This window comes from Corvus moneduloides, chromosome 1 (genome assembly GCF_009650955.1).
Source record: "Corvus moneduloides isolate bCorMon1 chromosome 1, bCorMon1.pri, whole genome shotgun sequence".
NCBI lineage: Eukaryota > Metazoa > Chordata > Aves > Passeriformes > Corvidae > Corvus > Corvus moneduloides.
Genome location: NC_045476.1, coordinates 97,442,148 through 97,514,236, shown reverse-complemented (window position 1 = coordinate 97,514,236; position 72,089 = coordinate 97,442,148). Strand labels below are relative to the sequence as shown.

The following is a 72,089-nucleotide window of genomic DNA, read 5'->3' as shown; positions in this document are numbered from 1 at the left end:
TTACACCATCTACCTTTGGTCCTTCCCCATCACACCTATTGTTTGTTTTAAAAGCAATTATGGTGTAAGGCAGCAGCAATCAAATCATCACTTTCTAAAATCCCTTCAAAATGGTAATTTTGAAAATGTTCCCATGTAAATCTTTTGCACCTCAATTGTGCTTTTGCTAACAGCAGTTACATCATTGTCACCTCAGTGAGTTGTTTGGAATTACTCCTAATTTCACTTTAAGAGAGTAGCAGGAGAACCAGACTTTCTGAATTGGGCTTTAACACACTCTAAGGGAGAAAAATACTGAAGGCAAAACTGAATATTTGCTTTGTTAGTGGCAGCATTCAAACATTGTGCCCTCATCCCAGCATAGTCTTTGTGAAGCTAAAGTGAAATGTGCAGCAGGACAGTGTATATTGATTCACAAAGACTAAGGAGAAAGTTTCACCTGCAGTTGGGTGTGAGGGAAGGAATGGCACATTGCTAGAGCTTGGATCACACCTTTCTACAGTAGGAAAGACAGAAAAAGCAGAGGGAACATCTATTAAGACTCAAGTGTGCTTTACGAAATACAGCTACAAGCAGTATTGATTTTATCTCCCTTCATCCATATAGGAGAAAAAGAACTTTACCTCTGCTTATAATTGCTTTAATAATTAAGAAACTAAAAGCCTAGCTGTGATCTCCCATATACAAGTAAGAAAACATGATGAAAATATAAGAAGGAAAAGGGAATGGAAAAATGTTGGCTGAGGAGTTCACTTGGCTACTGCACAGAACATACCAGTACATCTGCCTTATCACATTATTATTATTGTGGTGGCTTGCCATGCCATCTAGCAGGGACTCAGGGAACTACTAGTTCTGGGGAAGAACTGAAAAGGCAACAAAAAAGCAAGACCAGGAAAAAAGTTCTGGAATATATACTTTTGAAGAGTAAATATAAACATTTGCATTTTTCCAATAAAACAGCTTCTGAATGAAGAGTAGTTTCTACAAAAAAATCTTCTGCCTTTAATTCTTTAATACATATTGAGCACTTCCACAAGTTCATTATACATTGTGTATGAAAATATTTTTCTTCTACCTTTAAACATCTCATATTTGCTCATTTTTTCTAAGATTAACAACGAAAATCTGCAGCTGGCTTTCCATACATCATGTGTTTCGCCTCTGATCTGTTCATTCTCGTAATCCCTTCTCTGGTATTTTTTTCTGATGCTTCTGTGAGTTGAACCCCTCATGCTTCTAGATCAATACTGTGACTAAACTCACAGTGGTTTGTGAACATCACTGATGAACCCCATACCCTACGCACCAACATCTGTAGCTGTACTTTACTACATACTGGCATGCAAAAATGTCTTGATAGACTTCTCTTTTTTTAAAGGGGCAATGTGCCATTTTTTAAAGTTAGAAGTAATTTCCCATTCAAGAAATTACTAATCCCCACCAGACATGCCAAATCAAAACAATACATTAATGCCAACTTCATTAATTCAGATTCCTGCTTGAAAGCTGTACTCTATACTGCATGGACAAAATCATGTTTCTGTCCCCTTTCTAAACACTTTATGAAACACGAAATTTGAATGAAATTTTATTTGTTCTTAGTATAAAGCTACAGCTTTCTATCACTTGGCCACACAGGAAAAGCCTTTCCAAACCTTTACATATACCAATACTATATTTGCCCCAAGAAATTCTTAAAAGGACATGAGAATGTCCCTACTGCTGTCCCTCTACCTCTCACTGGGAGCCCAAGCCCCTTAGAATTTTACAGACATTGGTAACTTTGACATTTCTCCTTCATTCTCCCTCCCTCTTCCTCAGTTTCTGCTGTATCTATCTTCCTTCTCTAGCACGAATGCCATACACTCCACAGCTTTTAACCCATATGCCTTTTCTCCCCACTTTAGCAGTTTCCTTTTGCTTTTTCTCTTGTAGCACACAGCAGATCCCACCTAAATGTGCTTTTCACCTCCCCAGCAAACAAATGCACTTTGACTGCGTTCCCCCTACGGGAGCTATCAGTATCACCACCACCACCACCACAGACAGTTCAGAGAAAAAATCTGGACGAGTGAAGATCTGCTCTTGACTTCATCGTTGTACTTCCTCCAGCCCCCTCACCCAGCAAAATAGAGTAATGGGAAAACAGGGACATAAGTTGTGGATATAAGACCAAACACATCAACCCAGCTCCACCCAGCCCTGATACTGGCCATGGATCTATTTCTTCTTGGTCTCTCTGTGACCACAGGGGCATCAGTTCCTATGGTGTGCATCATGTGTGACAAGTTGCTACCTGGCAGAGCCCATATTTGCAGTGACATCTCTCAACAGATCATCTAGAAATGACAGGGTCTCTACCATCCTTACCCTAAATCTGTGGTCTCCTGGTTGCCAGATTATCCCATTTGAAAATGTACACATGGGAGTTAGAGATAAGACCTTTGGTCGTGGAAACACTCTCCAAGTGACAGAGATATATAACTTTTTTTCCCTGGTACTGAAGGAACCCTGCTAGACATGATGGAGAACAGGAATCCAGTTGTTCAGTCACCTATGACCCTTTAAGTACATGGGAAATCTGTAAAGCCTACTACCCATCTGCCCCAGGATACTCATCTCCCACTGGGCTGTACCACCTTCACTCTCTGCTACCTGTTGTCCTGCCATTAAAGTTACATTGCCATTACAGCCAATATCCTGGTTGGAAATTGGTGTCACAGAGTCTGAGACTTCACCAACAACACCAGGACTCCGTCTACCAGCCACGTTATTCCACTGAAAAAGTCAGTCATTTTCTTCTCAATCCTAAAGCACATTTGGAGAAACTGGTTTTGGTCTAGGGTTAAAACCAGACTCATAAAGAACTTGCACCCCTTTCTTTTGTGATGCAGTCCAACAGGTCAGTGTATGTCCTGGCTCATGTTTCCTGGCAAAGCAACAATGAACAGTGCCTGTTGCCACCTTGGATGATTACAGTGTGCCAGGCACTGCCAGGGGGATTTCACTGGTGCTTATGTGCTTCAGGCTTTTTAGCCTTGCTCCAATCCCTTTGTTTTCAGTTATCTTCCATAAGGACCAGTTGATTGTCTTCTTCTGTAGCCCTGTATCATGTTCTCTCTCAGTCATCTTTCATCCAGGCCAAAGAGTCACAGTCTGTGTACTTTTGCTTCATGCTGAACTTCTGCACCTCTGATCATTGCTGCTGTGAGATGCCTTGGTACAGGGTTCTGCAGACAGTTTAAGTTTATATAGGTTCAAAACTGAACTGAACACAGTGAAGGAAAAAGAAAATCTGTTCAGTGCTACTAATTACAAAGATATGACACCAGGAATTTCCTGAGCTATGCGAGTGAAGTATCATTGCATGTAGCCTACATTCTCTCTTCAGCACCCACTATTCCCAGCTGTGAGAAACAGGGTACTAGGTCTTTGGTATGTCCTATCCAGGCAGTTCTTACATTATGTCTTTACTTTCCCCAGTTTTATTACATCTTTTTTTCAGAGGGGAATGTGCAGTAACAATAATTATTGTCAGTATTCCAGAGACAAGTGCATCCATTGTATATGGGGTCATAATGATATTTCAGTTTGCCTTCCTAGTCCTTCATTAATCCTTTTTAGATTTACCTACTTAGCATCACTAAGCACATAATCAAATTTTAAACAGTTATCTGCCAAGCTCTTCTTTGCATATATTCTTCCTTTGCCTGCGTTACTTTATATTTACCAATACTGAATTTCTAAACCATTTTACAATTCAGTTAATATGTACCTTGAAATTCTTCTGTGACTCTGAATCGTTACTATCCTCAATAATTTTGTATCATATTGTTTTTCACAAGAGTTTTTATCTTCTTTTCTGGATGTTGCATGCATCCACTGAATGCAGTTACAGATTCCTGATGTATCCTGCCATGAAAATCGATCTCTTATAAACATAACTTTTTCCTCATCCCCTAGACAGTTATTAGTACACAAGAAGACCACACAACAAACTCATCAATCCAGAGGCCTGTACTGAAGGAACTGGACTTCCTTTAAAAGATGCTGTGTTTGTTTTTGGCTGGGATAGAGTCCATTTTCTTCCCAGCAGCTAGTAGGGGGCTCTGTTCTGGATTTCTGCTGAAAACAGCACTGGTAACACAGAGATGGTTTCATTACTGCTGAGCAGTGCTTGCCCAGGGTCAAGGAATTTTGTGTTTCTCACACTGCCACACGGGCGAGGAGGCTGGGGGTGCACAGGGAGTTGGGAAGGGACAGAGCTGGGACATAGCTAACCCCAACTAACCAAAGGGATATCCCACAGCATATGGTGGCATGCTCCACACATACAGTGGGGGGAAGAAGGAGGAATGAGGGAGATTTGGAGCAATGATATTTTGCCTTTTCAAGTCACCGTGACGTGATGAGGCCCTGCTCTCCTGGGGATGGCTGAACACCTGCCTGCCCATGGGAAATAGTGAATGAATGCCTTGTTTTGCTTTGCTGGAGCGCACAGCTTTTGCTCTATTAAACTCTCTTTATCTCAACCCACGAGTTTTCTCACTTTTAGTCTTTTGATTCTCTCCCCCATCCTTCTGGAGTGTATGTCTGCCTCTCTATCAGTGGCCAAGCCTCTGCCCCTTCACCACTGGACAATAAACAACAAAAGGAAAAAAAATGCTTTCAATCCTCTTTTCTCCATCATTTTGGCAACTTCTGCACTCCCATGTCTCCTTCTGGACTCTCTCCTTGAGGAGGAGGCTCTTTCTGAAAACTTCCCATTTCCAAGCCCACCTTTGTGGTTTGGCAGTGTTTCTTAGACTGTAACATCAGTAAGTTGATAATAGTTTCTAAAATGGAGTAAAATTTTCATCAGAAAATCCATGGAACCCTAGGAAATTCTTGTTTCCAAACACATTCATCTGTTAAGAGGTCTGACTAGCAGTTTTTAAAAATAAACCTGGTTGCATAGGAAAAGTATGCAATCCAGAGGGATTTTGACAGGCTTGAAAAGTAGGTCACAACCTCATGAGGTTAAACAAGGCCATGTGCAGTCTTGCACTTGTGTTGCTGCAGTCACCAGTAGCAGTACGGGCTGAGTGATGAATGGACTGCAAGCAGAGCTGAAGAGAAGGACTTAGGGACGCTGGTGGATATAGAACTTTCTATGAGCCAGCAACGTGCTCTTGCACCTTGAACTGCACAAAAAGAAGTGTGGCCAGCAGGGAGGGGGTTCTCCCCTCTGCTCCACTCTTGTGAAGGCCCATCCAGAGCACTGCATCCACTTCTGGGGTCCCCAGTACAAGGAGCCTCTTGGAGCAGGTCCAGAAGAAGGTCAGGAAAATGACTAATGGGCTGGAACACCTGTCCTGAGAAGACAGACTGAGAGAGTTGGAGTGTTCAGCATGAAAAAGAGAAGGATCTGGAGAGACCTTACCATGGCCTTGGAATACTGTAAGGGGGCTTTTAAGGAAGAGGAATAGAGAGGCTATTTTTACCAGAGCCTGTAGTGAAAGACAAGCGCAAATGGTTACAAATTGAAAGAAAGTAGGTTTAGATTAGATATAAGTAAGAAACTTTTTACAATTACATTGGTTTGACACTGGAAGAGGTTGCCCACAGAAGCTGGGAATTCCCCATACCTAGAAGTGTTCAAGGCCACGTTGGATGCGGCTGGTCTAGTGGGAGATCTCCCTAACCTTTGATGGAGGATTGGAGCTGGATGATCTTTAAAGATCCCTTTTAATCCAAGCCATTCTATGATTCCATGACTGAAATCACTAAAATAGCAAAGAGATGAATAAGAATGGACCACATCAACCTACATGCAAGTGACTACATCACGAGGTTGTTACTGAAAAGTGAAATGCTCAAAAGAGCAGTTCCACTGCTGCTCACAAAACCAGCTTTCCATCCTTGGGTGTTTCTACTCTGCAGTCTAAATAAGGCAAGATCAATGTGGGAAAAATTGCATATGACCATGCAAGTCAGAATCCAAATGCAGGTACAGAAAAGACAGGAAGTGCATGCAGATGATTGAAGGCTCAGTTCTAGATTCTGAGTGCTTCAGAAAATTACAACAGAAACACTCTTCTAATATAATTCTTAAAAAAAAAAGTCTTAAAATTTATTTGTTTGCTTGAACCTTAAAAAAAACCCACCACTAAACCTTGACAATACTCTGTAGAACTGTAGCAGCAGAAGCCACTACTCCAAGCTCTACTACAGTGACAGGTCAGCATTTTCAGCACAGAGGTAGCCACTGCAGTTGCAGCTTTGGCTGCTGTAGCAGCAGCTGTTACTCCCTTGGCAGTAGCACAGCCTGGTTTCTTCAGATGTTCATCAGATTTTGACAGACTGGATATGCCTAAGAAGGGCAAATTAAAGGGGAATCTTGCCACTGTAAAGGACTGAAAATTTCCAGGACAATTAAAATGGCACTTCTACAACCCAAGGCATTTCCACATGAAAAATATCCAAACCTGCACTTCACATACACAATAGCAACATGTAATTTTCAGAGAAATAATTAAAAGCCCCCTTTAAAATATCAAGAAATAGATATCCTAAAATACAGGGTGTTTATTGACTCTCCTTTGCATTGTAAGACATATACAGAATGTCTATCAGGACCGATTACGACAAGGCAGTCGAGAAATATAAAAATGGAAAACACAACCCCCCCAAAAAATACATTTTTTCCCCATAAAATGTGTGTGTATTGAGGAACTCACTACTGCAAGACTTTGAAGACTCTTTGGTCTTAGCAAATTTCAAGGAACCATATAGAAATAACAAGAGGACCTAGAACTTTAAATAAAAAAATACTAGTTATAAGATAATGATCTTAAATCCATGTTAAAAAACCAAAGAATAAGTCATGATTGTGGGATGAGGGGCACTGGCATCCCTACACAGCACCTAAATAGTTTCACAGCTTCAACTTCTACTACTGGTCGGGGTTACTTCTGTGAAAAGAACAGAAGAAGGGAAAACTGTGAGGTTTCTGCTTTGGGTTTGGCTTTTTGTTTTGTTTAAGGCCATGCAAAATGCTCAGGAAGATCAGGTTCCAGGCAGCCTGCCTGTTTCAGTAGTTTCAATCGGCAGTGCAAAAGGAGAGGGGTTGACATCCACAAGAGACCACAGTGCTGGAGAAGAATGATGAGTGAACAGCTTGAAGTGTTATGACTTTTCACACCCAATACTTAAATTCTTTAGCAAGCCTTATGCTTTATGTAACCAAGATTAAGAAGTACAGATCAGCGTTTCTGTGTGCCATTATTTGATATTGGGGAGATGTTGGGGGGGGCAGAAGTGCCCTGACAGTAACTGAGGTACTGCCTGCCAAGAAAATGAAAGCACCTGTCAAATAGTTTTCCTGGAAATAACAAAATAATTCTCCCCCACTTTAAAATTCTACACCACTACAGTGCGACAAACTGGTACCTGCATCTACTTGCTCCCATGGTCTGTTCAGAAGGTACATCTTTGGATGTGCATATGTGGAAGAGGCCGCAACAATACTTTCTGTTTTATTTCACTTAAACCAAGTAAACTTAAATGGGGGCAGTTATAATGCAAGATTAGAACAAATATTGGTTTAAAGATGCTTTGAGGATAATAAAACACTGGAAGTAGTTTTCAAAAAAATATTTTACACCTGAGCAGAAATGGCTACACTGCATGAAGTTCTCAGTAGGAGCTTTTGGTACTGGTACACCAATTACAGAAATCTTCAGTAAACAATCTGTCTTGTGAAAGGATTTACACAGGAAGTGATGTTAGGGACACATCATGGGAAATTAATATAAAGCAAGATGTCAAGAGAGCATCAGAATGCCAGAAAGATAAGACACAAAGCAAGATTTGGTTAACAATGAAAGTCAAAGGCAACAACAAGCAGCTCTATAGCTGTACTGAAAAAAATCGTAAAGTTAAAAGCATGTTTTGAGTCATCTGTAGATTCACAATTAAGACTTTCTGTCCAAGCTTTTATTATCAAAAGAAATTAGTTAATACACCATCTCTTTTAAGCAGAAGGTTAGAAATGCATAGGCTCCAAGAAAACCAGCTTCAAACCAAAACTGCCTCTCTTTTTAGATGGTCAGGTTTTTAAAATGTGAATAGGAGGCTTCCTTTAGTACTTGTGAGGATGGTTTGCGCCTTAAGGAAGAGGAGTACAAGAGGAGAGCAGCAGTCTTACAGTCAGGCTCTGGGTCAGGGTTGAAAAGTGCTGCAGTACCTCCTGCTCTGCTTCTAGCAGCTGCCTGATATCTCTCCTATTCACAGCTGAATAGATCACAAAATGCTAATAAATAAGTTCCATTTTGATCAGCTAATTATAAAACATAAGTTGGAAAGGAGATACTTGCTATTGTCTCTTTATATATATGTTGCTTGGAGTCACTGGATTCACTCCCTTCTGTCGGATTTGTATTTAATCTGTTTTGTTCTACTTATATCAGAATCTTACAGAGAGGGACTGTTAACTGTGATTTCTCTGATCACAGCCCAAGACACCACTACCTTTGAACTTGTCATTTTTTCTATATCTGCACAAAATCGCAGTATACCTAAAAAAGGATTTTTTTTCTGGGCAAATTCTACCTACATAAAATGTTCATTTTGACTGTCCATTTTTTCCTCTTCTGATAATGAAATTTAAAATATGTATGGAGAATGAATGCAATTATCCTTCTAGAAAGTTCTGAGGCATTTTATTTTTAAATAGTTTCCAAGTTCTTCTATTTGTACCTGGCTTTAATGATTTCCAAAAATTCCTCTGTGTAACATAGATAGATATTTTCCACATTACAAAAAGAGAAATCAGAAAAAAAATTTAGACCAAAGTTTTCTGCTTCTGAATTCCCCTCTTCTCCCCAAATGCTCACTAGCTCTCATCTCTTCACTACATCTTTCCCTCTCCCATTAAGTCCCACTGCTTCTAATTCACCTTTGTTTCTGCTTTTATGTCACTTATCAGTGGCTCACGTCAAAACTTAAGTGCTTTTAAAAGGGAGCAGATTATAATGAGGTACAGATTATCTGATTTGAAATACTTTTTCTTTGTTGCCATTGTAAATGCCCAAATAAGTATACAGAAGATGAAAAGGAGCCATAGATGTACATATAAGATGTATATATGTGTAAGTTTTTCATATACCCAGACACGCACACATGTTTTTCTTGGCATTTTGTATTCAAAAGTAATAAAGTTGGACAGAAAATATTTCACAGGTGACCTGCTGCCAAGAAGAATTTGAATTATTTTTGGTCATTTTGAGTTATAAGGTCTCAAGATAAAAGAAAAGAACATTAAGAATAAGCCATTAAGTCACTTAACCAAACAGTCCTAAAGGAGTTTCCTGCTAAAGTGAACCACATTTCACTGTCCCTCTACCTGCTGTAATGAATGATACATGAAGCACTTCAGATAGTACCATGGGGTTCAGAGTGATGAGCTGACAGTGTGACTTTCCTTGGCTTCACTGGCAAGCCATCAAAAAGAAGTATTAAATCATTGTGGGTTTCTTTTTTTCCCCCAAATTTTTCCAACTAATTTTCCAATAATACACACATGAATATTTTTACTCAAATGACACAAGGCTCTGTTCTCTCACCTTCATAGTGAAGGAAGTGCTGTGTCATGTTTGCTTTGTAACTAACTTAAGATTTACCACCATGGAATGCTATCCATATATTTGCAAAAATATTTTAAAGATCTGTTTAGTGAAATCCTCATGCAATGAATACAACTCGGTGAGGACTGTACAGAAAGTAAAAAAGTATGGATAAAAAGGAAATAATCTGAGCTTATTTCTCATACTGAAGAGTTTGGGTTTGTTGCATACACTCCAGCTCTAACTTTTAAATTGTATCAAGTAGTCATAAAGGAAAGGAAGAAAGGAATTTTATTCCATACTTCTTTTAACCAAAGCTCTGATGCCTGTGCTCATTATTTGAAAGTTTGCACTGCAAGCCCCTTGTATTACTGAGCACATCCTATACAACAGAGTGCTCTTACTGTAGGAAAGTAGCCATGTCCCTTTTCTCCTAACATTTTGCCATCAACTAATCAACTCAGCAGAAATTCATGCACTCAGAAAAAAACATGCAGACAGGAAAAAAGCAGATGCTAGCTTAAGAGTTTGTAAGACTCAGCTAGATGCAAAACGGATTAAGACCCTAGTTCATGCTTCCTTACATTGTTTTAGATGATTCATGAATCAGAAAAATCCCCTCCACCAAACCAGACAGTCTGGAGAGCAGAATACTCTATGGACAATAGAGGGTAAAATGAAATAAAATGGGCATTACCTACAAATTATGGGGTTTTTTCCTATCTCCACAAATACAGTTCATAGGAAAGGTCACTTCTTCAGAGCTCCAGACAAACAGAATCTTAACTACTCTGTCAACACCAAAACCCATGAAAGCTTTAGACCAAAATATTCTACAGAGCATGTATTCCCACACCATTTTCCCTTGACTGCGGACACAGATTCCAAATTTAGCATGAAATTGCTTAAGGAGTTCAGTGAATTTTTGAGAGAATTCATCCTTACAGGCACTCATCACGAGCTCCCAGGCAGCAGCCTAGCCCCAGTTATTACATATTTGAGAGGTGAAAGGTAAACCATTACATATTACCTGCATACATGTAATTGTATGGAATGGTCCAAACAGAGGCAAGTAAGCAGAGGTACTCTGTGAAACACAGGAATGTAGAAAAAGACCAGTATTCAGATCACAACAATTTTATAATATCAGCTTCTTTTCAGCTTCCAAACGCACTTTTCTCAGGTTATGTGAAAATTAAAAAGGAGGATTTATATAAAAATGAAAAATAGGTGAATGAAATGGAAGTTCCCCAAAACACCAAGAAGCCACCTGCCAAGGAAGTGTCATTGGCAGTAAGATAATCTGCTTGAGCAACACAAGAATTTGAGCTTGATGCTTCATGGACTATGAAGCTTTGTATCCTTTATGAAAGGAAAACAGGTCATAGATTATGACCACACAGGTCATCAGAAGTCAGGTTATTCATAATTCTGACCTTAGATGAAGCACAAGTAATTCCAATACAGCAAGTCTGGCATGCTTATTCCTCTCTGACTCAAATGGGGACAGCACAACAGACCAGGTTTCTCGATTCACACACTTCACTTCCAAGAATTTTTTTGCTGTTCCAACAGCAGTACAGAGTTACAGAGCTCATAACAGCAACTTCAAATGTGGAAGTGATCAACTTCACCAAACAAAGAGAACAGTGCTAACTCACTATTTTTTTTGTTCATTAAGTAATAAGCAGAAATATTACTAGAACTGTTGATAAAACCCCCTTAAAATACACATGAGAAGTTGAAAAAAATTCTTATTGGAATGGGGCTTATTTTCCTCCAAATGCTCCTGTTTTGAAACATATTTTTCAAGTATTCAGACAGAACTTGAGAATTGAAATCTTAATCACAAGCGAGAAAATGAAGGGTTTCACTCTTCATTAATTGAATAAGTAAATAATTCCTGGTTTGGGTATTCCTCCATCACGAACACAACATATTCATCCCAATATTTGCAAAGAAAAAAAAAATCACAGACAAAAAATCACTGTTGTTCTGAAATTTTCATCGCTTTTCAGTCAGTTAGCAACTTCAGGAAAGCACCTGCTTTAAGAAGGAATAGCAGATCATAGTCACGAATAACTACATAAGCTATTGATGCATACAATCATACCAAAAGAACTGAAACAAAAGATTAAAACCTGTAAAACATAGGGAATGCAGAAAACGTTCTACATAGATTTTTCAGAATTTATAGAAGATAGCACACTAGGGGAAATCCATATTGTAAGATGTAAGGCCCATAAATGTTTGAGTGCTTTAGGAAAAGTTTTACACTCTTGTTATATTTCTGCTATCGGATGAAATTAGAAATAGGTAGGTGGTAGATTACAAAAAATTGTTCCAAATGACGAAATTCTTGTCAAACAAGGATGTTTCTCATTAGGCAAGGCCTGACACCAAGCAAAATTGTTACCCAGAATTAGAAAGAAATACAAACCCATGTCTGGTTATGCAAATATGTGCAGAGGAATGTAAAAGACAGGGGTAGAACTGCTTACAAAATGATTTGAACCACTCAGCTGAGTACATCCAAGCCCAATGAAACTTCATACACTCAAGTGCAAGGTCACACAGTCAGGATCAGAACAAGCATCCAGAACAAATCTGTAGCACAGGAGCCACAATGAGTAAGGATCTAAAGGGCACGGCAGACAACCAAGTCTGCATAAGTTTCCAACACTGTGCTATCCAAAAAGGTGAATGCATTCCCTTAAATAAAAAGGGGATTCCCTCCCTGCTATTTTATTTCTCCATGCAGCAGCAATGTTCTTAATTCTAAGTTATTATATGCACTGTAGCTAGTAATATGTGTTGTAGCTAGTAAAATGTGTTGAAAAATTGCCCAGTGTTCAGTCACAAAAAAACCCCCAAACTTGTTCTGTGCAACTTAGCAAAAGAAAACAAGTTGCAGGACACAGTGTATAAAAACCTTCATGGAGGTAAAGTAACAGATGCTAATACTCTTTTAACGGAGCAGGAAACAGCCAAAATGAGCAGCAAGATACTGTCATCAACAGCATCTTTAAATATTGCTGCACTAAATGTATTTCCTGCCATCTTCTGAATGCTCCCCTGTATTCTGAGAGGTTAGATCTGTTAATGGAGGGAACAGTGAAAGCTCTTCAGACAACTATTTTCAAAGTTATCCAGTCCTGCAGGTCTAAAGGTTTTTACTGGGAGTATATGCCTAACATCCTTTCCACTTATCATTGGAACAGAACATATTTCACCACTGTTTAATACAAGTACCAGCTCTTTTCCAACCCATTGGGCATAATGAGTCAAATATTTTCTCTCTTTTGAAAATTCCTGGGCTTTGTATCTCTTTCTTGTAACCACTATCAAAGATTATTGTTTGGGGTGGTTTGGGTTTTTTTTTTTTAGGGAGGGAGAGGGGAGAGGAAGTGTTGGGATTTTTTTGTTTGTTTTTTTAATACACTTTAAAAATCCATTCAATTGTTCTTAGCATTAGTAAAGACATATGTTTTACCGATAAGTACAAGTTTCCCTAACATTGTCTCAGGCTTCTCAAAACATCTGAATCTGACGTCTAATTTATGCTAGTTGGCATAAAAAACAGATATTTCATGATTAATCAGCAAACACTTTATTCCATGGCTATTCTTGAGGAAGATGCTACTATCCAATACAGGAGATGCTGAATGCTAGCTACTTCATCAAAGCCATGGAAAATGTGAGAAGCCACTGGAATCAAGAGCAGCATTCAAGTGGGTAAGCAAAGCTTAGAAAAGTACAAGTCTCTTCAATCCAGAATCTGGTATAGCATTGAGAGCACCACAAAAGCAATACTGACAAAAATAAAATTACAATAACCTTTGGAATCTGGGACTTCAGTTTGAATGGAAACAATCCTTTTACATTTTCACCTCAAAAGGTAGGCAGATTTCACATACGTTCTCTTAAATGAGAAGGTGAGAACAGATCTGAAGTCCTCTAATTGTCCATGTCCTGAAGCACTGACTTTATTTTAGTTTGTCTGGCTTTGTTAGACACTAAGCAGATGATGACAATTCTTCATCACGATTAATATCAGGATTTGAGGTTTGGTCATTTTCCACATTGCTACAAAGCCAAATATTATTTTGCAACAGTAAAGTTCAAGTCCCCATCACTCGGACCACTAGAATTTTTTTGTGGGAAAACAAAAGTTCAAGTCCTTTCTGAATCTTATTCAGAACAAGGTCTGGAAGGCATTTTTAACAGCACCACTGTTCAATGGAACCACTATCTCTGGCCTTATACATATTTCATTTCAAAGATTAAGAATGGACCACTGCAAGGATATAATTACCTTTGGAACACAGTCCATAATGGTTTTCAGATTCCAGTCTTGTTCCAATTAATACACATTTTAGAAAATACCAACCTTAAAAATAGAGTCAAGAATGCTTCAGAATTTACTGCAATGCTTGGTAAGTCCCACACTGTCAAGCCTCCTTTCCCCTCATCTGAATCTGCTTCTCTATAGCTTCCAGCCACTAGAGCTCATTGTTTTTAGTCAGACTAAAGATCCCATTATCAAGGTTTTGTTCCCTGCATTTGTACTGGTAGACCCTTGATCAAGTCATCCCCTAAACCTCATTTATAAGGCAATGCAAAGACAAAGCTTGTTAGATCTTTCACTACACTATATATTTTCTACTCTTTTAATTAGTGCCAAGGCTTTCTCTGAACTTTCCTTAATTTAGCCATATTAATGAATCACAGATTTCAAACTGGAGATACTCAGTATTCAAGTAACAAACTGACTCATGTAAAATTCAGAAAGCTGTGCCTGCTGAACACATCTCTATTTATTCCTTCAAAGTTCATTGACGTTATTTAAGACACAGAATTGGACTGGAAATTCATAGCGTTTGATGAACAACAAACTCCCCCAGTCAAACGCAGTAGTCAGTGTTTCCTGTAACCTGAAGTTACTAGGGCTGCTACTCAAACAGGATAAATTGCAAATCAGGCTGTTACAATTATCACTTCCCAGAAATACATTTTTTACAATAAATACAGACAGCATTACATTTTTCCTGTACCATTCATTGCATTGAAACACATTCAGCTCTGTGCCAGCCTTGGCAGCGTAAGTGGCAACGAACAGAATCACTGCTGAATCCTCTCCCTTATTTAACAATGCTTCAACCTTTCAATCCCCAGCAAACCATCAGCAGCTATTACATGGTTTTTTAGGACACTCCTAAGAAGCAAAGTGCCATGGAACTGAGAAAGGATGCCATGAGGAGTCCAAGAAGAATGCATCCTTTCAGCAAGGAGTCTCATTTTACACTGACAGCTTCTCACCTAAGAATTATCTACCCTTTAACACACGTAAAATCCGTGAAATGTTGCTGGTTGATTACACGAGTTTCATTTCTGAATCAAAATATGGACTACTAACTCTAATCTTCAAAGAAATCAGAGGATATTACAGTAACACTTTTAGCTTTATCAACCACTTTTTCTAATTTCATCAAAAATATATCATGCTAACTTGACATGGTCTAGCTTTCCTATAACTCATGTTGATTGGCACTAATTATACAACACTTCTTTAATTCATTATTAATTAGGTCCCTTATTATTTTGCCCAGAAGTGATGTCAAGCTGACAGACATGTAATTATCCAGGTCATGCCTTTTACCCCCTTTGAATGCTGGCACGTTAGCCATTTTTGTGCTCTTTCTCCACCATTTCAAAGCTTATAAAAAAATCAGCATTAATGATCCAGGATGCTCATTGGACAGCCCTGTTGAAACTCATTATCTGAGCATGCCAATTTAAAAATGGCTAAATTTAGCCAGTACTAAAGAGCAACCCCTTGAGTGCCTATTACTGGAAATTATTGCATTGACTTCCTATTATACAATTACATAATATAATACATACATCTTTTAATTTGCCAATCTTTTTACATCACTTCACAATTACACCACATCCTTCTCACATTAGACCAATACATCTGCTTGACTCTAAAGTAATTCAGTGCTCCATATTGGCCTTAGTTATGCTTACTATCAGTGTCCTGTTTTCCTTTTCCTTCAACCATTTACAATGTACATATTACTTAACTTTACAGCTCTACTAGCTGCCCACTGAATATGGAGGTAAGTCTTTAATCCATGTGGCCTTATTTAGTACTTGCTCTAAACTAACAAGTATTGTCTCTCAAAACAATGTATACCACTAGCAAGGAACACAGTAAACACTGCCAACAATGTGGATATTACAAAAGCGAACATTTCTACTGCTATTACAGCATGCTGTATTTTGTCTGATACTTGCAAGACCCTTAAATAAAAAGAGCAAGTATTAATGGCAGGTCAGAGAAGAAGAAATTTAGGGATACTATTTGTTGATTTGGAGAAGCCTTTTACAAGAGCAACTTCAGAGCACAAGCAGATGCCATACGACTGAAAAAACTTAGAAAAAGTGCTTTTGCATATTGTGCCATAGTCATAGTACTGGTTTGTGCTCTTGTAAACGGAACTTGCCTTGTAAATACACTTTAGTTAATTTTTAATTAGAGGACAGAGAGCTACCAAGTAATGTAGGGAAAAGGATGGATGGTCCTTACCTATCTTGGAAGTTTAAATACATCATGGTTTTCACCAACCTTAATGTACGCAGCAATAAAGGGAAAAAAGCCTATCTGGTTTTACTAGGTAAAGGCAAGATAAAGTTGTGACCATTATCATGTGTTAGTACTTCACATTTCCATAGTGACAGAGTATAAACTGTGGTTTGTACTCTGCTAATCAGACACTGTAGTTCCAGCCTGGAATGAATTATCTATGAAGAACAAAACAGTGACTGATACAACTTAAGTCTGAAAGTTTTAATTCATACTGCTTTAGAGTCTGAATTTGCAGCCTCAGAACTGTAAAGTTGCTTTGGTACTTACCTGGTTTACTCTACCCTTACTTTGATACTGATGTATCAGCATCAAAATAAGGGTACCCTTACTTTTGATACTTTTAGTGTATCCTCACAGATCCATTTCCACATGCATCTGCTTGAGGCAACCAGCAAAGTAAAAGTTCTTGCTTTTCCCCACTTCTTTTTCCTGCAAATCAAGGGGGCCTTCCCACAGGTGGATGGCATAGTTCAAAGTGCAAGACTTCACACAAACAGTCATTCCCAAGCAGTTACACGAGCCTAGCACACAGGAAACGATAAGAAGCAAAGTCTGAAGTCTCCCTATGGAGATCACCGGAGCAAAGCAGAGGCCTTTGTTTCACTGGTGTCACCAGCTTCACACAGCACAAGTACTTCAGGGAGAACATCCAAGAACAGCATTCCATAGTTCAAACCAGTGGGATGGGATTTGTCTGGGTCCTCAGCAGATGCCATGCCAATTTAAACACTGTTAATTTATTATGAGCAGCAGTGATCCAAGCAGATATATTATTCATTGGAACATCAAAGGTCCAAGGAAGGGGACCGCATACAATTATTTGTTTCAGGTCTCTTTGCAGAGATGATTGCACCATGAGAGAATTCTGCCAGCCAAGACACCCTACGAACTGGTAGAGAGCCAGACTAAAATGCAACCAGATTTATGCTTCAAGACAGACACTGCTAGCTCAAGCATGAGACTTACAAGAAGACTGTTCATAACATCCCATTTATGCTCAGTTGACAGATACTTTGCATAAGGTCAGATTGCAAATTACTGACTTTCATGGAAGGATCTGCTGGCATCTTTGTATGTGCTCAGGTGCTACTCAAAACACAACATATTAACTTGGCTGCTGCACTAACATTACAAAATTACAACCTTCATAACAGACCCTGCCCTTATTGAAAGTCAGTACTCAGTAACCTACAATGCACAACAACACATAACTCTAACTAGTACTTCCTAAATCTAGGTCATTACAAGGAATAAATTGAAGGCCAGATGATCACTGAAACCAGCAGTAATGGAAAGGAGAAAAAGTGAGGGAAGGAGGAATAAGGGGAAGAGACAGAGAGGTGAAGCTTTTACAGGTGGAGTGAATGAAAAAAGAGGAGGGGTGTCCATGCAATTACTCACATGCAGTATGGCCTCTAAACACGTGACTTCTACAGAGAGAACCATTCAGACCTTGCTTTAAGCCTGAGTTGGTACAATTTCGTCTATAAATTGACACAAACAAGTTAAGCAGCTTTATGCCCACATGATTTGGTTCAACTTGATACAACCACATCAATCTAACTACTTAAACAGCAGGTTTAGAATCCTACCCTGTTAAACTTTAGACAAGCAGCAATTACTCCCTGGGACCACGTTCCATCACCAGCATTTAAAAAAAAAAAGTAATTTACTAACAACAGACTGAAATGCTTTGTGGAGCAAAGACCAAACCAAACTCAGACCCTTCTGCTGCAGACAGAGGCCCTGTTTGAAAGTCATGCTCACATGACAGAATGCTACCTAAGTGAAATTAAGCAAGTAGGTAAATATGTCCCTCAACTTGCCTCACACAGCCTAGGTGGATGCTCACAATGTCAAGTTACCTGTATTAAAGGAGCAGAAGCTACCACCTGTAATGGAGCAATGCCTACTTTGAGTCTGGCAAGTCCCAGTTCCTACAGAGGTTTCAAGGGTGTGAATCCCAAGCAGAACCAGATACACTCTCACCCCCCCAAAATGAAGGGCAAATGGTTATGTCCTCACTTTTCACACGTGCCAGCTCAGGTAGTTCTCCAGCTCACACTGATTACCATTCCAGGCACTGGTGGTTTCTTTTAAACAAGTAGCAAGAGCAGCTGCTTAATTCAGGGCTGACAATCTTGCTTCCAGAAGCGAGGGTTGTAATGCTGAGTATCGTAATATCTTTGCACTTCCATTTGTGAACCTAGCTATAGATACTGGGCCATGAACCAATTAAGAGTGTCACATAGTGACAAAAGACAAAGACCTAGGATAATTAATCACCCAGTAAACAGTTACAGCCCATTCAGTGTTGAAAAGAATACATATCTATCCAGTACAAACTAAACCTGTCTGCAGGCAAACACCACTACCAAGCCTGCAAGAAGTCTGCCAAACATGAAAACTAAATTAAGTACAAAGCAGATATTGTAATACCATTCAGCTCTCAAATACTTGACAAGCTGGGTTTTAAAAACATACAGAGTGGACCTTCCATAGTTAAGATAAACACAAATCTTGGCTTTCTAAATGTATTTTTTATTTATAGTTGAACGTTAACACCTGAACAGAAATCTGCAAGCACACAGGGATAATCTTTCAGTGATGTTTCTGTTTAAACTGAAGTCCACAGTAGCCACATGTTCCAGTCTTTGTCTCTTTGTCCTGCAAAAAGATAAAAATACAACAGCTGCTAGTTTCACTTTAAAAAACTTTTAAGAAATTACAATTTTTCTCTTATTTATTTGTGCCATCTTAAAACCGATATATATAGCCAAAGTACAGAGTTTAATCTTATTTGAAACACTGGAAGCAAAGATGATGGTATGAGGTTCATGCTTTATTTCTGTATCCTATGCAGCTTGCCTTATGCCAGACTTTCAACTACCAGGCCTAATTTCACCAATATAAGTTAAAAGTCAAACCAAGTGATATCTCTTCAGCAATATAAGATCCTTTACCAAACTGGACATCTTAAGCCAGTTCAGTCATATCTGTTCCAATGTTCTGAAAAGATCATTTCACAATTATTTTAATACAGAATAGGATTTGGCACTTCCTAGACAGGAATTTCAGTCAGTAACAGAGTCAGTTGTAGGAAGGAGAAAATTTCAGTAGGAATCCATGAGAAATGCTGAAAGAAAGTGCTTTCTAGAAAAGGAGCAATTACTGCTATATAAAATTTCATTATTTTCTCAAAAAGATACATGTATTTTTTTAGAATTTTGAAGAGTGACTGACTTGAAGCTGTCATTGAAGTCTTTCCTAACATGACAAAACACAATACAGTTAAATACTCAGGGATCTTCTGTTATTTAGCAACAGAACTACTTCCAGTCATGAAACAAAGTTAAACTCATGGTTCCCCTTAATAAAGGATTAGAATTGAAAAATCCAAACTCCCCTCCATTCCCAAAAGCCTGGATTTCAGTTGTTAGGAGTAGGGAAAAGTAGCTAATCTAATACCATTTGGTTTGCAGACTTTACTTTTCAATAACTAAATCACAGACAAATTGTAATTTGATTGTAAACACAAAAAAGGTCTCAAAATCCACAAAATATAAAGCATTCTTCAAGAGCTTAGCACAAGTGAAACAAATCATCATAAAGATCAGGAGTGTGCTGCAGAAGTTAAGGTTGATGTCCTTCCTAAGTGTCACAAAACATTTGACCTTGAATAATGTAAAATGAATTACTACAAAGTTTTTACTGTGTTCAAAATAGAAATGTTTATGATTCTAGTTAGAAGTCACAACAACACTGACACGAGAGGACACCAGCTCTTCCCCACCATTCTTTCAGGCATTAGGGAATGTCAAAGTTTTGGAGAGCAAGCAAAGATTTTAAGCATCTGCAATCAGGGTCTACCTGAGAACAGTACCTAAGCAACAGCTGGATCAACTAAGGTTATAGGACAGTAGCTTCAATATTTTTACTCTCGAGAACAAGAATACACTGGAAATTATCAGTAATGTCAAGAGGAGGGTAAGACAACATTTATTCTTCATTCTCTGGCCATGACTGAAATATTCAGTCTTCAGAACTACCAAGATTCCCACAAACTGAAAGAGGGGTTGGTTTTTTTGGTTTGCCTCCTTTTTTCCCCTGGAACTTGCAAGATTGAAAATAAACTGCATATTCCTAAGAATACTGCAAATGTATGGTCAAACTACATGGTGGCACTTAAATAATTAGAGTAAGAGTTCCAAAATGCAGCAAGGAGCAAGGATGTTAATTTTTGCTCTCAGTGGTTGCTCTTACTACTTCACCTGATTTCTTTTTAAAAAATACTGTCCTACTAAACAAACCAAAATTTCAAAAAGGAATTTCTGTAAATTCAAATGGAAGCCCTCTAATTCTTCTGATTTATATCAGGCACCAAATCAAATGAGCACCTCAGGTGGTTACTCCTTTCATTTTGTTAAACTAACATTCCAAAAACCAGATTATCTTACAAAAAAAGAATGTACAGGCAAAACATGCTATATGCAGAATAATGACATTACCAAGTTTATGTATACTTTAGGATGTCCCAAAGCTCCACCACCACCATCGCAGGATATCACTCTGCTTTCAACTTGACTCACAGGCTGCTCTGCTATCAAATCAATTGCAAAATTCTTGTTCACCTGTAAGAAAAAGAGGCAAGCTTTCAGATACCATTCCCACTCAAACAGAAAGCAACTGCTATTTGCTGCCTCCCGAGGCAGTTCCACTACAGCCATTTTGTGAAGTTCCTGCTTAGGTTTCTTCCCAACTCCTCCACCAACTCTTAGGCTCTGCTATAAGACAGATCAATGAACTATACACTAAACTCTGCAAAACTAACCACTTTCCCCTGAAATACAGGCCACATCAGTGCTCAGGTTTCAGCAGATTCAGCAGCGAGGTGAGCAGGAACAAGTAGACAAGAACAGAAGATATTTAACCAACACTGCATTCTGCTTTAGTGACTACATGATAAAATTGCAGAAGAATCTCTGCTGATAAACTCAAAAATAATAGTGAGACAAGTAAGGTCAGGCATGAGATAAAACAACTGCTGGTAATTTAGAGCCTCTAGCCATATACCTTTTTCTATCACTGCATAGGAATCTCATGAAAACATGAATGTGGTGCATAACAACAGTGAGAAAGACAAATTGTTCAGCACAGAAAAAAACGAAAAACCTCTAAATGCTACTACTCCACTCTGTAAATCCATCATGCACACTTTCTGAATATGCACATCACTGACAAGCAGGACTTCTTCCTAGAGCACACCTGCATGGCCAAGAAAACATATCCACGTCTGGACAGGCTGGTGACACAGCAGGTTGTCCCTCAGCTGGACCTACAGCACTCCAATACTCTCCAAGTCTGCACTGAGCAGACAACTACTGCTACAATTCAGGGGAAAGTACTCCAGGAGGGGCCACCTTTTTCAAAGGCCACGTTACACACACAAGTATCAAATACTATGCACACCCAAAGGAGGCACTATCTACTGCTCTCTATGTTTAAGGTTCATAAACATGCTGGTATTTGAATAAAGATGAGATTCTTGGGAAAAAGACAGCCACACACCCATTACATAAATCCCTAGGAACTACAGTGGTGTTTTTATATAATCCTGCTACATAACACCTTAGCATCTTTCACAAAGCCTCTCTCATTAAGTCTCCCCAAAATCTGCGTTTTTTGGTACAGTAATGGAAAATTCAGATTTGCCAACTAAGAATTTGTCCTTAACAAAAGAAGAGGATAGCTAAAAAAAGTTAACAAAAAATTAGGTTTCGGTATTGAAAGAAATTGGCAACATCAAGAACCTCACTGTCTGGGGCCTGCATCCACAAGTCATGTAATTTCTGCCAAAGAGCAAGGACTTTTACTGCTGCTTCTAATAATGCTCAAAATTGTGCATCCTTCATTTCGTGCTACAGGAGGAGGGAGATAAAATCTTGATACACCTTTGCTTCAAGATTAGAAGCAAGAACTCCACTCATCTCAACATTTCTTAACCACAAAAGGTACTTACGTGAAGAGAGGGAAGCAAAAACTTCCCATCCACTGTATACCTAAGATCTGTCTGTGGTTCAGCCTACCAAACAAGAGACAGTCTAGGAATTCACTGGAAAAAAATGCCATAAAAAACAAAAGAAACAAAAAAAACAAGTGGCTGCAGTTACAACATACCCCTTCAACTAAAGCACAGCAGTACTTAGCACGAAGGGGCTGATTCCCTCAGCACATCCAGATGTGTCTTGCTCCAAGCATAAATCAATGGGCTATTTTTTTCCTGCCACAGTGCCAGTTTGACAATTTCGTTTCTTCCTCTTCCCACCTATCCGCCTGTGCCAGTACATGGTCTGGGACACCAAACAGATAAAACCAAACTTGGATTTGATCCAGGTCCAAAGATCTACAGGGAAGGCACTGAGGCGAGTCCTCCTCACATCTTCAGCTGCTGCACCAGCCCAATGAAAGGGTAGAGCTGAAGAGGGAATGGCAGTGTTGAAATAGGTCCTGCTCTACCTCAGGGATTACAGAAGGGCAGGATGACCTGGTTGGACTGTGGCAGATGCAGTTTAGCAGTTGCCATGCTCAGTTTTCTCACAGCTTCTTGCTTTAGGCCCTTGCCAGAGAGCACTAACCCACGGTTCTCCACAGAGAACAATGATTTTAGCTAAAACACATGGATTTCACTAATAACTAGGCTGGCAGAACCGAGGGGACAATAAGCACATGCTCTAGGCCATGTCCCTGGCCAAGTGAAGCACGCAGGCCCAGACACCCTGACTGGGGGAGTCCAGAAGCTGCATCCCCAGACAGGAAAGCTGCCATGGCTGGACTGGGCTGATCCCAAGCAGGACTCAACCACCTGGACCACACTGAAGGCAAAGGGAAGATGTGACTGAGAAAGAACAGTCACCAGGAGAGCTTTTGCTTCAGAAACAAGGCAACATTCAGACTACAGACACAGCTGTCAACCCTAATATTGGCAGCTGAAACACACTGTCACATAATGGCAAAGCCCCTAGAGAGAGATCCTATTAATAGACACACATCTTTCAAAGTATTTAACATGCAAATTTTGTCCCAATTTCACCATTAAAACTTAGCGTTAAGCCATGCTCAGCAGACTTAGAGCTTGGCTTTTGCTAGAGAAGGAAGAAGTGGGCTGAACTGAAAACCCTGGGTGTTCCACCCCACATGGAGTCTGAAATTACCTGATGGCAAAGCACATTGGAGTGACCACTGCCCCGTGGAGAATTAGGCTTAAGGAGCATTTCCTACAAAGTTACAGAAGTAGCAGAGATGCAGGCAGTACACTTGGGAGAGACCTACTTTGCCAACTATCCTCCCTGAAGTAAGCTAATTCAGCATTTTAAGTGACATTTTCATTTAATTATTTCATGTGTAGAATCCCCATTTTTGTCACACAGCGTGAGTTAAATTGTACCCGTCACACAGTGAGGTAAACTCAACATGAAAACTCAGAAATCAGTGTAATTAGTTCAGGTTAATTTAGGAAGAGAATAATTATATGCAACTACATTAAAAATCTACCACACCTTATATTTAATGTCTCTGCTACACATAAACATTTACATCATTAAGGCACTATTCAAAGGCTCAGGCATTGAGGAATACAATTTAGCTGACACAGTTCTCTTTCTATCCCAAAGACCAGCAGATCCCTCATGGAGCTGTGCTGCTTGATCATTACAGAAAACCTCAGTGCTAAAAGACTTACCAAGAGAGTGGATATGTGAAATTTTAAGCAGCAGCAACAGGGCCACCTTCACAGCACTGCACTTGGATGATGCTGGCATTACTAGACTTTGCATTTGAGGCTTCATTATTTCAGAATGCCCTACCTTTTACTTTTATTTGTTACACCACTTGCAGCAAACGCTTCTCAGGCTCATTAAAAATTCAGTTTGGTAAAGATCGGAATTTTAATGACACAGAAGCAAATTAAGCTTCAAAACACATATGTAAACAGATATATAAACAAATTAACAATTCAGCAGAGTATTTAATTACGTAATTTTTCTCAATGTTAATGCACTAAAAACATACTAAAAATTTATTAAAACACATGCTTGAAACAAAAACTATTCCAAGTTATGCTCAAATGCCTACAACTATAATAACAAATGCAAGCACTTAACAGATGTAGAGCAAGTTGAGTTTTCCAAGTCTATCAAAAGCAGGGAAGTAGACAAAAGCTACTATAAACTGCCTTAAAAAAATTTTCACTGTAGTGACAAAAAAAGCCCCACTGAAACCCACAATCCAAAGCAGTTTGGATTTGGTAGGGGTTTTTCGGTTTTGGTTGGTTGGTTGATCAGTTTTGGTTGTACAGTTTAGGTTTAGTTATTTTCTTGGTTGTTGGGGTTTTTTTAATGACAATGAGATTGAAAACACTTCTATCAGGTACAAAGAAAAAAAAAAACCACAAACTATCCCCTCCCCCATGAGAAAAAGTAGAATGAGTTACCTCCTTTTGTCGTCCAACAAATCTAACTCTTCTGTAATCCTTCTCGTCATATACCTAGAGTGTAAAATAAACTTGATCTTATTTAAAGAGCAGCAATTATAAACATAGACTTAGAAAATAGATAGCTTGAACTGTTTACTTAGTTTCAAACATTATCACCTTACAAGCATGTAGTATACAGAAGTAGCTTTCATTTCCCTCACACAAGAAAATAAATTCCACATTGGAAAGCAGAAAAGAAAAAGAAACTGGTGGTGTGGGGGGTGGCATGAAAGCCAGTACATAGAAACCTTAGCTCTGATTGCAGAGATGAACATAGACGTGTTACTTAAAATGCTATTCCTTGATCTCACACTGATACCTGTCAGGTGGGAAATTCAGGTTTTGTATTTATTTCTATTCAGGTAAATAACCACAGTGCGAGCTTTCCCAGGTTAGCTCCACCAGCCATCCTCTCTCACATCTCTTCAAGGCACCACACGAGCCTCCCTCGCTCTCATGCTCAGCTTCTCCATTGCAAAAGAAGCACCGTGGAGTTACAAGGCACTGACACAAGGGTGCCTCCGCCTGTCAACTCTTCGGCTGGGTCACAAGCCGGATTCGGAGCAGAAAGCTCAGAAATGGCCAAGGACCCTGAACCTGATTAACAGAGATTTTTTTGTTTTCTTCCGAAACCGCGCGTACCTCCTGCGTACGGATCATCCAGGAGCATGAATTTTCACTGTGCGCACTGAACGGAGACTCACAGAATAAATGAGGTTGGGAAAGACCTCTGAGATCATCAAATCCAGCCAGTGACCGAACGCCCACCGTGTCAAGTGGACCATGGCACTAAGCGCCATATCCAGCCATTTCCTAAACACCTCCAAGGACGGCGACTCCACCACATTCCAATGCCTAACCACCCTTTCTGTGAAGAAATTCCTGCTGATGTCCAACCAAAGCCTCCCCGTTACATCACATCACACCACACCAGCGCACTGCTCGCGGCCCCGGCGCGATTTCCCTGCAGGCACCGGCGGGACGCGTCCGCCGCCCTCCCCGGGCAGCGGAGCGGCGGCAGCACCGGGCCCCGCGCGCTCACCTGCCCCGTGTGCGTCACCAGCTCGCCGGTGTCGGAGGCCCGCACACCGTAGGGCCGGGCGGCGGCGGCGGCAGCCAGCCCCGGGCGGGAGAGCAGCGGGCGGCTCCGCGGCAGGAGCCAGCGGAAGGTCGCGGCGGGCGCCGCCATCTTCGCGCTGCCCACGTGACTCCCGGTCAGGCGGGCACGGCCCTCGCCCCGCCCCGGTCCGTGCGCGCGCTTCCGGCGGCGGGGCGGACACGTGGCCGCGGGCGGGGATCGGCGCCTTCCGTGAGGCCGCGGGCGGTGAGGGGTGAGGTGAGTGGGCGGCGGGGCGGGTGTCCTCAGCGGGGGGGTGGTGGGGACGCAGCGGCGGGAGAGGAGAAGGGAAGCGGGAGTGATGCGTGTGTCCTGACCGGCGCGCTGTCCCCGCAGGGCGCCGAGCATGCTCTCCCTCCTGCTCAGGGCCGCCGCCGCGGCCGCCCCGCTGCGCTCGCTGTGCTCGCTGGCCCCGTGGGGGCGCGCGGCGGGGCCGCCCGCGGTGTCTGGGGGCTGGGCCGCGCCGCCGTGGCGGGCGCCCCGCGGGCTGCTGGCCGTGCCGCCGCCGCCCGGGCCGCCGCTGCCGCCGCTGCTGGCCGGGCTGAAGACGAAGACGGCGCTGAGGAGGCGCTGCAAGGACTGCTATTTCGTCCGGCGGCGCGGGCGGCTCTACGTGTGCTGCAGGAGCAACCCCCGGCACAAGCAGCGCAAGGGGTAGCGCCGGCCGGGAGCCGCAGGGCGCAGAGCTGGTGCCGGGCCCCGAGCCCCCCGCTGCCGTGTCCCTGTCACCAGGCTGCCCGCGGCCGCCAGGAGCTGCCTGCTGGGGACACGGGTGGCAAAGTGCTGCGTGCGGCAATGTTCCAGCTTAACGCACACCTAGAGCGAGGTGCGATCTTGACGGCCCGCTCCGGAACTTCAGGCCGTGGATGCGGAGAACTGAAGTGGGAAATAACAGCCTTCAGGACCTCTTGTCATCTTAGTCGTGAAGCCTTAAAATCACCGCACTGCTAAATTAGTAAGGGTGAAGCTGGATCACTGGACTCTGAGGTGCATTTGAGTTTAATTAAAGCAAAATGAAAATAAACTCCATTGATGTTCATTATTACAATATACTGTGGGTTTTTTCTTAAACACTCCTCTGCCCCCCAAGATGTTGATAACAGAACCAAGAGTTTTAAAGTCAGGTGGACTCTTGAGTACCAAATGGTATGAATCATGTTACATTGACAGATAATGTTCTAGCTTTTGGCTTGGTTCATAGGTGAGGTAGCAATTTTTTTTAAACTGTTGAGTCATAGCTGACATAATCCCCAGTGGCTTCAGTAATGCCAGTGTAAACCCTTGCTGCTTATCATTGGGTTTTGAAGGGTGATGGTGGTATTTTAACCAGTATAAAGTTATAAACACTTTTTAAGGTTTTAGTGTCTTAAGTCCTCACTTAATGATATATTGACCATTCACAGTGTTCACAGCCTTATCTTCCCCACGGAAGTCTTCTCTTGACACTGTACCTGCTATTCTACAGTTTCCCAAATCTGAACCCAAAGAACCAAGGAATCATGACCTTTTGGGTGGAGATTGTAAACCATTTTGGGTAGAGTCTACATAAAGAAGATCAAAATAGCAATTTCAGATTCCATCTAACTTAAGATTCTGCAAAGCTTTAGGCTTGCTCTCATAGATCGGTTAGGCTTAAGAATATTCTTTTTTTCTTGTGAACCTTGAAACAATTCTCCTAACAGGTGTGGAGTGAATGACTGAGAGCAGTAAGGCCTCGGAGGTCATATGGCCAATGATAATGTTGAATGCAAACTAGTGGATTGGCACCCATTAATTAATTAGAGCCAAAATTGCTTCAGTCCCCAGTGGTGCTTCTTACGCTTCTCTGAGGAACATGGCTCTGCTAGAGGCAGGAGCGTTTGATCTTCCTCTGAACTGCAAGTTCTTAGCAAATGGTACCAAACTAAACTTTTGGACAACTGTCCTGTTACAGCTACAAGTTTGCCAGAGTACTGTGAGTACCTTTCTTGAAAGGTGAAATTGGCTGAGCACTGTGTTTGAAGTTGCTGTAACATTGAACAGTATGATGACTTGAAGGCCTTTTCTGCCCAGTTACAATTCCACAACTTTACAATTGCAGTAACTTTTATAATTAATACATTTTTACTCGGTGCTTGTAGACAATGCGAATCTAAACCTGGAAAGCTGTGGCTAAGCAGAGGCAATAATTATTGACTGGTTTTCCATATGTTGGGTGGTTTATCTTCTATCACTGGGAATGTGGGTTTGGAGAGAGAGAGGAGCAGGTTAGTTAACATATGCATCCATCTTAGGGGGGGGTTCAAACGAATTCATGGCAATGAGGGGAGAGAGAAAGGGCTAGCTTCATCTAACTAAAGAGGGACAGATTGAGTCAAAATGTGTAAGGCTACTCAAAGAACCTTGAAGTAGTGTAAAACTTGCTGTGCTTCAAAAGGTTTGATTGAAATTTGGACACTCATGAAAGAGAGCAACTGTTTTCTAAACACCCGCAGCTTGTGCATGAAAATAAAATGTAAGCACAGAAATTTCTTGGAAATATTTTACACCTTTAACATGCCTTGACAGTTAAACATGTTAATCAGTTTAATCTTAGGAACTGAAGATTTTAAAAGCTCTCATTCTCAGTGTTAGTGGTACACATTCCTAGGTGTGTCTTCCAGCAGAAGAAAAGGCCTGTGTGCTGTGAACCTCTGTGATACCTTGTGAGGTTAACTATTGGTACACCTGTAAGGTAAACAGTGTATTTATGTCCAGAAAAAAACAGTGATTTCCAGCCCTACCCGCTTTTCTGGTGGATAATAAGGACTGAGCTGTGGATTAGACATGAAATGAAGTGAGAGTCTGTTGGTTGGTTGGGTTTTTTAGGAAAGACAGTTGTCAGCTGGTCTTAGTGCCTCTCAAATAGTTCATCCAGCCCCTTGGTTCTGTCAGGAAAAGGCAGCTCACTGGTACAAGACAAATTGTGCTGGTGGGTCACTGGGGAGCAATTCAAACCAGGGCTCTCTTGCCAAGAGCAGTGTCAGATGGTTAAGAGAGACCTGCAAGTGTGAGTTGCCAGGGTGAGGAGCTGCAGTCTGGCCAGACTTTCTGAATTCAGCAATATGTAGGACCCTAGGACAAGTTCACTCTGCCAGGCTGGTGTCAAATACAGTCTACACTCAGAAAATGAGTGAAATTTAGGGCTAGGATTACTGTGCAGCAGAGGGAGGCACAAATTACTGTTTTCATCTCCCCCTTTAACCTAAGACAAGCTTTTATACAATGCTGACTGAGCAGCTTGTTTCAACAACTTACAATGAGGAAAAATTTTTTCCTTCTTAAACCCTTCAAATGTAGGGCTACTGGTCAGAAACTTGAGATTGAAGTAATTTGAACTCAAATGTTTATCATGGCTGTAAACAATTCATATGTCATTGTCTGAACAGTCAGTTTGTGGTACCTGGGGTGGAGTATTCAAAAGAATGGAGCATTCATGGTCATCACTGAAACAGCATATTTGGTTGTGCTTAATAGATTTTGGAAAGAGGATTATGGGATTAGAAACTAGAAGGCTCTGAATTGCAATTGTACTCTGCTACTGACTTGCTGTATAATCTTGAAAAGGTAATTTTGCCTTTGTCTCAATTTTTCCATCTGTTAGGCAGGAGTACTGGTATCACACGCTTGTAAGTACCATTTTTTAGTTGACGTCTACAAACTGTTAAGAGAGGTGTTCTAAAAAAAATCAGATTCTATAGCTTTCTGTAATTTGAGTGACTTGAGGAAGGTGACTATAGCTGGGGGTGATGCATGTTTGTTTTAGGTTTGTTTACAGCACCTGCAAAATGAGCAGGTGAAATAATGTCAGCCAGTAGCCTCATGGCTGGTAGCTAAGGGTTCACAGCCTTCATTACAGACCTTCTGAATGTTGTGCTACCTAAACAGCTGTTGGCAAAGGATAGGGTACACAACAACTACTTAAGTTACCCAGGCCAAAAATTTAGTCCTGAAATACTAAAAATACCAATTCCTTAATTATATGCATTTTCTTTTTTATTTCTCCCTCCTGAAGCTGAACGGGAGGGGAATGATAAGGAGAGCGCAACGAGAACATAAAATGGTTTAGGGGGGAAAATAGTACCCAATAACACAGGTAGAAGAATTCCTACAGTGAAAACTGAAATAAGGCTCAGGCTCCAATTACATTTTCAGTTTTTGGTTTCCTAATTCTTACATGTCTAGGTTACCCCCTCCAGAAAATCTTCATTCTTCTTTAAATCCCCACAGTGGAGTGGGAACGTGACAACTGATGTCTCCTGTGACTGTCTCCATTGTACAATTATGAAAATCATTTGCAATTGTGAGAGACTGAACTTGCTTAACTCCTTAGAACTGTTCTAGGGAATGAGATTGTCAGATTCCTGATATGCAACAGGTAGAGATGTATTTAGGTCAACTGGAGGATAAATCTTAGAGCTCATGTATATTAATGACTGTCAGACTTTGACTGTGGTTGTGTGTATGGGAATTACAGTATTGGTTGCTGAATTCAGGACAATAGCTCTTCAAAAATGACAGGTGAGGGAGAAGTCTTTAGGAATTACAGTACCGAGAAGCCGTGTCTGCTCGGATGGAGGCAGTACACCCTGAGGTTAGCTGACTGACGGGTGACTGTTCCAGATTCTGACACCACCACAGTCTCCCACACTCAGTTAAAATAACAACTATTTTTGAGTTATGTAGACACAATATTGTTCTTCCAATTATTTCATTAAAAAAAAGAAAAGCACCAGAAAGTGATATTTCAGAGCAATTGCTAATGCTTTTCCCGAGTATTAACAATTGGAATTTTTTCTTTATTTGTAGAGGTGAAGTAGGTGAAATTAAACAAAAAAATATAAATAAAAATATAAAGCAAAAATGTAAATGCTCTTAAACAATGGAAAAGAAAGTGAGAAGCCGGGCTGCTTTCTCCTCTTTGTTTAACAGTGCAGACACAACATGCTACTGCAGGCACTGTTCAGAGCATCTTCTATGTAACGCCAAGGTCTTCCTGTGGTTTCAGTGAGCTCCATGCACTAAGGAGGTTTCATTACCAAAGCTGGTTTATGTTTATCCGCAGCATCACCATATTGCAAAGTTCTGAATCAGCAAGGGTGGACACACCCTTGATATACACAGCTGAAAACTATCAAATTATTTTTAAAACTGAAGTTATGGATAAAGCAATCCCACTCAGTTTAATAAAACTGATTATACATTTAAATGCTTGCATTCTTTCTATTACAGCTCACCAGATTATTAATTTGGATCTTGAAATCCACACCTATGAGGGGGCATGCCCTCACCTGTCCAGTCTCCTCTGCTTTCCAGGACTGAATTTAGCTTCCTGTAGGAATAGGTGAACTGCCCATGAAGCTGTTATTGAACTGTCACACTTTACAGCCCAGTTTATTTAGGTAAGTGGTTGTGTTTTACTTCTATACCTCTGGGAGATAAACTGCAGCAGTTTCGTTATTGCTCCGTATCCCACTTGCAGTGGAGGCAGCAATCTTTATAAGAGCTTCATCACAGTGAAGACACTGAACCTGATCTAAAAATGATGAAAGTTGGTACAGAGAGAGTATTGGCACCCAAGATGAAGCTGTCACTTGCTAGAGTTATCCACCTGCCTCCAGAAATGAAAAATTCGCTATTTCGCCTAGAAGTTTGTGCATCAGACTTTGAAATCTGTTGTCTGTAAATATGAATAAAGTGTTGAAAACAAGCAGCATTTTCAAGAAGCCACCTGTGCTCATATGCCACATTGTGCAAAAAGGAATAAAAAGTGAACTTTGTGAAGTCATTTGATCTAAAATAGATTGATTCCATTTAGTGGTTAAAAGTAAGCAAAAAAACAGACAGGGAGTAATGCAAGCCTCTCTGTTGTACATGATTAAAGATTGGTAATGAGGAGAAGACTTGGAGCAAGCAGTGCCAGAGTTTACACAGTTTTAAAAGGGACTCGTACTAGGAGGCTAGTATTTTAAAAGCAGTGACTGGGATTTCTAAAACAGGTCACTTTCATAGGATCTTCAGGCTTTAGATAAGAACTTTTGCCTCTAGGTTGTGTGCCACATACTTCGGTTTTGCTTTGAACGCTCATCTAGCTATTAAATAACAAGTTGGTTTTATGTCGTCTGGTCATTCATCCTGATCACCAATTGCGTAGTCACAGAAAAAAGAACTTATTTGATGTATTTAAGTGAGTGAAAATACAGTAAATATGAAATGGTAACCTGGGACTTAACCTGTAGGCTGAAGAATTCTGTTCTACCAGAGGTAGGACATGGAATCTAAAACACAGCTGCAGCCAGAGACCACAGCTCTGGAGTTGGGTAGATGAGTAGTGGATAGATGAGCAGCCAGTCACACAACTATGTTACAAAATAGTGTCACTTCACTGGAAAAAAGGTGAGCTTGTTTGCTTTAATTTGCAGTTACCAAATTTTGTTGAGCTTTTCATTCTTAGATTCCTGTATTTTTCCTTCAAAAGGCAGTCACTAAATTTGAGTCACCCTTTCAACCTTTTGTTAAGATAATCGGATTAGTAATCTTTCTCAGTATAAAATGTTTTGTCTAACCTTTGGATATTTCTGTTCCCTGTACCCTCCTCTCATTTCTTTTTAAAATATGGACACAGGAACTATAGGTAGAATCTACCTTAATGATGCTGAGCACTGAGGTTAAAGTGCTCCTGAATTTTGTTCTCAGTAATCTGATTCCTTCATTGGAAGATCACATCATTGCTATGGATTTCTGTAAAGAATTTGTTTGCTGTCTGGTTTTTATGACCTGTAAAGGGTTTACATTGCTTAACACTTCCCCTGTGCTTGACACAGCTCTCTCTTCTGCAGGTGTAGCTGCGATGTCTCATTTCTAGATGTATGACTTTGCATTTGAAGGTAACAAAATGAAAATGTTTTCAGTAGATTCAGTGTGTTAAGCAGCATGAACTTCTCCCCATTGCTCCATTATCGTTATTACTACTTTGCTGATTTTTTTTACCCTGAATTTATCAGTGTTTGATCTATATCACACCTGAATCACTAATTAAAAAAACAGGGTATGTACCACTTCTCTAAATATCCCTGAAACCACAGTGAAAGACATTCACATTTCATGGTGATTCCCATTTGCAGTTGTGTTTTGACATGTTACTCAAGCAGCTGTGAATTCATGTACATATACTAGGATTTTTTTTTTTTTTTTAGTTTTGATACATAAGGCATATCATGAGTCTGTTTGAACCACTTTGGTTTTGCTCCTGCGTCTTGTTCACTTGATCATCTGCCCTGCATCCGTGACAGAGAGTTTCCAGGATGCTTTCTTCAGACAAAATCCAGACTCAGAAACAGTTCAGTGTCTAGACTAGTGTAGCTAGTGATACTCTTACATAGAGTATGGCTGGTTCCTTCAGGCCATCCCAGGTGTCCAGTACTACTCCAGCTGGCCTTGCTGTCTCGCATTGCTTCATATGATGGCCCTCTGCACACAGCATACATTCTCAGCATTATCCAAAAAAGCACAAACGTGGAAGACTGCAAATCACCCATCTCATTGTCTTGGGCACCTTGAAAAAAGTGCTGTTTTTCAAGGAACTTAAGATATATAATGTGTAATGTTCAAAGAATGGTCAGGAGGAAAAACAGGCAAGGAAAGACAAAAAAAAAGTTATTGACGATCCTTTCTGCTGAGTTTCAGGTGCATCCCTTGATACTGCTTGAAAAAGTGAAGAGCAAAGCTAAGTGGATCTCATATTAAGGCTCACAGGGAGAGGTGGTGTAGCTGGGTGCCAAGCGTGAATCAGACAGTGTCTGTGTGTGGCACGAGCAGCAGGGCAGAGAGCTGTGTTGGCAGGGCCGCGAGGTGAAGGCCATTGGTGTTAAGGCCTTTGAAACATTCATCATTTAGGGTCTCCTTAACCATGACCTAGCTGTATTCTCTCCAGGCATGGAAAGGTGCTGCCTATGAGGAGTGTGGTCACAGTCAGCTCTAGGACATTTTGTCTCCAGAATGGTGATCAATGGAAAAAGTTGTGAAGGCGATGTATACACATTACTCCAACTCCCTGCTATTCTGGCAACTACTTAATATTATTTAAATAAATACATTGAATTCTGCATTGAAAATTAAGTGCCTTTTGCTAACATGACTTCGGACAATCTAGAACTTCCCTCTTCTTCCTAATCTTCTTCTAACTCCAGCTTTACATTTATTTATGACTTGTTTATACTCACACCAACATTATCTTTTTTTGTTAAACAGCACTGCTGTTCCTGGAGAATTTATCTGCTTGATACTTACTTCTAGGTAGCTCCCATGTCCTTTCTCAGTCTTTGTTTTCCTAAGCTGAACAAGTCTTTTCATGAAGCAGACTTTTGCTCCTCTCATCATCCTAATAACTCTCTTATGTAATGTTTGAATTTGTGAGAAAGGGCTTGTAAGGAAAGTAATATATTTTATGAGATCACTGATATTGTTGGAAAAAAACAGGAAAGCTTTTGAGTAGACAAGTCATTCTCACATATGCCAAAGCTTACCAGCTTTTTTTCCAACTGTCTCAATTGTCTTTTAAAAGATATTGCCTCTGCCTACAAGCATTCCCTCTCATACATTCTTGGACATTATTGACTACACCATACACCTTTTGAGTTAATCTTTCCTGAAATATTTCATATAATTCTGTGCTCCCAAATATTTTTGGGTTTTCCAGTGTGACAGATGAATGTCTACCTCATGTTTCTTGGAAACATACCTCATCCTACATATTTTAGGATTGCCTTTAAACAACTCACTGGCCATCTGAGTGACTTCAAGGAGTAAGATGCCATGGATACATCCTCCTCAGAGCATGCCCTGTCAGAGGTCTCCCCCTAGAAGAGGGAATAAGGTGGGAGCTGGGATATGGGAAACCTGTGCAATGATTCATGCTTGTGCAAGACAGCTGGTCTAAGGGCTTGGAGAGTCCCTCAAGGACACACAAGGTGCATTTGTAATACCATTTTGAGTGAAGAGGATTTCCTTCCCAAAAGTCTTGTTCTCAGCTCCAAATAATAGATGATCCTGCCAAAATTATATAAAAATTAGATGTCTTGTAAAGATGAATGGTATGCTTTGTAGGATATCAAGTGCATTCCTCTCAAACAGTCTATTTTCAGCAATTTCTTAAGAAATTTTGTGCAGGTTTGTATATGTGAGGGTTTGACTGGACTCACCAATCTTCCTCTTTTTTTAATAAACCAGCATAAAGTAGAATTTATTTACATAATGCAATGATCCATGAAGGTTACCATAACATCAAGGGACCATATTAACCGCTTGAATGAAATTCATTAGAAATTAACTACCACTTAAATTAATTTTCCCACATTCACAAGGCTGTAATGGTGGAAAAAGGAACCGTCCATCAGCATGTACTGACAGGAGAGCTGTCACTGCTTTTATTTATAGGTGAATACATTAACCCATGAAGCAGCCTTTTCAGGCAAAATCTTGAGCTTCTGTACAAATAAGCTGCTTCAGAAGACTTTTAATAAGTATCCCAGCCTCAGTTAAACAGGAACACATACTGCTTAATGCTTTTTCCACTGGCTATATGTATTGTAGCCTTTTTGTAAGCACAGTAGAAAAATTTGCTGCTAAAAAATTCAAACTTCACACTGTATGTAATGTATTTTCAATGGATAATATTATTGGTTAGATCTAGTTATAGTGATATTGTATTCTCAGTATTGGTAAAACTATACAAAAAAAAGATCATCTATTGGTTCTTCTTCTTTTATAGTTTATTACCTGGTTTGAATTTTTTAACTCTCTTGAAAGTGATTATATGTACAGGTCTCCAAACCATAGGATGAAAGTGAATGAGACTTACCCACGTGGGGTCTAGAAATATTTTGGGCAAATTTACTGTAGTGCATTGTGGTAATCATTCACATAAACTACAATGGGAAAGAGCTTTGTGTAACCTGTTGGATGACCATAGTTGCCACAAAATGATACAGCATAAGGGGTGTATCTGTCTTTTATACATGTAAACATCATAGCTGAAATGATCTCAGGACAATCTCCTGTACAGTTTAATCCAAATAATTTGTTTCATGTGTATTTATGGCTCAAAGCTAAGAGCTACCGTTTACCAATCAACAACATTTTGTATTTTAACAATGAAAGTTCAATAAGAAAGGATTGTTAGCTTTTAAAAAACACTGCCTTATGTATGACCATTAAAATAATTAAATAAAATAAGTTTTGCATCATTTTCTGTTGGGTGCTACCTTATGTAATAAACAGTGGTGACAGAACGTCAGATGAGCTTGTATGTGCTCACTGAAATGCTACAGTCTCACTGCTGTTGAGAAAGAGAAAATACAGAAGTGACAGTGAACCTCACAGCATTCTGAACACTTTCTTGTAAGCTCCTCCATGATTTCCCCAGCAGTGTCAAAGGAAGCTTCACCACACAGTTTCTTATATGGGGAATTTGTGGGACAAGTGGCCTTTGCAGGTATTTCTGTGAATTTACGGCTGTGTTCAGACACTTGACAGGCATAGCAACCATATGAGCTTTTTCTGGGTTACCCAAGTCCCTCAAAGGGAACTAAAGACTGTCCTAATACTCCAGTGATAAAATTGCATGCTCTTGCCTTTTATGTCGCCCTCTCTGAACAGATTCTTTTCAACAGCTTCTCAGAGGTATCGAGATGTTACACGCTTAGGGCTAAAAATATAAACTCTGTAAGTGAAGAGAAAAATATTTTACAAGCTTATCCCTCCAATAGTGTATGTAGTTTTCCATTCCAATTATTTAAATATGGCTATACTATGCTATTCAGCTATGCTGAATTAAAATCTCAGTGTCAGTATTACCTAAAAAGTCTATGGTTGCAGTTAGGTCAGTCTCAGCGTCAGATGTCACACATCTTAACAAAAAAAATTTGGTCGTGTTCACTTTTTTTTTTTTTTACAGTTTGACTAGCTAAACTGGAAGTCTGGAAGTACTTCTACCAATGTCTTGGGATGCTATTTGTTTACAATATAGATAAGTGATTCTCAGATGTTCCCACGGCAGCCTAAGGAGAGCTGGTAGCTGGAAGCGGACTAGCCACTCTCCTTGAAAAAGTAGCAACTGTCACCGGTACAAATTATGATTTATTTATTATTTAATGGATTTAGAGCATTTAAAATTCTTACAAGCACTATTTTGTCTAATTCTTCCACATTTTCTGTGGCACTGCTTTTTAGTTTGTCTGTTTTGTACACACTAATGTACACACATAATGGATAATGGGAATGAGTCAGACTAACTAGAAAATCATGCCATTTTACTTAGCTCTCATTTGGGACTACTGTTAATTTGGTTAATTGATACAATATTGACTAGGCAGTGACTCTCACTTCTGTCAACATATTTACATTTGTTAAATTCCCCTGCCTGATTCTGCTTTTCTGCTTTATTTCCTTTTAAAATTTAAACATCTTAAAAAAGGCTCTTCTCAATTAATGCATTTCATGATTGAGGTACACTGAAATTAACTTTTAGCCAATTAAATTTTTACGAGTATTTGCTATTGTCGACAGTAGTAAAAACTTCTGTTTCAGCCACATCAATAATTAATTTAGAAGCACATGCCTGAAATACTTCCCGACATGCAAAGGAGTTGTTATTCTCCCACAGCTTCCCTCACAGTCATCCTGGTGACTCCCTTGGCACTAGTACGCCATTATTTTGTTGGCAGCATTTTGATTTCTGCATGGTTATGATTAACCTGTACAATGTGTTCCTCTTAATGCAAAGCTGTTTTCTTATCCTTCAATTCTACAAACTGGAAAAAGCATATAGCCGCAGGCCACACAGAATAATACCAGTGTCAAGCTTTAAAAAACATATTTGTTTTGTGTCCTCTAAGGACAAATGATAGACATGTAAAAATGTTTTCTCTGTTTCTCTTTCATGGAATACTTACTTTAGAATTAACTTCTGTCACAGAAAACATAATTTGAAGCATCTACTTTATATTATTTCTGAGCATTTCTGCTATAAAGAGGGAAAATAATACATTGTGTATGACATGTGCGATTACAAGGTTATAGAAACTCTTTATGTTTCTCTAGTTGTTATGGTTTCCCCTTAAGAAAGCTTGTCACTGGAAACATAAGAGCATCCTTCCTTCAAAAGAGGCACATATATAGTACTATCAAGCAGTGTAATTAATGTAATTTTTAATTGCTTTACAATACTTTAAATTCCCACACCTCTGAAGCACTCAGTGTTCTTCATGCAATCCAGTCATGTATCTGTTTTGAAATAGGTCAGAGGAGAAAAGGTGTTTTTATGATACATTCTTAAGTGTTCTGACGATTACACGTGCTGTAACCCATTTCTTCATAAACACATTTCGTCTTTAATTTTGCCCTCTTCAAGATACAATCACCCCAGTGTCCTTTTATTCATAAAGACTGTTCTTTTACGTACTTTCTCTGTCTTACCTATTTGTTAATTCTGTTTCTCTGTGATATCAAGCATACTTCATTTCATGCTTCATTGTCCAGGTTTTAGTTTCAGCTCCAGTATATTAAATGTTCCCACCCTTTTGCTCCATATTTTATAGTCGACAGTACGGAAGCGTTAAAAGCCTTTCTTGAGCAAAGAGAAAGATGAGTCTTCTTAATGTGGAATTCTCTTTCTTCAGAAACTTGATTGACCCCAAATCTTATGACTCCACAGTCAAAAAAAATAAAACTTATTCAAAGCAAAAAGTATCTCAGCAACACTTCTCTGAAGTTAAAATAGTAGAAATTTTCTTTTTTCTCCCTATTTCCTTTCCCTTGAAATAAAGAAAAAAATTATCTATTAAAATGAAAAAAAAAAAAAAGCAGAAAGCTATACAATTTTTGCTCAAGTCTATATATTGTTAGGTATTTTATGTATCCATGGTTTTGATAACAAAATGTGCTACTTCTTTACATTGAAGACTACTTTTTGTTTAAAATCCTTAATTTTCTGGCTCAGTTGTCATAGTGAACCTGATCATAGAAAAAGATTTCCAGGACTGAGGAATTCCTGATAATAAAAATGAGGCGAGTTGGAAAGATCTCTTAGAATCACAGAATCACAGACCTGGTTAGGTTGGAAGTGATCACATTGGGTCATCTTGTCCAATCTCCCTGCTCCAGCAGGGTCATCCTAAAGCTCATGGCACAGGATTGTGTCCAGATGGTTCTTGAATATCTTCAGTGAGGGAGACTCCACACCCTCTCTTGGCAACCTGTTCCAGTGCTCGGTCACCCACACAGAGAAGAGGTTATTCCTAATACTGAGGTAAAACATCCTGTGTGTTGGTTTCTGCCAATTTTATTGCTTGACACCATCAAGAGCCTGGATCCATCCTCTTGACACCTTCTCTGCAGATACTTCTAGACATCAGTGAGGTTCCCACTCTGTTGTCTCTTCTCAAGGATGAACAGACCAAGTTCCCTCAGCCTTTCCTCGTAAGAGAGATGTTCCACTCTGTAAATCACCTTTGTTGCCCTCCTCTGGACCTGCTCCAGGAGCTCCATGTCTCTCTTGTCCTGAGGAGCCCAGAACTGGACACAGCACTCAAGATGTGGCCCCCACTAGGGCTGAGGGGCAGGATGACTTCACTTGATCTGCTGGAAATGCTCTTCCTAATTCATCCCAGGAAACCATTGGTCGTCTTGGCCACCAGGGCACACTGCTGTGTTATGGACAGCTTGTTGTCCACCAGGACCCCCAGGTCCTTCTCCACAGAACTGTTTTCCAGCAGGTCAGCCCCTAGCCTGTACTGGTGTCCGGGGTTATTCCTCCCCAAATGCAGGACCCCTCACTTGCCTTTGTTGAATTTCAGAAGGTTCTTCTCTGCCCATCTCTGCAATCTGTTGAGGTCCCTCTGAGGGGCTGCACGGCCCTCTGGGGTATTGGCCACTCCTCACAGCTTTGTGTCATCAGTGAACTTACTGAGGAAGCCTTTGCCCCTTCGTCCGAGTCACTGATGAACAAGTTAAGCAATACTGGGCCCAGTATTGAACCTTGGGGGACACCACTAATGACAGGCCTCCAACTGGACCCTGTGCCGCTAATTACAACCCTTTGGGATGTGCCATTCAGCCAGTTCTCAATCCACCTCCCTGACCACTCATCCAGTCCACACCTCCTGAGTTTGCCTATGAGGTGTTGTGAGAGATAGTGTTGAAAGCTTTGCTGAAGTCGAGGTAGACAATAATCACTGCTCTCCCCTCATCCATTCAGGAAGTTGTTTCTTCATAGAAGTCAATCAGATTGGTCAAGCATGATTTATCTTTAGAGAATCCATGCTGAGTACTCCTGATCACCTTCTTGTCATCCATGACAATAGAGATTGCCTCTAGAATAAAGCACACCATCATCTTTCTAGGCATTGAAGTTAGGCTGACTGGCTGGTAGTTCCCTGGGTCCTGCTTCTTGCTCTTTTTGAAGACTGGGGTGACATTTGATTTCTTCCAGTCCTCAGGCACATCATCTGATCATCATGACCTTTCAAAGATTATTGTGAGCAGCCTCGCTATAATCTGGCTAAGTCAATTAGAGATCTTGGAAGCAGCACAGATCATCAAGATAGTGGCGATTAAAGACTACAAGTTTGACCTGAATTAATCACATTCCACAGACTGGATCCACTGTAGTGACCTGACTTCTCTGTGCTTTTAAAAGTCATGCCAAGAAGTCACACGTGGCACCCAGTCATCTCATGAAGGCTGGCCTTCCACTGCAGGGTAAGCGCAGCGCACGTCCTTGACAATATCCTAAGGATTTGGTCAGAACGTGAGGTGCCCTGGACTGGAAAGCCATGGTCAGTACCCAGGGATTTACTAGTAAGCACTCAAGAGAGGACCTCCAAGGCTTGAGAGGGAAGTTGTCCCTTCAGGCAGTCCTGGTCACATTGAGTCACTGGGGAACCAAAAGCCAGCAGTGAGAGTCCTTCTTCAAAGCTTCCTCTTCACAGGACTCCAGTGGGGAACTATAGCAATGGGCCAGCTTGTATCAAATGGCCTGGTGGATCTCACCATGGTGTGTGGCAGAGGGCACAGTAGCAGCCTTAGCTGCTGTTCAGGGTAATTTTTTCCCTTGTGTCATGACAAGCATCCATGGGCCAATGAGTGCCCTACCATATGTTTTTGGGATCCAAGCACACCTCTGTGCTGTTCCTAGCCAAGGAGACTCCGAGAGGACCAGCACGGCATCCCTCTGCATTGGTGGTATCTCCATGGACCTGCCTGCCATGGGGAAGCCTCCTGCAGTTGAAATAAAGGCAACTGGAAGGGACCTTGTCAGGGCACTTCCAAAGGATCCTGCATATTTTCTGCCTGGAGTGGAACTACAAGAAATTTATGAATGAACTTGACACAGGTTTATTTTAATTAAATGTAAAATTCCAGCAGGTATTATTGAAATACTGTCATCTGAGTTTTGCAGAGGATGCTGGGAAGTGATGACAAACCAGTCAAACAAAGAAAGAAACACCAAGGATCCCAACAGATAATGACTTAAAAGGAGGGAAAAGTTGATAATAACAGAAGTGAAGATAAAAATAACAACAGCATTAAAAAAACTAAAATAAAATAATTTTAATACAGCAGAATAAAAAAGGAAATCAGCTATATAGATCTTAGTTGTCAGTTGGAATCCTTTGAACAAGACTGTAGAAAATGTAGATTTTATCTTTATTTTGCCTTGTGAACTAATTGCTTCAGAATTAAAAGAAGACATTATCATACTGGTGGTACGAAGATAGAACAGAAAGAAGCACGTGTTCTCCCTGATGCCCATCCCATAATAGTAGTTAAAAACAAAGAGGAAAGGAAAGTTTTCTGTCAGTAACATTTGGCCTTAGTAACATGTCAGCTACTCCTGCTTTGGCTTAATGAAACATCAAACAGGTTGTGCTTCCCCTTACAGCCATGAAAGTGCTGATTGCTGCATATCCGAGGCCTTCAGCTTCTCTGCTGCACCATCATGAGGAATAACCCCAGGTGTCTTTCCTACTGTTCAACAGTTGCATTTGAATGTGCATTAAAAATCTGATTAATTCATCAATGAACAAAGTTAATTTCTGAGCAGGTTCAAAAATTATGTATGTACACACACACATACGTACACACTTTTTAAAATTCCCAGATCAAAACTTCTCCACATAATACATTAATTATTTAAAGCCACACTTAAACTTTTTAGCGCACTTTCTTTTCTGCACACATTCTTGAAAATTCCTATAAATAAAAATATGAGAGTTTATTGAAAGGTTGACAATGGTTTTCCATTGTTTTGGGTCAGCGATGATGAAATTGAAGGAAATAGTTTCTTATATTTATGGCTGCCCTTAGAAAAGTATAATTTATTAATGGAATTTCTTCACAGATCCACTCTTTTATATGGGCTACACCACTGTTTGCTGTCCAGACATTTTAGTTCACTTTGACCGGAAATATATCACCCATTTTGGAGATAAAATAAGAGTTACTTCCCCTTAGTAAAAGGGCTTTGAGTTTTGTCATGATGTTTCTGTTGTTTGTAAAGCGAACTAAATGGGACACTTTATGGTTTCTGCTTGGACCACCACACAGTGAGGTGTTACAGACTTTCCAGCAGTGATGGTCGCAGGTAAATGCCTACAGATGATCATCATCTCTCGGCAGCCCTAAAAATACCCCTTCTTTGGAGGCATAGTAATCTCTGCTGGGGACCCACGGAGTTCAGAACCCTAAAATACCTTAAGTCCTAACTCACGCATCTACTGAATGCATCAGCAAAAGAAAATTGTGGAAGTGCTTGCGTGGTGTTTTCATTTGGCTTTTATGTGATTGCAGTGGGGCAATTAGTAATTTTAGAGAATAAACAAGATGACAACTGCTTAGCAGCAGAAGGCAGAAAGAAAGAACTCATCAGTGCTGCCATACTCCCACTCCCATCGTCCCGTTCACATTATCTCAGTCACACACCGTAATTGGAAGTTAAGGCTGCAGTTCTTTTTTACAGCAGAAAGATATACAAATAACAAGCATTAAATAAGAAACATCGCACCACATCAAGATTAACAAAAGTAATAATGCTGACCTTGCTAGCACTCAAGTCTTTTCAACCGCAAATAATCTTCCATCCTGACAGGGAAGAGCAAGATACCTAATCCTCTAGCATGTTCATGATAGAAGAATTGCCACTCCTTCCCAATTAATCATTATCAGAGACAGCTCCCTTATACTCAAAAAGATTATTCCTTAGGCCTTTGCCAGTGAAGACTTCTCTTGTACAGGAATGAGCTAGCTAGAGTTCTCTTAACTTTGGTCCAATAATAACCCATGCACTTGAGATCTAGCATTTCCCATTTGCCCAGGCTCAAATGCCCCTTAAATGGCTGTTGGGTGCCCTTGCCCCAGTATCTAAAAGAAAAGCATATCTAAATAATATAGAGGTTTTCTGTTGATCAAAACTAATGTCTGTTTGCAGTTTTTGTAAACACAGTCTGGGTAGAGCTTTAGCATGGTATGAAGATTAATGACCCTTAGAGGAGTCCTGCAGATTTCATTTGTATTCTCCACGTTATGCTTTCACACTTTCAGAGAGCATTGCTGAACTTCTGAACCACTTTGTCAACCTTGTTAATTTGACAGTGATTTACATCTCTCTTAATTCATGCTGGAATATCTTCAGCTGTGGCTATTTGTTAGTTGTTACACTCAGGAGGGAAAATCCTGGACTCATTGCCTCAGCACAAGCTCTTAACACATCCAGCTGAGGAAATGACCTTGACTAAGAGCACCCATCTTTTTAGCCTATGTTGGTACCCAGGTGTGTGTGTGTAATAGCAGTCAGGTGCATTATATATTGTTTGCATTTCTCACTTAGGCCTAGATCTCTGAAATCTTTCTCTTCCTCCCTGAAAGAAGAAAAAGGATTTTCCTTCACAGAGAAATATATATGTGCAATCAGATGAGACAGTCAACAGTATTTATATCTACATTCATGTGTTCTTTCTATAATGACTAGAAAAAACGTTCCCTTGAACGGGAGTGCAAGGCTATGCCTGATGAAATTCTTGCAAAAGCTGACACAATTACACTTGTGGTTAAAATTATTCAGTGTGCTGTGACAACATGCACAAACAGCAGTCAACACCTCAATTCTGCCAAGTTCTGCTTGCTCTTACCTGGAGATACTGACAGTGTCTCTGGAAGGACAGGCTGCTAAACCAGCAAGCTGCAGAAACATCTGCAACTGCTGCAAACTGTGCTGAACTGTTTTTTGTATTGGAGAAGAAGCTGAAGCCGGGACTGACTGCCTCATAGGACACCACTGGTTTTACAAAAGTGACATTAGATGGTGTGATCTACTACAGTATTGACTTATTTCAAGGTGGATTTAATGGAGATAACACTGTAGAAAAGGCAGAATGTGCAGCACGTATTTGTTACCTGGCCTAACAGGTAGGGCATCCCAGCCTGCCTGTGGTTAGTGTGGAGACCCCTACAATGTGTCCTTCTTTAAGATCCTCCCGATTTCTCTCGCTGGCCCTATGAATTTTTTTTTCTTTTTAATTTTTTTTTATTAGAGTGTAGGTTTTCAGCCCACTAAAATAGGGAGGTATAGAGAACAAACTTGCACAAAATGTTAATTTAAATTCTCCTGGGCCAGTGCAGGTACTGAACTCAACTTCCATATTCTGAATGAATTTTCTACTTGCCAGATTAAAAAAGGTTTGTAACCACATGGTAATTTTTCTTATATGTGGTGTCTTTTGTTTGACTGTGTTTTAAAAGGAGATAGCTATATTTTTGGCTGCCAAAGCCAGTCTATAGAGAGGCCCCTGCTCAGCCTGCTGCTGACCAACCATGTGACATGGGCAGAGAAGGAGATAGTTTCATAATCTTACTTCAACATGAGCATAAACAAGCAGAGCCAGAACAGAAAAGTCCCTCCTGCCTGGAGAAGCTGCAGAAGAACTTTCTCTGCTCCTCACGATTTCCTAAGTCAAAGATGGAGGCATCAAGGAAGATTCATTGCTTCGAGAAGGAAGGATGCCTGAGCAGTTTTTGGGATTGCAGCTTGGCTTGTGGTCTGTCTAGCACCTCTTCCCGTCTTCCATCCTCCTTGTGTGAGTGACCCAAGCCAGCAAACCTCTGGTCGCTGGAACTAACCCTGTTACACCGACTCGTTCACAGTGTGACTGCTGTGGCCAACAGAGAAGGCAATGCCCCTCCATCAAATGGGAATAATGATCTTCTTTTCCCTTCTAGATGTTCTGAACTATAAAGATGAAAGTCTTGCACAGGAAGTAAGTTCCCATTTTAAAACAAGCCTGCAATATTGTTTGCCTGCAAAGAAACAAAGGTTACATGTTTCAAAAGTTTGCACAGTAAGTACTTACAAGCTGCACATCGTTTTTCATTACCAATGATTTGTTTTCTTGCAGAACAACTTCTTCTAAAATATTAAACACTGTCAAAGTGACTAATGCATTTTTTTAATCTAAGAACTGCTCAATTAAAAATTTACAAAGCACGCAATTTTGATTTCTGCCGACAATAGTCAAAACCTGTGTATAAAGATTAATTACTTATAAAGTAAAACACATCTTTTAAAAACTGACATTAAAATTGCATCTGCACTATATGTTGGATTCTATTCTACTCTCTTTAAGCAAAGAACTTCTGATGGACTTTTGGTAAAGTTTTATACTGCTGATAGAAATGCACTCTCTGAATTGAGTAGTTTTTGAACAAGCTGAAACTGAGAAGCAAACCATATCTTCTTGTATTTTTGGTTCTGATGCGTTCCCTATACCCTATAGCTGTCCAACTTAACGATATAAAAAATATAGGGAATTTTAAATTACATTATAGTGAATTATAATCTGATATCAAAGGATACTCGTATTTCAGATAAAATTAGACAACTTTGTTAAAATCATGTTTAAAACTATTTGTGCTCTTCTGACTGTAACATTTTGTACTGACTCTACATGATGGAGGTTTCTGATGACGGTAAAATATATATTTCTTTTACTATACCAAGACTGCCCTCTAGAGTCTCATTGGGCCAAATTAATCTGTGGTGGAACCTCTCCAGAATATCTTTGAAATGTACATATTTTTACAAGGCCCATTATGCAGTGCTGCAATTTGAATGATACAATGGCTGCTGGAAAAAGTAGGTAATACAATTTCAAGACAAAGATGGGAATTCTTTTTTCACTTGCTGTGAGCTCTGATAACTCATTGCAAAAAAGGAAATACTTGTAACCTCTTTGCTGCACAAATTCTTAATTGAGTTGTAAAATAATAGAAAAATTATGAAAAAGAGATTAGTTTTAATCTCTTCCTAAAACCACATGAGAAATGTGTGCCTTTAAAAGATGTCAGAGGGAATGCATGCACGGTAACTGAATTAGGCTGGTACTTGTTCTTTCTTTACAAGTGTTAAAAGGCAGCACTTCTCCCCTCTGAGGGTTGGATTAAGCGTCCACTGGAGCCAATGGCAAACCTTAAGTAATCAAGGAAACAGAATTATTGCACTGATTGCCAGAAGCGTTTGTATTCAGTTGTTAAATTAATAATGGGTATCTGGTTCAATAAACAGTTGTGTTTCCCATTAAATTGTAGCTGCAGCGCTGCTTCTTATTACTTACCAATATATTATGCAAAAAAGGCAGGGTAAAGAGTACAAATGGGAAGTAAACAGACCACACAATATGGTTTTACATTGTACGATGCAATGAAACAAACTTTTAGTGCACCCTTTCAACCATACATGGCCTCATATTATTGGAAGAGAGGCTCATTTTTAGATTAAAGGAATATAATTCTTAATTACAACTGTAACTTAAAGAACATAATATGTAAGATTTTATTTTTCTCCCCTCAAAGAACTGAATTTTTGCTTTTTTTTCTGTTTCCCTGCTCCCAGTAGGAATGGCTTATTCAAATCAGGTTGCATTTTGTTTGGGGTTTTTTTTTTTGTTTGTTTTTGTTTTTGTTTTTTTGGTTTTTTTTTTTTTTTCATATTCTGGGGAAAATCTGGGATAAATAGCCCCATCAAGGTGACAGAAATTGGCTTGACTTAGATAAAGTCAAAAGGATTTGGCCCCCATTGATATTTACTAGAATCTGCATTCATTCAATGATGTTTTTCTTTACTCTCAATCACTCTGCAGGAAGCAAGAAAAAAATCAATCTGGATCACACTAAATAGCACAGAACTGGAAACTTTTTTTTAAACTATAGTTTTGTTGAGAGTAAACCCCAGTTCTGTGTTACACGGTCCCAAGTTTTGGCAATGTAACTGCATCTGTACTTGTCTTACCAGGGAGATCCAAGTCCATTCTCTTGTGAGGAGCTGTGTAGTTATTCTCTGGTAATTGTGACTGCCACATGAAGAGGTACAGCCAATCATTTTGGACATCTAGGGCCAATTTCACATTGCGAGGGCAGAGCATGCAGAAGAAACACTACACACACAGAATACACAAGTTTGAGTACGTTGCAGGCAATCTGGGAAATATTTCCATAGTATAACAAAACAATAGCTTACACACATTGTGTTACACATCATAGACCTAAATTGACAAAAACACCTACTAAGTAAACTTTTTTTTTTCATCTAAAAGAAATGATTGGAGTTTAATCTGAAGGCCACTGCATTCAGTGGAACTCTGTCCATTGAGATGAGTTGGCTTCTTACTCATCCCTTCTTATCCTCTGTATACTTGAAATAGTAGGAATCAATTTAGACCATCTCCTAAACCTATCTACACAATCAAACGGTCACAGGATACTGGATGAAGAGTACAAAAGCCTCAGACACTTCTCTGCTTTTCCAGGAAACCATTTTTACTGTCACTTTCCTCACTATTTCCCTTAGCAATAAAGGGAAAATATTCTACGTTTCTCATTATCTCTTTTACATTGAAATGAGTTTCCTTTTTTATTTTGTTTTTGTTTGTTTGTTTTTAATTTGGATCCTCTTATTCTGGCTATACTTTGAAAATACTTGCAGTCATTCCTAACATCAAGATGTTCTTCTATCTTTTAGGGAGTATTGATTTTTTAAATCCTCTAATTTTGTTGCCTTCAGGCTGACATTTTTCACTATTAGGCCACTTTTTCACTAAAACAGAAACATAGAAAAAAGAGGCATTTTAAGGAAAAAAGCTTACTACTGATTTATCTGAAAGTCACATCAGGGATTTTTCTGCACCTAGCCCTATTACAACCATGATTTCAGAAACAATGGATAATTCACCGGATTTGGGTGCTCAACAAAAGAGTTGTTGTATTTGCACTGTTTAGGAAGATATGAGGCATTTTATATAACCACTGGGATACATCTATGAAGGATGTGAGCTTGCACTTGACTGAAGGGCATCATAACAATTGACCTACAATTTACTTTGAGGCACCGCTTTCCTGGAGCCCCCATCTGGAGATGTTTTGCTTTGTCTGAAACCACTGTGATAAAGAGTGGGCTTGTGAGAATGACTGTGCTGCTTGTTATCGATGTTACTCACCTGCAGAGTGGAACTATATGTAGTGTTGATGGCATTCTCACCACCCAACAAAAATGTCTGATTATGCTAGAAGAGGAAATGCTGTGAAGAAAAGAAATTGGGAATTTGTCCTTTCCCCTTTTTCCAAATATTCCTTCTCCTAGTGATTAAAATAGTTTTTAAGACCTAGATTTGTCTTTACTCCCCACAGTAGAAGAAGGGACTTGTTTGAACCAATTGTTGTCAAAGTGAACAACTGAACCACTGCAGATGGGGGTCCATGGACCTTTTCATCTGATCTGGTGCTGATGCAGAACTGAGAGGACATGTCTGCGCTGTCCCTTGCACTGGCATTAACACAACCAGGTGAATAGCCAGCTCCAATTGAAACCTTTAAAAATCACTGATGAAGTTTGGCGCAGACCAGCTTGCAGAAAAGGATCCCCTCTGCACATGCAAAGGGGTGGAAGGGAACGCGTGGCATGTGGCTGAGGTGGAGGAAGGTACAGTAGCCCTCAGAGATGGCAGCTTTAGTAGGACAGTGCCTGAAATATTTTGAGCAGAGTACATAGCCTGTGGTTGGTATAAGAGAAGATCTAGTTCCTGCTCTTCTTCTTCAACATTTTTGCCCACAGGCAGTTTTTTAATCCCATATTTCCAGACTGAAATAAGTAATTTGCCTCCAAAAAATGCTGACAATTCCAAAGTCTTCAAAGACATCCTTTTACTACACTAAAAATTTAACAATAAATTTCAGCTAGAAATTAAACTGCAGATTTGACCTGTGAAGAAACAGCACCAAAACAGTTTTCAAATGGGAAAATCACACATTTTCCCGTATTATAATTAAATGCCCATAACTGTCTTCAAGAACAATTAGATTTGGCAGAACTATTTCTTGAGGAAGGGGATATATGAAGAGGAAAATAACTTGAACATGAGCAATAGAATCTCAGTTAATTTCTGCCAGAACTTTCATTCTTTTACTTATTTTCTCCTTCCACAATACCTTTCACTTAAACCAAACGTTTCTTTTTATGTCTTGGTATCACCAAGTTCATCCTTTCCCTCTGACAGCTATTACATGTGTAAGAACTGTGTTGCCTCTTTTGGAAGAAAATTGCTTCTCAGTGTTGTGTGACTGACAAACAAACTCTAGTCCATCTCTAGTTAGCTTTTTAAGTTTAAAAAAAATTCTTATTTCCAATCCTAAATCCCTGGAGTGTAAGAAAGGAAGAATCATATCATTTGAAGTGTCTAAAGAAATCATTGTATAGGTGTCATCATATTTAAGCTGGTGGACAAGAACACTCAATTTGTGTGTGTTCATGTGTGGGTGTATTCATTTCCACAGACATCCATATAGCTAAATTAAGAAAAAAAAAAAAAGGATCCACACAGTTTTTTCCCTTTACTCTCAGTTCCTTGCTCTTGCTACATAAGTAGTCAGGTAAGGATTAAAGATGTATTTCTTCTGTGATGCAGAACAAGAGTGCTCTAGTTAATCTAAAGTCAGTTCTGAATTTTGGATGAATTCTTCACACATACCTGTTAAGGGCACCACACCATCCTGACTGCTGTGCCAAAGGGGAAACCAAAGTACACACTGAAATTTTGTCCCTATGTGGCAGATGAGTCTTGCTGGTTCCCCAGAACAGGAGGTGCCCGTAGAAGCCTATCTCAGGAGACAATGACACAGGCTGCATTGCACTGTGAGTCTGCACAGATCTTGGAGTGATTTACACTTATACATTTGAAATTAATTTTTCAAAAGCAGCTTAAAATAGCCACTTAGAAACTCTCCAGGTTCTGAGATACTCTGTTGAGATAGCATGGTCTCATTCTGAATTTATACCATCTCCCCTGTAAATTTTGAAATGGCTTCAGAACATCCTTCAGGCTTTCTTTAAGGACCTTTCTGAATTCTTCCCATACCTTTTGCATCTCTTGTTCCATTATTCACTGGATCCCAGACGATGTGCTGGTTACCCTCCTTAGAAGTCTTTCACAGCTGGTACCAGCTCCATAATCCCCACAATTTCTCACAATATCTTCACTGTGTGAAAAGCAAAACCAAAAAATCCTGAGACTGTAGTTTCTTCTGGTGCTTTTCCACAGGCTTTAGAACTAAGTGTGTCACAGGTCTGGCTATACTAAATACAGAAGCAGCATCATCACCCACATCTGGGTCCAGAGTTCCTACTTCCTACTCAACATATGTCTGTACTAAATGTCTCCATCTGATATCACACTTGTGCTCCCCAGTTCAGTCTTAACCTTGTAGCTCTTTCTTCATACGGAACAAATTTCTTCTACTGCAAATAAATCCAAAATTTAAAAATTGCATTCATAGTCTGCCATGACAGAAAGTATGGCAGGGGCTACATGCCTTTGGTAATAAATGCACTCTTTTTATTCCCAGTCTGGGGAAAAAAACTACTTTTTTCGCTCAATAATTGCAGATGCTTATACTCCTAGAAACACAGAAAGGTGCCTATAAATGCTGTCCTGTAGACATAATTGTGCTGATAAAGATCTTAAATGCAGTTCAGTGAAACACAGGACTAGGACCTTCCTTGAGTTCTGGCTCTTGATATCACAAACAGTTGTATCCTAAAACTGATTTAATAAATGTATTTGGTTTAACTTTAAAGTTAAGTCTTTTTAACTGCAATGACTTCCCTGGAAGAACTTGAATAATGCTTGGAATCTCATAATTTCAGACCTAAATGCATTTACAATCTTTTTATCTCTATTTCTTCTTATGCCAACATCGCCTTTTAATTAAAAAAGTTATTTCCCCTCACTGTGTTTACACACTTGATATATTTATAGATTGCAATCATAGCCTCCTCCATACTACAATCTGCTTATATAAACAAGTCAGCCTTCTGCAGTGTCCTTTCCATAAAGATATGTTCTCTGGCTCTCTAGCCTTCTTAGCCTCTCTGTGCACCTGATCCAGATTCAGTTCACTGCTTCTGGGCAAGAAGAAACACCTCCATTCTAAAGCCTTACAATATCAAAATGCAATGTTGTTAGCCCTTCTCCTTCCCTATTGCCCATCCCTGTAGTACTCCAGAAGTCTTCAGTATTGACTGAGCTTCTGACTTTGTACCAGTATCCTCAGAATAATTCCAACACAATTTTGATGTTCAGTCAAGAAAATGTTAAAAAGGATTGACTCAAAAGTTCATGAACCTCACTAGTAACATCTCACTTTATATTTGAACCTGCCCCTTTCAGCACTACCTGTTCCAGCGTTTGCTCACCTACTTCTCTTGCTTCCTACCTTCCTTACACTTTCTCCAATGAATCCCATTTTCTCAATTTTGCTTGAGGTTTCCCACATGGCCCTTCTTCAGGCCCACCAGTGCAAATCAAATTGACAAAATCTACTCCCTCTGTCAGTTCCACAAGACTGGCTTTGATTTGTTCTTACTGCACTTTGTCTAATTTTCTTTTTTCTTTCAATACTTATTCATCTTTTCTTTCAAAAATATAATAAACACTTGAGATGATGTTCCAAGGCCTGCAACATTTTTAATCATATTCACTTTTCCAACCCCAATGTTGTTCTCATCTGATTGCAAGACTGTTGAAAAATCTTCCTTGCAATGTTTTAACTGGACACTCCTTTGCCAGATCTTTGAGATGATTTGATTTCCCCTAGCTAGAATTCAATACCATTTCTTGAATGTTGCTCCTATCTCAGTCGAAGTTATTTATGTTTCAATAACCTTATTAACGTTTTCCATCATTTTGCCCCCACTAAAACATCACATTATTTGAAACTGTATCAAATTATTTATTAGTTTTGATGCTAAACAGAAAATGCCTTCCATCTAGAGGTCAAACAGCCACTGCGTAGCAGATTTACATCTTCTTTAGTCTTTGTCATTTTTCTTGCTGTTCTCTGCAAGGTCTACTTCATGCTGAGTCTCTGGTTGTTGTTGACATCCTTCTTGGAGTGACTGTTCATCCAGTTAGTTCTGAAGTCCTTCCCTCTGAAAACTTCCTTCTGAAGCTTTTTTCGATCAATTTGAGACAAATTTTAATAACATCAGCATTTTGGGCTTAATGTTGAAGGCTCTGAGACCTCATTCTACATGGATTCAGTGTCTAGTCTCTTTATTTATTCATGTTTACCTTCTTACATAGCTATAAGTCTGTTTGTATTTAGCCTTACATTCAGCTAATGCTGAATTGCGATCGCTAAACTAAGTTTTCTTCCCGTATTCCATTTCACTTAAATGTCCTTACCACTAACCAAAATGAAGCCTAAAATGGTATCATTCCCTGTTTTAGCAGTGAAACTTTGGTGGAAGAAATCATTTGCTTCTATGTAACATGGAATATTTGAATCATATGCAAGAAACCTTTGACTGTTTGTTTAGCTATTTCTATATTTTTGTGTCTTCTGCAAAACTGTTCAAACCTCTGTTTCATCTCACATCTGTATCACGTTCTTGTTCCTGACAGAAATCACCACTGTTATGTTGCATCAGGATTTACACTACAGCAGAGGCAAGCAGATACTGTGCTGCAGTAAGAAAATCTTATTAAAATGCAAGCACATGTTTAATTTACAAATGTAACCAGTAATGTTTTTTAAAAGATTCCCTCTTCAGTTGAATAAAAACAACTGAGACCCTCTTCAACTTTGTCAGCACTGTCAGTCTATAGAATTATAGGACTACAGGGGTCTATGTGATGGTCTTGTTTCTCCCCCTTCACCTATAACATACGGTGCTGAACCACATTACTCTCTCCCAAGATGTTTCCTGTGTAACAACAGAGTATTTTTAAGGAATCTATATACTTTGGATGTGGAGATGGAGAAGCCGTTGCTTCCCATGGTAACTTGAATTTGCCTATTTTTAACTTGAATTTTTATTACATGATTATACACTGGATTTTACTAAATCCTCTACTATTAGGTATTTTCTCCTTTCTATGACACTGCCTTCATATCACTTTTCAGTCTTCTTGTTGATAAACTAATTGAGCATTTCAAATTTCATATTTTACTGGTCCCGTATTGGATTGTCTTCTTCAGTTTCCCCACATCATTCCAAAAATATGGACAGCATTAGTGAGGATAATAATTTTAGCTGTGTCTTAGTGCTACTTCCATTTCTATTGCAACTTGCTCTCCTCCGATTCATTTATACTGAACAGCCTTTTTAATTTTCCTGGAAGATTCATAGGAGATTAGCAAGTCATTACCATTGTTGGCATGTGTGTCACAGGGGAGCACTAGAGTTGTCAGCTTGCCCAGATAAAATGAGTGATATTATTTTGGCCTTGTCCTCTGACAAAACACAAAATACCAGTCACAAATGGTGCTGATGTGCTGTGCCTTCACACTGATCCAGACTCTGTCAGATTTATTTTCAAAATGCTGCATGCACACCCACCCCCACACGTGTAATTTTACATGCACACACATGCACAGACGCTACTGCTGCCTCAGGGGAGGAAAGAGCAGAGTGGGAGGGTAAATAAGGAGGGATTGTCTCTCTCTTTTGTACAATCTGAGAGTAAAGTTAGACATTAGATTAAAGAATTAGAGCCTGAAGCACCCTGCTGCTTGGCTGCACTACTGACTGTCCTTAGAAAAGAAATATTAATGTTGTCCCTGATAGGTGACTCACCTGAATGAAGGAAAATGCTGTGACAGTAACAGCTAATGAGTGTGAGTCAAAATTTATATTGCAGGATGAGATGGCTACTTTCTTGAATTTATAATTGCATAGCAATGAAAATATAAGATCGTGATTGTCAGATACTCTGCTTTTCCTGACTTGGTCTTGCTATAATTTTCAATGGTCACAATTTGTTTGAAATTGAAATTCAAGAACTGCAAATCTCAAATGTCAATGGAGTTTTAAACTGTCCTGCTACTAACACTATATAAACTGTGATTTTAAGAACACACTGTATAAAGAACAGCATAATAATCCTGACAGAAAACCATTGGTCTAATGATTCTGTCTAGCAGAATATCACTTCTGGATGTAGCAGTATCTATCAAACAGAAACATTTTTAAAAAGAAGAACTACTGGTTTATGAGAAGACAGCACTCTGGACCTCTCTAACAGGTTTAACAGGGTAAAATTATCCATATATGCAATAGTATTTAAACCCTTCTGCAAGAAAATTCTGTTTGCTTCACGGATTTTTTATTGACCAATGTTTTTTGTTTCAAAGACCACAAGCTCTGTATACTTTTTGGTACTTAAAACATTGTGTTTCCATGTTCTGGACACTTCAGAATGCTCTCTAAAGGGCTTCATTTTAGCCTCTAAATGCACTTGTGCAGCCTCAGGTTTTTCAGGGAGAAAGAAGTGAAGTTCACTGAAGAGCCCTTTGAAGTTTGGGTGGAATATCACTGTTCCAGCAGTTAAGTGATGCACGGCACCTTTGTCATTTTGCAGCTGTTGGAAAATCTCAGAAACAATAATGGTTTTGTCCGCTGCACTTTTCTATGTTTTCAAAGAAGCAACATGACTTACCTTATGTTTAACTGCAAAGTATAAGTGCAGCCTGTAACAAATAAATGTAAGCGGTGTCGGCTGGAGCCCTGGGACACATATTACTTATACATATCTTGTTGGTAACAGAACATAAATACTTCACTAAAGTCTCCATTTGTAATTTGTGCTGAACGTTTCGGAACATATGAAATATGAATTACATTTTGTAATGGCCCTTTGTGTTGAGGTCTAGTGGGAAAATATTGTTCTCCATGAGACAAAGTAAATTGCAATGATTCCTGAAGGGACTTGACTTTTGTACAAGAAAATACATTTAATCTGACATAGTTACTCTAATGATCTCTCATGTTATCTTTTATTGAACACAAAATGAGGTACAGCCATCAAAGTTTAGCATGTTACTGAGTGCACCATCATTAGAATACCAATATGGGGCTAAAGGGAATTTACTTAGCTCTACACACTTTTAGGGGCTCACAAGTTCAGTGGAATGCTCTGTGCCACCCGGTATTTAAGGGAGGGAGGCTTGCAAAGTGTGAATTTAGAAACATGCACTCAAAAGAAGTTAGAAACAATCATTCTGTCTTCAGGTGTATGAGGCACCAAGGGATCTTTTCAGAAGAGAGGGATAAGGGGAACTGTCACTGACTTCAGCTACATAGTGGGACGTTCCAGAGAAGGCCAGAGCTGGCCAGTGAAAGAATGATGGCAACAGGCTTGAGAGAAGGAAAATTCCAATTTGATATTCGGAAAACTATTGGCCAGGGAGGCCATGGGATTTCCTTCTTTGGGGGGTGCTCCAAACTCAACCAGAAAAGGCTATATACAACATGGTCAAAATTCAGAGCTAGATCTCACTTCAAAGTCAGCCCTGCTCTGAGCAGGGGTTTGGGCCAAATGCCACCAGAGATGCTTTCTGACCTACATTATTGCATAATTCTATGACCTTATTTTATTATAATGCATCTATTATGTGAAACCCTATTTCATCTGTAAAATGGAGTATATTTATCTGTGAAAGAAGAATACTAATACAATATAGTTCCATGTGAAGAATAGAAAATTGCTGTTGTCTTGTATTACAAATATGACTAATAATACTTTTTTAAAGTTAAAATTAGCTTCCAGCTAGTTATATAAGACAAAATCAACTTCAGAATAGGGTTTGATTAGGTTTTTAACCTTTAAAAAATAATCTTAATATACAAATGATTGTTATACATTAACTTCATAACTATTTTGCTATGTCCATGATAGCCCTTTCTTCATCTGACTACTTTTTCTAATCTCAGCACAGGATGAGACAGCACTGTGGAGAAATGGCAAGGTGGGGGGAAAATAGAAGCCCCCCTGAGGCTACACTTTAGACTTTCGTATATTTTTATTAGTTGGGTTTGGTCTGTATTTCTCCTTAAAGAGGGATCAGACATTTTTATTTTTTAGTAATGTTATTTGCAAAGTTTTTACCAGCAACATTTTTTTTTAACACAGAAATATCATTCCAACGTCAAAGCAAGCTCAGAGGAACAAGCTGTTCCCTCTATATTGATTTTAGCCAAACTAACAAAACACGTTCCTGATACTTGCAAAGGCCTTTTGCGAAAACCAGCATCACATGCTTGATAGTACACAGTTTCTTTCTAGGTTTTTAAAGTTTGAAAAAGAATTTGGGAAACTGTCTAGCCTCTAGTGATATCCATCATAACATTAAAGATTAATCTCAGTTCAGTAATGATACTGTAATTCAGAGTCCAGCAAATGTTTGTGGCATTCATGCACTTTTCCACGCCTTCACACATTTGACTTTATTTCGCGTAAGACAGAGGCAATTAAGTATTTTAAGTATATAATGCTTGCTTGTTTTCATTATTGTAGCCTTTTAATATGTTAACTATACTCTCACCTTTAGCTTTTCTTGAATGTGGTTTGGGGATAAAATTGGTTTGGGGTCTTTATTTTCACTCTAGGAGCTAAGGAAATGAATAAAGTGAAAGTTTTCAAGCACAGAAAAGTTGTTACTTGTGCAAGACTTTGTCTTACTCAGCTTAGACCTTCAGAGAATTTGGGAATAGGTAAAAACTTGTCCTTGGTAGCTTGACATAGGTTTTTGGAGAAGTTGCTTATTTTTAGTTACTTGCAAGTTACTGAAGGATTTGAAACATTTGAATACTGACACAAAATAGACGCAGGAAGCAGGTGTTTCATTTAAAGGGATGTACTTAATTGAGGAGATACACAAGCACTTAATTCTGGGTTTTAGTATAAATATAATACTCTTTCAAAAAGATTAAGGAAATTCAGAAATATTTGTATCTATAGTGCAGTCACTTTTCATTAAAAAGCTGTATTTTATATATAAATATATATATATTATATATATATATTATATATATTATATATATAAAATATATTATATATATTTTTATATATATATATTTATATATATATTATATATATATAAATATATATATAAAAACTCTTTGCAATATTGCCTTTGATTACTTATCTTAGTTGAATGTTGTTATTTCTTAATCACAAGGCAAAAGTTAGAGTTCTGCATATTTTAAAAAGAAATTCAAGCATGGCATTCTGGTAATTTTTAAATGAAGCTCATTTAAAAGCTTGTAATAGCTCTACTTCTTGGGAAAATTTTACTCATAAAAGTGCTCATTAATAATTTTCTGAACTTTTAATAAGTTGCAATTACCATGGAGTCCCATTTTTGTGGCATCCTGTAGTGATGCTTCCCCCAAGTATTTCCATGGTATCTTATCAGTAGCTTCAGGAGCTAGAGGTTATAATTTCTTTACTTAATAGCCCCTGTGAGATTTTTCCTCCATGACTTTGTCTGAAACCATTTTGAACCTTTGCAAACTTTTGGCATTTACAACATCAGTCCCTTTACACCACGTGGCGTGGCAATCAGCTCAGCAAACCTCAGCATCTGCCCAGTAATCGATTGCAGTATTCATTTGAAAGCTGAGTAGGTTCTCTTTTCACATCATGACCATGACCCATTTACTCCCATGGTCAGCTCAAAAAACATTCTTGTTTTTATATTTCATGAAATAAAATCAAAAGGCTAGTAAATTGATAGTTTTATAAGTATTTGATGTAATTTGACAACCAAAAATAGTATTTAAGCCCAAATGATCATTTTCTTTAACCCTAACAGCCTAACAGCACAGGCAGGACAAGATTTGTAGGAGTAATATAGACCGCTTAACCTAGTCCCCCTGCTCTAATAAATGATGTCACTTACAAATCTTATCCTGCCAACTGAACTAAGGATAATCTAAAATTTTGCAGCTTAGATCACTTCTAGAAATGTTTTTATAGCATCTTGTTTGTTTCTTATTTTAAAACTTTACACACTTTTCTGCCAATACACTGTAATAGAGAAAGCAATCTATTAAATAATATTTTTCTATTATCAAGAGTAAAATAAGGCGTAGCTACTTTCCGAACACACAAAAGGGAATCCAGAAAGGTTCAGGCTTTTTTCATCATGCTTTGTGAATGGAAATAGCAAGAAATAAAAAGTTAGTTATTTATCATACACCATGCAGCAAAAATGTCACAGATCTTGAAGTGCCATCTTGCCACAGAAGATATTAATTATCCACAAGAGATTTCACCAGAATAATCCCTATTTCTCAGCCTGGCCTAATTTAGCAGCCCCTCTCCTTGTCTCTAAAGCACATATACACTCAGCTTCATTTACATGTCAGATTATGTAACTCAGATTAAGCATTAAGCATATGTCTAAATCATTTGGGACTTTAATTAGGCAACTAGTGAAAAAGGCTAGCATCCTAATGTTAGAATTAATTTTAAGAGAAAGGCTTGGAAGCAAGGATTCCAGCTATATAGTGTGAAAGAAAATTGATACCATTAAGTTCAAAATGCCATCAAAAAGCCATTATTAATCAGTAATAAAATAGTTCTGCTGTTTTAAATTACAGGATCAGTAAAGCAATATTAAAAAACCCTAATAAACAAAAAATATATATTTAAATACTAACATAGGGTTTAAACTAAGAAATGTATTTGCCAAGGAAGACAGGTATATTGAGAATTTGTCAATTAATGTTTTATTGTGATCTGGTTTCAGGCCAGAAATTTATGATTTTAACTATCCAACAGTAACAAAAGAAATCCCAGTAACTGTTACAAATCTATTTCTATCAGGTAACAGAATTTGGAAAAGTTGATGACAAGTCAGAAGTGTAACACTCAGAGGCTTTGTTTTAAGGGCAGAAGAGAAATATTGATCAAATTTTTGAATTATGTCCTTATTTTTAACTTTATCTAGAGACAAAATTAAAAATATTACTGAACTTAATCATTAAATCAGCAACTCTGCATAATTTTCACACAGAATTTCAAGGCACTGCCTGGAAAGCCGTAACTGACACTATTTTAATAACTGTAATAGGTACTGAAACTGTAACAAGAGTGCTGGGAATGGACATAAAGCCATTGATGTGTCATTATTTTCAAAGGGAAGTGTAATGATCGGGCTAATAGTCAATGGCTGGTTAATGGAGGTGTAGTGAAAATATAAAACAAATTAAATACCAAAACAAGCAGAAAGATTCAATTTGCAAGTTCATAACTTCTTGCGGGGTTTTTCAAGATACATTAAACTACTAGAAATGAAAGCTTCTGATTAAATATCATAGGCACAGAACATAGTTGGGTGTCCAGTTATTTGGTAATATCTAACATTTCTACAGAGATTCTTCACTTTTCCCCCCTGAAATCTAATAACTTGACTGTATGGTAGCTGTTCTTACAAAGGGAAGGATTTGAGCTGTAAACACTTCCAAAGATGTTCTTCTTTCAAAGAGGCAAAAGGCAGTGCAAAGTGATGCACTGTCTTGTTGTACCTAAATTTTACATATTTCTGCATCTATAATGTTTATACAGAGAATATGCTTTCAAAAATAATGACGTTAATACTGTTCTTTTGCAACACTTCCTCTCAATCTTGTTTGTGGGGTTTTTTTTATTTTGAACTGAAAGGAAAATCAAACTGTCTTAAAATGCAGTTATATTATTTGGAAGTAATGCAAAAATGCTTTATTTTGTGGTGGACAACTGAAAAAATTTACAGAATTACTAGAAATTTAAAAAATAAGGAAAACAACTAAGAATTTCATCCCAGCTCTGCTGCTGGTGTCAGGGTTGTTCTAGACAGGCATCTTTGTTGAGCTCTTTCTGCTCAGTTATGCCTGTAAATCCAAAAGTTTTGACCATTGTTTTTCCTTATTGCTAACAGAAACTTTAAAACAATACTGCAAGTATTAACAGAATTTATCTCAAGAAACCAGTATGATTTGTTCAACAAGATATTTACGATGTCTGCCCACACTGAATCAAATTAGGCATGTGGCTCATGGGGTTCAGCTCAACTGCAGGAGTGCTCAACAGAGTAAGAATTTGCTTATCCTCAGTGATAAATATGTATTCTGACCCTCTGTTGTCTGGCAAAACACACAGAGGATGGATAACATTGCATGTAAATGCCTAATGACAAGTGCCAGGATTAATGTGACTAAGCCTGGCAGGGAGATAGACCTACTTGCTGCATATTCTGCTAATGGATCAAAAGAAGAATTGTACTTGCACAACGAGTTGCAGCAGAGGTTAATATATCTTGTAGGGAAAGGGAAGATCCCAATCTCCTAACAACAGCTCATAGGAAAAAATGCCTCTTTGGCTCTTCCTAGGACAATTATATCTAGAATCTAATTGTTAGGGTTTGCTTTAGTTCAAAATATAACATGGCTGTCTACATGGTTTGCAAGCAGTTAGTTGTTCAACAGAGATAGAATTTGTTTTATTAATTGTATCTCATAAAAATCAATGATAACTGTATTGTGCATTTCAGGGTATAAGAAAGTTTAATTTTATGATTTGACTTGTTTATAAGCAGCCTTCATATGCTTTGTCTGAAAGAGGTGGGGTTTGGTTTCTTTTTAATTTTTTTTGTATTATTTTATTTCCTAAAGAACGATTACTCAATCTTTTAATATAAAGGAATATTCTTTTTTTTTTCAGCTTAACTTTTTATTTAGGAGATGATCCATTTCAGTGAGAGAGAACATTTTTACATTTAAAATTTATTGACACATTCTTTGTGGGAAACACAACCCTGCTAAGAAAAAAACATATTGAGCATCATGCCAGATCTTTCTGTCTCTTTTTACCCCACTCAGGACGGAGGAAGGATGAGAAAGAGTGGCATCCTGCCATGGCTGTGCACAGAGGTCTCAGGAATGGCAGACAGAAAATATCACCTTCCTGAAGGGAGGAGGCCAAAGGACTGTGAGAATAAGGATGAGCTGTGCAGGCATGAGGATGCTAGCATGGATTTTGGGACATTTACTGACTTTGAGCATGCTCATGCCTTCTTGCTGCTCTGCTCACTGCCCACAGCTCTGTGTCATAGCCTTCGTTGCCCACATGTCCTGCACCAGCCTGAGAGATTCTGGAAGATACTGACACTCCATCCTCTGTCTTTACCCATCCTAGGGGTTACTTTCCCACAAAAATGACTCTGAAGGACTTGTCTGGACAGCTGGCAGCCTCCTGGCAAGGAAGGTCTGTCTGCCTGAAGGGAGAGGATTTTTCAGGGTGCAGTGCAGGGATATACTGGATCTCCAAACATGGGACTGCCCCCATAGGCTGTAGCCTAGTTTAATGAACCAGCTAACAGAGCAAGACAGAGATGGGCAGGCTGAGGTGCCATGCCTCTGAGAGTCAGCTCTACATAGCCTAGACACTTCTTGTTATGTCAATTCAATTTCCCTTCTTTGTCCCCTGGAGTACAACTTTCTGGCCCGATACCACTGACTTTCCCAGATTAAAACTGCTCAGCCAATGCTGGTGTTAACTGCTGTTTATTTGATCACTTCTACTCTGTTCCTTTCAATTTCAGGACCACCCATGACTCACAGCGCTCTAGCCCGATTCTTTTCTGTCGTGGCATTTGGCAGCCAGTCAAGTTCTGCTGGCATTTGCTGGCACAAGTGTACTTCAGCATGTTCCTGTGACAAATGCCACTGTTCCAGGAGTGCACAGGAGCTCATATGGCTAATGAAAGGCTGCATTTTCTTGTGGCCTGATAAAGCTTTTGTATTGCTGGAGCCCTCTAAGAGACAGCATCTGCCTTCTCCACAGCTGACTAATGGCAGCCCTGCTCTCCAGAGGAGTGCCAGCCATTCCTTTCAGCCTCTCTGGTCTACCCAGCTGGCAGAGGGAGCCCTCTGTTAGGTAACTGAGGATGTTGGTCACTGCATATTGTAAACAGTTCTGCAAGCCCCAGTGCTGGCAGTTTGCTCTACCACTTTCCTGTACAGAGCAGGATGCACAGGCAGACAATTGCACTTAAGCAACATTATGGAAATTGATCCTGGAAAGAGGCCCATGGTCACTGCTCACAGTGTTCTCAACAGCTACTGAATACTCAGCATTTGCAGAAGGATTCTTAAGCTGCTGCCACTGAATATTCCCCTTTCACAGCAATCACATTTTGATCCAATCTCTCACACTATAGGAATGCACACCAATATTTTCTCCTCACGGGTGAGGAAGGCTGTGCCAGGAAACATTCTACTCATAAGAAGAACACCTGCAGAGTTTCAGACCAAAGGCCTGTTTCATCCTGCATTTTGTCTCTAACTGTGGGTCTCTAACTGTGTGTTTAGAGACAAAACATCAAAGGAAAGCATGGAGTAGTATCTCCCTACAGCATCTCACCTCCAACTTTCAACGATTTGCAGAACAAGTCTATTTAGTCTCTTCTTGTACAGAAATCATTCCTTATTTCAGATCCCCTTCCTGTCACTGTTCTCCACACATTTTCTAGTTTTAAAATATCCCTTTTTTTTTTATCATGAAGAGGGCCAGAACTGTACACACTGTCCCTGGGTACACCAGTGTTTCATATAATGACATGATAATGCTTTCTATGTTGTTCTCTATTTCCATCTCAACAGCTCCTACTGTTCTACTTGTCTCTTGGTAACAGCTAAGTGCTGAGCAGATGTTTCCAGAAATCTTACAAAAAATCCTTTTCTCACTAATACATATTCAAAACATAAGCAACAACCCCCTCCCCTCAAAAAAACCCTCAGTCAAAACAGAGTTATTTCTCTGATTGCAAGGGCGTAAATGTCTTTGCCAAAGAATAAAGGAAAGCCTTGCACAGTAAAATCCTTACAATACAAACAAGTTCATATTTTTTCTGGAATATTTTTTTTATGGCCATTCTAATGTTGAATTAATTCATTATCTCCATCTACTGACCTCTAAGTCTTGAGCATTCAAGCTGTCATTCTAGAAGTTTCCAGTGCATTGTCCTCTTTGCGCTTCCTGCTCACACTCTGAACTTGCTGAAGTGAAGCAGTCCATTTAAGCAAGAAAGACTGTTAGGTTCCCTGCACATGTATTATTAGGGGTGTTGGTATTAACTTCATACTTATGACTTTCCATTAAAGAAATATTCAAAATTTTTCTTGAGAACTCCAACATTTCCAATGCTTGCAAGACACCTTCTTGGTAACTACACAATTGAGGTGGGAAGATACTTTTGAAATAAATTAATGTAATTAAATCCAGTTTTGAAAGACTATGAAATACTGAAAAATGACCAGTGACTGGTTTTGAGTTTATAGTATCAACAAGGTAAATACAGATATAAATACATATACATACATACATATATAAAGGTACCATGTTACTTGGAGAAGCGTATCTGGAAGAATAGGTAGCAGAGATTCATACTTGTGACTCCAGGTGAATTTAGAGCATCCCGTCCCTCCTCTGCATTTGTTGATGTCATGGGAAGTGGATTGAAGCTCAGTCTTGAAACTCAGTTGAAGACAATTGTTTCATCAGTGTTTTTGGGCTCAGCTTGACTAGACACTGCACAATCATGGAACATCCAGGGAAGCCTGGTAAGCAGAGGACAAACACAAAAAAAACCTGCATAAAACAGGATGTTACTCACCATATGTTTTTCTGACCAATGAGGACTAAGGGAAGTAATTGCTCTACTCTGTAGAGTAGATGTGTAAGGTGCCACATTAGGTGTAAATGAGCAAGTTTAGTATGGTTAGGGATACGAGGTATCTTCATGAGATATTCTACCTCCACTAGCTTAGACTTCAAACACACAGAGTTTGCTGTGATCATGGTCTTCTACTCCATGCCAAAGAATCAGACAGAGGACCAGCTTTTAAGGTTGCAACACTTTGAAATTCTTTGGCAACAAGACATGAGAAATGTCTAATGTCTCTTGGAAGGCAATGAGGCTCTTTGCCTCTTGCACTCAGCGTAGATTTGTCTGTCAGCATGGACAGTTTAGGTGAATGCTTGGCCAAAGATTTCCAGCACAATATAATTCCTTGTCCATACCAGAACTTGTGTGAGATTTATCCAGTACTAGCTTTTAAAGAACTCAGCCAGAGAAGACGACGACCATACAGTCCATGGCTGTGTGAGTCTGTGACTTATATTCATTTTATGAGACATATTAAAACATGACCGTGATTCTTTCTGGAGAGAGATCTCACTCCTTCCTCCATCAACTCCTTATTCTTCTAAAATACCAACCACTCTTACTTGCTGTCTGTATGTTTTCCATTTAAAATAAAATAAAATAAAATAAAAATATATTTATTTTACCTTCAGTCAAAAGCTGTTTTTGTTTTGCTGCATAATTACATTTGTCTCTCTTCAAGGTCCCATATTTCTCCCTAGAAAGATAAGATTGCTCTGAACTAGAAGTGCTTTACAGAACAGGTTAATTGTCAGGGAAAGTATCCTTTTAGGACCTCCATCCACAGTATACAAAGGCAGTAGCAACTCCCACAAAGCATTTAGAAAGAAGATAAAAAAAACCCTTAATCTAGGCCTGGGCCAGGAGTCTGGAATGATGAATATCAAAATTCTGAAAGATTACTTGGGGGCCATAAGGAAATACTGAAGCCCCCTGAGCATCATGCAACTTCACAGAATTGTTGTCCCAATACGTACATAATGTTTGGGTCCAAATCAACATAATCAAGGTGTGTGGGTGTCAGAGGGATTTGAATTTGCAAACTAGCAGAACAGCAACTGCCAAAAGCCACAGAAAGCTGGGCACTTTAGTGTTCTTTTTCTGACCTTCAGTTTAAATTTCTGTGTAACTCACTGTCATTATGTCTACCCTGCTTGTAAAAGTATGAGCAGATATGAAGAGAAGCTGACACAGGAGATCTGTTTTTCTTGAGACTTCAACCCAAAGCAGAAGCATCATTGTCCAGGTTGGGACACTGTGAGAAATCTCAGCCTTAACTTTAAACAAGTACATTTCTGTGCCTCATACTGTGGAGAATAAATTAAATCTGTCCTCAACTTACCCTAGAGTTTCAAAAACTAAAGTGTCAGTGAACTCCTGATTTCTCTTTCATCCAGCCCATTACTTTTTTAAGCCAAAGTCATTATTTCTGAGCAAGCCAACTCATTTTTTTGGATTTTTCTTGTTAATACCATGTCACAAAAGGGCTTGATAAGGAGCCTTTAGGAGCTGAGTAGAAAACTTCCCCAAAATAACAGCAGCAACAGCAAGAGGAACCAAAGCAGTTCCACAGAAATTAGTGGGATGGTAGAGGACAATTACTGAGAATCAGAGAAAAGAATAATAGAATAAATGATAGAATGAATGATAGAATGAGTTGGAAGGGACCACAAGGATCATCAAAGTTCCAGCTCCTGGCCTTCCACAGGACACCCCAAGAGTGACACCATGTGCCTGAGAACATTGTCCAAATGCCTCTTGAACTGTGTCAGGCTGGTGCTGTGACCACTCCCCTGGGGAGTCTGTTCCAGTGCCCAGCCACCCTCTGGGTGAGGAACCTCCTTCCTGATATCCAGCCTAAACCTCCCCTGACACAGCTTCAGGCCATTCCCTCGGGTCCTGTCACTGGTCAGCGCAGAGAAGAGATCAGTGCCTGCCCCTCCTGTTCACCTCACAAGGAAGTTGTAGACTGCAATAGGGTCTCCCCTCAGTCTCCTCCAGGCTGAACAGACCAAGTGACCTCAGCCACTCCTCATTCAGCTTCTCTTCAAGGCCCTTCACCATCTTTGTTGCTCTCCTTTGGATGCTCTCTAATAGCTTAGTATCTTTTTTATATTGTGATGCCCGACATGTAATGATTGAATTTTCCTTTTCTCCTTCTGTATGAAACTATATTCCTAGATGTGGGATCATGCAATACAATTTTACCCATTGAGACCAGGCCACCTTCTCAGATATCTCTGATGGACTCTGGTACAATATTCAGGGTGACAATTCACAGTGTCACTGGTTACAAATCCTGCTAGAGCTCAGAAATCTAAACCAAAATGCCATCTCACTAAAATGTCAATTAAACGTTTGCTACCCAATTGGAGATCAATAATTCTTTAATAAAAAGCAAAGAAACACAGATTTCCACTCAAGAAAATGAGAAGCTTTTAAAACTTTCTAAATTTTCTTTGGGTTTTATTTTTTTCAAGTCACTGTTTCTATTGAATTTATAGAGAAAATTTTCTTGTTGCAATTGCGCTACTTTTGCTAAACTTTTCACTTTAAGTGCAATTTTTTTTTACCAAAATCACATTAAAACATTCCAGCCAGATGTAATAATTTGGTTTTATGTCTGTGATGGTGCTTTTCAACTTTAAGTACATTGCTGTAGGCATTGTTCACACTCAGAAATAACAGTGCTTTCCCAAGTCTGCTCTCCAGCTCCACCGTTGCTCACCTCCACTGATGATCACCCTGTGGAGACTACAGCAAAGCAACCTACCAAGAATATCTAGCACTGTCATTCATTGAGACTGGGCAAAGAAAAAAGCAAAATATAAGAGAGAAGCAAAATATCTAAGCTTCTCCTTATCATTTAGCTTCCAACAATCACGAAGAGTTCTCAGAAAGCTTAAAGGAAGGGGATGAAAAATACACCAAGGCAAAACTTGGTAGCAAGAATCTCTAGATTATTTCTTTTTCTGACATAAAGAATGACTTCATGAAACATAAAATGCATGAATCCAGCACAGCTCTTTGGAAAGAAGGATTCAAAACTCAATCAGGCTTGATGCAGACTTGCAGAGAGAAAGAATTGTTAAGAAAACCACACCATGATAATCGCAGTTATCATACTGAGGACTGGACCCAAAAGACTTAAGAAGTAAAGCTGAAATTAAGTTTCAAGAGTCATCAATCAATTTGGAGGCCAGGTCCCAACCCATACTGTATTTGGGAGATCCTCTGTTAAATTTCTTGAGGTATGGCTACGTTTTATGACAATGTCAGAATGATTGCTGCTGCTGAAGAGGCCAGAAAGGCCCAGAGTCTGTCCTTTGTTGGTGACCTTCTCCATCTTGATCTTCCCAAGTAAGAGAAGGACAAGACTCTACTGGTAATGCATAGGTCAGGGAAGAAACAAAACTGCTGGACAAGGAAACCAGGAGGATTTATCTGCAAAAAAGTGGTACCTCAAAGGAGAGAGTAGTCCTCTGCCATTTTAAGAACTACATTTGAATAGTGAAAAAACAGTCTCATAAGAATAGTAAGCAAAAGTTGGGGAAAATTTCTTATTCATTGCTTTATTACTATTCTTTAGATACTTACATTCAGCAACATCAGGCAAAGCAGCCTGTTCTCACCTGCAGTATTCTGAATAAATTTCTGTGTTCTGAAATTATTTCTGATGAAATAAGCAATCTCTTTATAAGGTAGGGAAGACTGGGAGAAAATTTTCGCAACTGGAGGAAATGGCAGAATTAGGGAAATTTGATGTGAAGCTTAGAAGTTTCCTGAGAGGCCATTGAGAGATTAAAGCAAATTGCTTTGGCCTACAATATTCACTTTATTAAATTCAGATGACTGGAGGAAGAATATATGGGGTTTGATACCCACATTCACCCAAAGAAATATCTTAAGAAAGGGACAGCAGCCAGATTTAAAGGAAACAAAGTAAAAACAGCCATCCTATATATGTAAAATCTTTTTGAGCCTGGCAAATGAAAAAAAAAGTCCAACACGTTTTCCCTTGCATTTGTTTAGTTGGAAGCAAATTCCGTAAGCATAGCTTGAAAATGTGAAATGGTTAAGAACTCCATTATCATTCATGCTTCAGCAACTTCATTATGTACACAGGACCAGTCTTCTACAGGCTAAAAGTGCAATCCTGATCCTTGCTGCATGCCATCTATAACGTAGCCTTGCTGAAATACCAATAACACTAACATCTGTCTTGTGCAATGTTAAAAGGGAGAAAAAAAGGGGGAAAGATTCCCATAGATAAAATGCACATGAGGATGACAAAAAAGGAATATACAGAAAGCTATGACAGACAAATTTTATTAATGGCTCGACCATATGCATCTGGGGCATAATTAACTATTCACAGGTGAAATTAGCAGATAGGAGTGTCTGTCGTGAGCAAATTGAATAGGCCCTGATTATATCAATAGTTTTCAACCAGTGTCCCCTGGTTATCAAACTATCAAATAAATTTGTCCACTCTCTCCTTCTCTGGGAGGAGGGGGTTAGGAGGAAGGGAGAACTTTAATTATCCGGCCACGGTGTATGGCAGGTCATTAATAAAACCTAGTTATCTGGCTGCAGGTTTTATAGTTTTACTGTTATCTATCTTTTATCTAAATAAACATTTGGAAAATGTCCTTAAAATTACTGGAGATACTTTGCCACTTCTCCACCAGATATTTGAAAATGAAACTTTGCTGGATTTTACTATACGATGCATGGCATCACCTCAAAGACTCCCACATTCTTCCTCCCACCTCTATAATGGAATTATAGAGTTTGGCGGTACATACATTGATGGATCTAACCAACCTGCAAATGCAGATAAGGGTAAAATCACTTGATGGGTTAGTTCTCCTTAATGTATATTTACTCAGCCTTTATGTTATGTATGCATTTTTTACTTTCATGCCACATATATCAATGACAAATGTAAGAATTGAAAAGCCAGTAATAACATAAAAGAACAGCATTTTTTTTGTCTGTGGTGCAATTGCCAGAGACGTTATCTTTGCATTTGAATAAAGAAGAGTAGGAAATTAACATTTTTGGGGTCCTGGTCCTGATTTTGTTATATGTACATTCAATTTCTAAACTCAAATGGACTTCTATGATACAATAGAGGTTTCCAATAACAAAAGCCTTACACTTCATTTACACTGTATTTTTCCACAAGTAGTATAATGATTGTCATCAAGAAATGTAGATGTTTATTTTATATGCATTTATACAAGATTTGTATTGAAATGGCCCATGCAAAAATGTTTCTTTTGAGGAAAACCAACTCATAGGTACATTTTCCCATCTGACAATTTTCAGTATCTTCTCTTCTGTCCACAGGATATAATATATATTTTCTTGTTTTTAATATTACCTATTTTCTTTTCCTATTAACCTGCAGAAACATGAAGATTGTAGCATTCTATTTATTAGGATACATCTTTGTTATCCAGTAACTAAAGAGGGATATATATCCCAATTTATTCCAATTTGGGCTAAGAGCTTTTTTCGGTTGGGTTTGGCTTGGGGTTTTTTTGCATATATGATCTTTCATAGTTCTGGGAACATTTTTCTACAATTTAAGCTTTTAAGCTTAAAAAAGCTTTTGAGCTTTTAAGTTTTGTTTTAAAAAAATCTATATCAAATAGGAGGCTGGTGAAAGCAACTTAATTCCCATTTTCAAAAACTGTAAGCCTCAAGCACAGAATTATTAATTCTGATGAGTACTCTCCATGTGACCAGGAGCAAACTGACATAGGCCACACTGCTGGGTGGGAAATAAAAGGAAAGCTGTTGTACTGAAGTTCCTTTAGAAGTAAATTAGGATTACAGAAAACCCCTATGTTAATGTTCTATTAGATAGAAGGGGGGAAAAAAGTAGTGAGACCTTTTTATGATTTTACAATTACTCCACCGCAATCCCTTTCAATGCAATATAATTACTCCTGATTTTAAAGAGTAAAAACATTGACAGAGGAGTGGAAAGTCTCTCTTCCTGATGAATCTTTGTAGCAGCAAAATCTTGTGATCATTGCAAGTCCAAATGGCCTTGATAAGAGCAGAAAAGAGGATCTACTTGAAGAAGTCAACCTCTTCTTTTGGAATAGAACTTGGAAGAGGGTTTATATTCTTTTTCCAGGTGACATTTAATGGTTTATATTTAACAGCTAAACTACAGACAAATAAAGGTTGTAATTATATTGGAATTAATGTAGTTTTGTTGAAGTCAGAGAAATTATCAACTTAGCCCTTTGGGAGATTTTTATCTACATAGCTTAGAAACACAGAAATTTGAAAAACTACATGTCTGTCACAAAAGATATTGCGAAAAACAGTAAACTAACAATGCATTATTTGCAATTTCTAGAGAATAAGTTTCTCATCAGATGTAACAACCTAGTAATTCTTTGTTGGTGGAGGTGAGTTAATCATATTCCTTTAAAGAGATATAAATGCTAAACACATCTTTCAAAAGTGATTTTATAAGGGAATTCACCTTTATATAATTTTTTAAATTATAGTTGGCATTACTTTTATATTTTCTGTATTAACTGTGTAATATAAGCAAAAATTTTCTTCCTTTGCAATTACAGTTGCTCCATTTTCCTTACATTGAGCTTTGGTGGTGATATAATTAAAAAGTGGTGCTTTACACAGGCAGTATTGCACATGGTGAAAAATGGTAGCTATTTCCACACTTCACAGATCCAGCTGCTATGAGCATTAAAAATTACTTAAAACACAAATTTATCGCATCGTGATTACAATGGATTGCGTTGTTATATATTAATTGAACTGTAAATTGCTGTTTTAAATTAAAACACAGCTTATTAGGAATGGCAAGAGAATAATAAGGGATAAAGTAATGTTTCATGTAATTGCCAAAATAAAATAAAAAATCTGAAGGGACAGAGGAAAAAGTATGTTCCAGACAGCTACCTCTTGTGAAAAATTGGCCTGGAGCTATTGATGGACTGTATCTTTCAGTGTCTTCAGTGAGTAACAGCCTTTAATCTCAGAACTTTAGGAACTTTTGGCAGCAAAATAACAATATTAGCAATAATAATAAACCTGGAGAGGAACTATCTGCAGATAAAACACCATTTTTACAAAGATGGTTTTTTCCCATGTAAGTTCTATCTCTATAAAAGAAAACCAGAATGACAGGATGGCAGATACAACTATGTGGGCAGTTAGAAAGATTGTAGGAAAGTGTGGAGAAAATACCAGCAGCGGCAAAGAAAACACTTTCAGGATGACATATCCTCTGCATGTGAAGTCATCCAAGCAGAGCATGACCAAAAAAAAAAAAAGAAAAAGAAAAAAAGAGCTCCCAAAGAACAGCTAAGCTGGGGAAGGGGCAGGAGCAAACACCTTATGTGAACTGGCTGGGGGAGCTGGGGTTGTTAAACCTAGAGAAAAGGAGAAAAGGAGACTCAGTGCCTTATCCCTCCCTACAACTGCATGAAAAGTTGTAGCAAGGTGTGGGTCAGCTTCTTCTCCCAAGTAACAAGTGATAGAACAAGAGGAAATAGTCCCAAGTTACATCAGGCAAGGTTTAGACTGGACATTGGGAGTTTTTTTTTCAATGAAAGAATTCTCAAGCACTGGAAAAGGGCTGCCCAGGGAAGTGGTTGAGTCACCATCCCTGGAGGCATCGAAAAGACACATAGATGTGGTGCTTAGAGACATGGTATTGGTGGACCTAGCAGTACTGGGTTTACAGTGGGGGTCAGTGGGGGTCTTAAGGGTCTTTTACAAACTCAATGATTCTCGGATTCTAGATACATGCTGTAAACATGAGAAAAGGACAGACTCAAATCAGTAAAATTCAAGAACAGTGCCAAAAAAGTTCCTTTTTATTAGGAAGCATAAAAACACACAACTAGACTAAGCTTAAATATGACATATTCTTATACAAATCTAAGGAAAGTGAGGGAGATGAACCAGGATTGACAGATTTTAAACAACCTAGTAGAAGAAATGCCAGTAGGTTCTTGTAATTAGTTGGATGCAGATCAAATTAGCTTGTGAATGAGTGACTTTCTAGGTTTAAAA

At 39.1% G+C, this 72,089-nt stretch overlaps 2 protein-coding genes across 3 annotated transcripts; one reads left to right on the top strand and one right to left on the bottom strand.

Moving 5' to 3' along the window:
* Positions 1-18,780: 18,780 nt before the first annotated feature.
* Positions 18,781-26,270, bottom strand: NDUFS6 (NADH:ubiquinone oxidoreductase subunit S6). Its single transcript, XM_032119602.1, has 4 exons — positions 25,833-26,270; positions 24,749-24,802; positions 20,769-20,891; positions 18,781-18,927 (listed from the first exon to the last, which is right to left on the bottom strand). Exons 1-4 carry the CDS (start codon positions 26,253-26,255, stop codon positions 18,862-18,864), a joined length of 666 nt encoding a protein of 221 aa, XP_031975493.1. The 5' UTR covers positions 26,256-26,270; the 3' UTR covers positions 18,781-18,861.
* Positions 26,027-38,009, top strand: MRPL36 (mitochondrial ribosomal protein L36). Of its 2 annotated transcripts, none has more exons than XR_004242099.1 (2): positions 26,027-26,126; positions 31,158-38,009. XR_004242099.1 is itself a non-coding variant. In XM_032119618.1 (2 exons), exon 2 carries the CDS (start codon positions 26,254-26,256, stop codon positions 26,563-26,565), a length of 312 nt encoding a protein of 103 aa, XP_031975509.1. In that variant the 5' UTR covers positions 26,027-26,126; positions 26,244-26,253; the 3' UTR covers positions 26,566-26,957. The 2 variants fall into 2 exon arrangements, 1 of the variants encoding a protein (XP_031975509.1); XM_032119618.1 differs by lacking the exon at positions 31,158-38,009 and adding an exon at positions 26,244-26,957.
* Positions 38,010-72,089: the final 34,080 nt, after the last annotated feature.

Excerpts from the sequence above, each read along its gene's own strand:
- MRPL36 (XM_032119618.1), top strand. The coding sequence starts at position 26,254 with ATGCTCTCCCTCCTGCTCAGGGCCGCCGCCGCGGCCGCCCCGCTGCGC.
- NDUFS6 (XM_032119602.1), bottom strand. The coding sequence starts at position 26,255 with ATGCTCGGCGCCCTGCGGGGACAGCGCGCCGGTCAGGACACACGCATC. Across the intron at positions 24,803-25,832 it reads TGGTGACGCACACGGGGCAG|GTATATGACGAGAAGGATTA; the intron begins GTGAGCGCGCGG and ends TTTACACTCTAG. Across the intron at positions 18,928-20,768 it reads CTAAAGTATACATAAACTTG|GACAAAGAGACAAAGACTGG; the intron begins GTAATGTCATTA and ends ATCTTTTTGCAG.